At 32.7% G+C, this 62312-nt stretch overlaps 4 protein-coding genes across 6 annotated transcripts; 1 reads left to right on the top strand and 3 right to left on the bottom strand.

The window, feature by feature from the left end:
* Positions 1-17699: 17699 nt before the first annotated feature.
* On the bottom strand, positions 17700-22399 carry LOC134837751 (transcription elongation regulator 1). 2 transcript variants are annotated; one of them, XM_063853147.1, is made up of 11 exons: positions 22253-22399; positions 21676-22189; positions 21404-21614; positions 21081-21345; positions 20740-21026; positions 20316-20676; positions 20104-20254; positions 19149-19331; positions 18389-19036; positions 17989-18158; positions 17700-17923 (listed from the first exon to the last, which is right to left on the bottom strand). In XM_063853147.1, exons 1-11 carry the CDS (start codon positions 22321-22323, stop codon positions 17809-17811), a joined length of 2976 nt encoding a protein of 991 aa, XP_063709217.1. In that variant the 5' UTR covers positions 22324-22399; the 3' UTR covers positions 17700-17808. The 2 variants fall into 2 exon arrangements, with proteins under 2 accessions (XP_063709217.1, XP_063709210.1); XM_063853140.1 differs by having other exon boundaries at positions 20316-21026.
* A 2491-nt stretch (positions 22400-24890) lies between these two features.
* On the top strand, positions 24891-28139 carry LOC134828157 (sodium/potassium/calcium exchanger Nckx30C-like). Its single transcript, XM_063841147.1, has 9 exons — positions 24891-25440; positions 25655-25873; positions 26051-26187; positions 26254-26424; positions 26484-26718; positions 26784-27076; positions 27134-27268; positions 27330-27456; positions 27517-28139. The coding sequence occupies exons 1-9, from the start codon at positions 25293-25295 to the stop codon at positions 27855-27857; spliced, it is 1806 nt and encodes a 601-aa protein (XP_063697217.1). The 5' UTR covers positions 24891-25292; the 3' UTR covers positions 27858-28139.
* On the bottom strand, positions 27967-32360 carry LOC134828158 (sodium/potassium/calcium exchanger 4). 2 transcript variants are annotated; one of them, XM_063841148.1, is made up of 6 exons: positions 32247-32360; positions 29624-30172; positions 29471-29557; positions 28959-29405; positions 28802-28903; positions 27969-28617 (listed from the first exon to the last, which is right to left on the bottom strand). In XM_063841148.1, the coding sequence occupies exons 1-6, from the start codon at positions 32281-32283 to the stop codon at positions 28283-28285; spliced, it is 1557 nt and encodes a 518-aa protein (XP_063697218.1). In that variant the 5' UTR covers positions 32284-32360; the 3' UTR covers positions 27969-28282. The 2 variants fall into 2 exon arrangements, with proteins under 2 accessions (XP_063697219.1, XP_063697218.1); XM_063841149.1 differs by lacking the exon at positions 29471-29557 and having other exon boundaries at positions 27967-28617.
* A 1214-nt stretch (positions 32361-33574) lies between these two features.
* Positions 33575-47662, bottom strand: LOC134837496 (uncharacterized). The gene is given in 19 exon segments (XM_063852876.1): positions 33575-33771; positions 33846-33987; positions 34047-34431; positions 34490-35018; positions 35184-35271; positions 35461-35582; positions 35652-35917; positions 35973-36214; positions 36267-37317; positions 37357-37566; positions 39954-40120; positions 40183-40360; positions 40423-40747; positions 40811-41070; positions 41129-41237; positions 41295-41477; positions 42454-43513; positions 45802-46027; positions 46123-47662. Coding segments are annotated over 19 exon segments (7161 nt in total). The 3' UTR covers positions 33575-33693.
* Between the last annotated feature and the right edge of the window lie 14650 nt (positions 47663-62312).

Here is a 62312-nt window from a genome sequence, read left to right as displayed (position 1 = left end):
TTCTGTATTCGAGCAAAAATTACTTTTCGCACTATCACACGGCCAAGCAAACAGACATTCAGTCAGGTAGATTGAAGGATCACGATGATAATCTCTTGAAATTACTTAATAATGTGTGCATGAATCAATTCAATTTCTTTATTTGTTTGACTTTCAAGAGAGTTCATGCTCAGTTCATGCACGAACAAATTATTATCAATCGATTTCAATATAATTGAAACGACGTGTGTTAGAAGAGCTGTTTGTCTAACGCTCTGACGGGATGGCAGAAAAATTCTAGTTTTTTGATTTATTGTTGTTGCCAATGACCTATGCAATGAATGACAATACAACAACACGAAATGAGATTATTTCTTTTACACTTTTCCAGCTTATTCGACCACAAAGAAGTGTTAGAAGACAAAAAGGTTAGGGCACGATGATGTGCACTTAAATCAAGTTTGCATTCTGTTAACATCTTTTGTGAAAAATCATCGTGAAAGATGACTGACGTGAACGTGTTAAGGCCGATACAATGATCGAAATAAATCCACAAAAATTTGAACAAAAATTCTGTCGTCAATTCTAATGGCAAACGGATGTCCAAGAAACAGAAGTCGATGAAGAGCTTGTAAAACTCAGTGCATTGATACGTGCTGATAGAGATACCACTCACGGTCGAGAGTTAAAAACCGGAACTTGGTGCTATATCATTGATTTCGTCAATTCGAATCACTAATAATTTAAAAACGGCAAAAATATATTTAATTTGACACTGCTTTTAACAAAAGTTCAAAAACTTTTTTTTTAAATTGGTCAAAAATGTTCCAAAACGTGAATAATTTCTTATCTTTAGGATATCGATTCTAGACAATTTCTCAGCGGAAGGAGAAAATCCAAAACATTTTTAATTATTGTAACAGCCTATGATCTACTATAAGTTTGCAATCAGAAAAATCCAGTTAAAAGGCATCATGAGAGCATTCTTGTTGGTTTCGAGTGCATTAATTAAAAGGTATCTGTCAGATGTGGAACGTTCCTATTGTCATGAGATGGATTGCATTATCAATCAAACATTTTTCACCTTATCTCTAATTCTTGCTTATTCTCACTTCTGTAAAACTTGGTGTATTTTTAAGACATTACCAGTTGATGTTATCTCTCATGAGAGAGATTTCTAGCGGTCGGTGTTCTTGTAATTCAATTGATTTATCTTTGATGTGGCTCGTTACTATACCAGATTTTATGTACCAAGAGTCATCCATAAATACATCAAAATGGACAGAGATTGATTGAGATATGTGTTTCTGTCGCTTTAAAGTCGTGCAATTAATAAATAGCAATTAGCGTCTTACAGCTGCTTCCATGAAATGCACCATTAATAATAATAAATACAAGTTTTAACAATAAGTTGCTTAATGTTGACTTAATGAGCCACAAATAAAATGATTTTTTTAAAGACATTTTGAGATTATGTCTCCCTTGGGAAAAATTAACGTTACAGGCCTTTTCTTTCTTGCGTGATTCGCACCACTCCATAAAATTAGCAAGAATATTGTTGTGACCATTATTAGCGGCGAAAATTTTCGTGTAAGCATGACAGTTGTCTACTTAAAAAATTTTGAAGAACTGAGAAAAGTAGGTTAACGATGTCGAGAAAAACACATGAAACAGATGACTTCCCAAAAAAATTGGGACCAGCAACTCAATTAAAGGCCAATTTATTCCAAACAATGAAGTATTTCAAACAATAAAATCGAAGAAAGGTGTTTGTTTGGTTCGTTGTCTCACACCAAAAATAAATCACCGCGTCCGGAACAACAATGTTCAACGTCAACAAGGCATATCTCGCTCTTCTAACGAGGTGATAGATGAACATTTTAATGCCACTTTGATCATGATACATGAAATTGTAGTGGGTAATTGTTTACTTTTGACAAATGTATAAGTGAATAATAAAAAAAAAACGAAAACAATGGGAACATCATAAATTTCATTAAAGAACGCTCATCGTTGTTGTTCCGACTCTGGAAAAATGAGAGGTATAAATATTTTAAAATTGAATATGTTCGGAGGTATATTCAAAAGTCAAATACCGTAAACATTTATGTAAGTTTGAAATAGATATTCTTGTGCGAGAACGATGCGATGATGTTTGAGCCGTACAACAATAATAATAGTTACGAATAAAGTGCGTGAAGAAAAATATGGGCCAACAACGTGTTTCGTGTGCATTACAGTTTATATTTCTACGATAAGTACTCATCGTATTTTTCATGGAAATGATCAGAGATGTTCAACTTTAATACTGGAGTTTTGAAAAAAAAAAAATTTTTTTGGTGTCCCAAATTTAAGCAATTTTTGGAATATAAATTTTGACCTTGAAATGATTATCTTCAAATGTGTTTAAAATATCAAGTTAAAAAATTTTTAAAAAAATATTATAAAAAATTTCGCTTAATTTTACACGCAATTTAAACTTAATAAATTATACTTTTTGAGCCCCATAAATTTATCATTAAAAGACTTGAACATCCCCCATGCCCAGATAACGCTAGAGTAACAAGACAAATGGTATAACCGTACTCCGATTAGTTAATTAAGCATAACTCTTCACTAGGTAAGCAGGTTAAAAAATAGTGCAAGTAAAATCATCATAAAAATATAATAAAAAGTAAAACAAAAAAAATGAAAATTTAAATTCAAATTAAGATGAATGGCTTGATGTCTGCTTATTTATTCACCGCGTAAAAGAAAACATTTCGTTGGTAGTCAAACACAAAACGCAAAAAAGTGTAAAAATAAAATATACCATTGTGCGTACAGCAATAATCATCATAAATAATAATTCACATGCCTAAAAAGTGACTGCGGTTTTGACCTTGAAACGAAAAAGAAAGAAAGAAAAACTCGCGACTCGGTGAAATGGAAATCTTAAACAAATTATTAGACTGATGAATGCGGATGAATGATCATATCTCTCATTCACTCGAAAAAAAAACACAAAACAAGCACTGACAAAGAGTTGAAATGTGAAATCAGAACAATTATAATTAAATTTTTTGTGTACGAAAACCTAATTATTCATCAAAACCGATCACATGCTGGTTAACTTCTCCAACATTTCTTCGCGGCAGTTGAAAAAAATTATTATTTTATAAATGCTCTTCAATTATATTACAATTTCAACAGATTTCTTATCTTGCTCGTTCAAAAAAATGTGTTTATGAAAGAAATAATTTTCATAACGATTGAATGAATGATTTGTTTCATTAATCATAGTGGCGACCTGCATGATATTCAGCAAAAAAATATAATTAAAGTAACATTAAAAGTAAAGTGATATTGGCGAGAAGTGCGGTAAATCAAATTAGAATTTGATGAGAAAAACACCGGTATGTGGTAAAAGAGTGTGTCAGTATAGTTTTTTTTTGTTGAGAAAGTTCGAAGATGACAAATCAAATTATTGTTTTTAGCTCAAGTGTTTATTAAAATGTTAACGGTAGTATTTTATGCAAATTTTTTTTCACACATGATTAAGATTATAAAAAGTGGCATAAAAATATATTTTTTTTTAATAATTTAGCAGCTGAGATTACCCGTGAACTTTGTTTCACACGTCGATTTTTTTTTTCAAAAAATGCGGTATTAAATTCGTTCTATTTATTATGAAAATTGCGTTACTTGCGTAGTTTTGGGGTAAATTTTTGTTTAAAAAAAAACGTGAAAAATAGTGTGAAAAGAAGTTCTCGGGACTTGCTTGCTTGATCAATTTATCGTACATTTTTTAACACATATCATGCCCCAACCTCTGGTTACAAGTCTAAAAAATACAATACAGATACATATTACGTTACAAAATAAGAAATTGTTTAAAATACGCACCCAACATCGAATAAATAATCGATACCACCCATTTTATCACCGCATGCTAGACGAAAGCTTCATCTAATGGGAAACAAAAAGTTCACCGTTAGAATGCACTAAAATATGTTAAATATTGGTTTCTCGCAGATGAATGAACCAAACGCTGTGCAGCATACACACGAAGCTCCTTCCCATTCTTATTGCTATTTTTCTGCGGAAAAACAACTATTATCTACATGAAAGCGGCTCTGTGTGCTTGTGCCATATTATTATTATCTCTTCAAGAGATTTTGTTTTGTACGGAATATTTGAACAACATAATTTAACAGTAGATCAACATCAATACATAAAAGATTCAAGTAGATATCGTATCATTATCATTTCAAGCGCGCTTATGCGAACATTTTGATATTTAATGTTGTTGTTGTTTTTCTTTCTGTTAACAAATGTGGACCGACCATGTGTGTGTTTTTTGTACGGAGAGGCGCCTATTATTTGTAAACTGGCGAGCGTGCAACTAAAGCAAGTCCTGTTATATTTTATAAATATCAATTACTACAAAGATATCAGAAAAACGTATAAGATAATTGTTTTTGAGATATTTTCCGTACACACAACAAATGTCATAGATGAAGGTGTAGGCTGCCAGCATAAAAGAGCATGTCGAATCGATTTGAAATATAAATTGTGCCATTTCCGATTGCCGCATTTGAAAGAAAACGTTGTCGCTTTAAAGAAAACTTCAATTGATTTTAATTTGAAACGAAATCTTTCGTTATTTGTTAGCGGAAATGGAATGCAATTCAGCTCGCAATGTAGCACAACAAGACAACTCTTCAACAGCACATGAAGGAATTGGCAATTTATGACGGCTATAAAGCATAATTTCATTAGTTTTATGACTTTCTTTGGTGTTTTTTGTGGTCTTTCTCACACTGATTTGGCAAGCAAATTAACCCAAAAAGTCTCCCAAGGAAATGACTCGCATCTGTCTGATAAATGATGTTCTCTCCAAAAAAAAACGAAACTAAAAGAAAGAAAAAAAAAGTAACAATTCATGGGAAATAAACAAATGATCATAAGCGATAAACATTAAAATTGTCTGTCTGTATTCACAAATAAAATAAATACTCACTGCAATCATGTACTGGAATTAAAGCTACACGAAGAAATTTAGGTTAAATAGTTAAATGCAAAAAGAGTAATTAAACAGTCATTCTTATTTTCCCTTTTCTTTCATTCACTTTTTTCTTTCTTTATTTCTGCACCTAAATGACTATTTTGCTGTTTAATTTCCATATAAAAGTTGAGTTTTTGTGTGGTTTCACGTTAAAGTTTCGCAGCTCTCTAAATACCTGGAGAGACAGAAACAGCTGTAAAAAAATAAAATAATGAAAAATTCTTAAGATAACCTACTATTAGTACGTAGATATGCAACGGAGTAAGTGAGCAAGAGAGCATAAAAGCATTCAATACAATAACAATAATTTCTTTTTCTTTATACCTCCGTTCCCCACACACAAAAAAAAATAACTTACTTACACCGAAGCTCACGATCACACACAGAAAGTCATAAAATATAGAATGAGTTTCAATGATAACCATAAATATAAAGACATTATGCATGCCTGTGGCATGGCATTGTTTACTTCTCTATGTTCTATGACAACTATTAAAGTAATACACATGAAACAAACAAAAAAATAGAAAGAAGAGAGAAAAACTTTCGATGGTAGTTATCTGTAATAGCGATCTCTTACTTTATACTATTGTTTTTTAGTTGTATTTATTTATTAAACGAGAGTAGTTACTCTCCAAAAAGTTAAAATACCTTTTAAATAGTTTTAATCATAATATATGTGTCATGGTGCTACTGCTACTGGTGTACGCAAGCACCAGCAACGAAGAAAAATGTAAATAAACAAAAGGGGAAAAATTCCATCTTGATGCTTCAAATATGTTTATGCCTTTTTTAGAGGCATTTAACGCGATACGGGAGGGATAATTACATTTTTGTTTATTTTTTTCGGTGTTTTGTAATTAGGCATCCACTATTGCTGTTGAAGTTCAAGTTCACCGATGTGCACAGTAATTAAGTTAATTTAGGTTGAAGTTACCCGACTGGACAAACAAAAACAATTGATGAGGCTAATTGAAAAGTATCATGAGTGAAATGGAAATTTAACTATAGTGAGACGATGTTTTTTGAAAACTTTCTACCTTCAAACCAAACAAAAAATATTTATGACAAAACTTTTTGTGGTCTCATAAATGACAAAATGTTTCGTTTGGAGCTCATAATAAAGCCGCCTCAAGCAAAACTTTAAAAAAATCGATAAAAATGCCAAATTATTAATAGCAAAATAAAAAAATTTTACGATAGCAACTTTTACAAAATTTTCAAAAGTAATTTTATTAAATTGCATATTTAAAAATAATTATGTTTTTTTGCATATATAGGCAAATTTAAATAAATATTTTTTTTTAATTTCAAAAATTTTCGATACGATTGAAAAATTTTAACATTTTTGAAATTCAAGAACAAAATTATCAAAACAATAATTTCAAAAAATTACATCCTCATATTTTTATTTAAATTCCAACTTGAAAATTTTTATTTCATTTTTGCATCTTTTTATTTTAAAAAATTTGAACTTTAATTTTGAATTTCATTTTGAAAAGCCTCACTTCATTTAATAATTTACTTAATTTTTTTAACTATAGTGAAACGAAGCTATTTTAGTTTTTTTTAAGACTTTCTACCAGCAAACCAGAAAAAATATATATGACATTAACTTTTTGTGTCTCATAATTGGAGATTCATTTTAAGCTGAAATTTAAACAATTTTTTATGGATTCGATTCCATGCGTAAAGTATATGTAGTTCAAAGTCATAAATCTCCCAACACCTTTTCTCTATCGGAAAGAAGTTGGCACTTGAAAGAAAGTCTAACACTTTGGCTGGGTTAATGTTGTACAATCAAATCACTGCGTTAGTGGGCGGCGAATCATTACACGCACGTCTTGTTTGTATTTTGAACAAACAAAAAACAAACCTTTTGTTTGTTTATTTATTTTATTCTATGCATCGACAATGACGACCATTCTAATGAATACCCCATGGCGAAATATTTTAATTTTACATGCAAAACAGGCCAGAAATCGAGACACAGAGAGAGAGAGAGGTTTATCAGCGAGGAGGATTGAACATGAAACAATGAAATTTAATGATATTATAAATAAATAACTGCCCAAAAAATTCAAGATCATTATTATTAGCCTACTTTGGAATAAGAAAAAAAAAATTGTGGGCACACACATTCACCGCTCGTTCACACTACGTCCATACGCGAGAAGCAACATGCATGTATCTCCCATATAAATATCGGGTTGTCGTGACCATTTTCTATTCAAATCAACACAATGACCTCTTCGCTTACCTATTTTCGAATTAATAAAACTTTTTCCTGCTATACCTATTTATTAGAAATAAATTTTTATTGTTATTATTCGTACGATTATCGAGTCTTGTTGTTGTTGTTGTTATAATATATTCAATTAATGAACTTTAATGATGTTGCATGTGAGATATATTTACACAAATATTTACTTATAGAGGCGATGGAATGTGCCTGCAGCACAGTGTGAAACATGCATGTTAACATTTAGGCAATTGTCAGCTCAGCTTCTTTTACAGCGGAATTTTTATTCGCGAACAATTTCTTTCCATCAAACGAAAATTTCCATCTAAAATTCTTCTCGTTGTTTCAAAAGACGCAGATCAAAAGATGCGGCGACATCAACTCTCTATAACTGTAGATTAAAAAGTACTTCGGGTCATTTATAACGATTTTCCTTGCATTAAAATACAATGATTTCGTTGTAATCGCAGCAGCTACTTTTACCTCTTTAAAATAATATCACAGTAAATTTTACGTTAGGAACAAATGCAAGCGCAAGACAAAAAGGCAAGCAAGCAATTGCTCTATTAAAAAAAAGATAAAATAAAATAAGATAAGCTTGCCCCTTTGCTGCAACTAAGGCAGCTAATGTACGGTATAACAAAGACATTGTTGCATTTTTGTCTACCAGGTGGCTCAATTTTTATTTCATTACGTTCGTCGAAATGATTTTTATCAAATAATTAGAATTGTGGGATCGTGAATCAGTAGTAAGGCTAATACAAAAATCAAAAATGTCTTCGATTTCAAAGACTTAAATATATTTTTATTTGTAAAATGGATCATTTTCACTAAAAATTTATAAAATATTAATTTAATGCAAATTTTTATACTCAAAATGTTGCAAAATTGTTCTCGAATTATTTTCGAATTATTAGTTGAAAGATTTCCTTTTGACATTTCAGCAAGATATAACATTTGTTTAATTTTTGTATTAGCCTTAGTTGGTCAGTAGAATAAAATGTTGCAAATTTACCATGAAAATATGAATTCTACTGATCGAGAAATATAAATTTATTTCAAAACCATCGCAAATTGACCTTCTGACCAAGAGCCAAAAAATTATATTTTTTTCACCATAAAATTATTACACACTCAGCACACTTCTTCGAATCATATTTTATTGCAACTTCCATATATTTATTCAAAATATGAAGAAGAAAATTTTATACAATAAATTCTATCTCTTTTTCTTGAAGATGTAATGATATTCCTGTAATACGTTAAATTACGTAAGCAAACACACAAAAGAAATTGAATCAATTTTAAATAAGGAAATAAAATTCTAACCTGACTTATTGATACATGATGATTATTCTCCCGTTTTTTTTTCTTTCTTCATTGGCAACAGACATTTATTTATTTATTTTCTTCTTGTATTTTTTGCTGTGCTTCGTCTTCTTCTCATATTATTAACATTTGATATGCTTTTGAGCGAAAAAAGCGAGTTACTTCCTATTTGTTATTATTACATTATTATTAGACGAGAGTTGATCATCTCAATGAAACACTACCTTGGTAGACAAATGATGCTTTCTGATGAAAAAAAAACTAGAATAAAATGCATGCAAGTCTTGATAATTTTATATAAATAACTGGATGTAACGAGTTTTCATACCGAAATGATGATCCTTTGTCCAAGTGAAATCTTTTATTTATTTATGTTTTTCTCTTTTCTTTATAGCCTTCGGTCTCACCAACCAAGTACCATTATTACCCTCATAACCAACACATGTACTATCTACCAGAATGTGCGATTCAACAAGTAAGTATCTTTTTAGATTTTTTAACGCATTCTAATGTTACTTTGTTCTACGGTACATTCGTTATATTTATTTAGTTGGAACGAAAGACCAAAAGTAATAATAAAGACATTTTCCTCCTCGTTGCCTCGTCGATGCCAAATAAATATTTGTTACAACAACTAACTGTTGTACTTGTTGTCATCTTGAATTTATAGTTCTTATTATCTTTCTCCGTATTTATCTCGTATTACCAACTTTGAGCAAATTTCATACACAAAAGGCAAGAAGCAATAATGTGCGCGTCAAGTCATTTTAAATTATTTTACGTGTGTCTCGTGTACTATTTCACAACTGCGAGCGGAAAGTGGATAAAGTGAATGAGTGAATGGTGATAAAATAAAATATAGAATTCAATTGAATGGAAAAAGAAGAAGGAAAATAAAGATGTTAAGGAAGGTGTAGTATAATGACCCATGTCGTAGATATTTTTTTTGTCGACGGTGCTTATTATTATGATTATTGGCAATTGTGTGTAAAAATGTGCAAGTGCGATGGTGATGATGATGATGAGGTTAGCCTGCAATGTCGATATATGACATGGGAATGCACTTGTGGAATTATGTTATTTTACGCTTGTTATGAAAGATATTGTCGAAGAAGAAAATTTTTAGTTTTTTTTTTAGTTTTATTGAAAAAGTGCAAGAGGTAAAAAATTTTTTTACAGTTACTGGTAGTTGTTGTTGGTTTACAGATGTTATCGGACATGTAACTGGGTCTTAAGGTTACCTGTTTTTTATTGAATTACTGAAAGGATTGTCATATATGTTGGTAGTTCAGGTAAAGTTCAAGTGTGTCATCAATGAGCAAATTCTCGCTTCACTTATAATATGAAATGTGTTATTGGTATTTTTGCTTGTTTATGGTTATCGTCATTTTATTTGTTTGACTCTAGATTGATATTTAATAATAATCCTTTCAAGTTTTTAAAAAATGAATTAGATAAAGTGAGTTTGAAAATGTGCCCTCAAATTTACATCATAAGTGTTTCCGCTACATTTTTACCAAATTCTTCTTCTGATTATATTTCAATTCTTAGTCTCACTTTTTTAAATTTTCTTCAATCTCTTCAATTTTCGATAAATTTTGTTGATTTTTCAATATTTAAAAAATAATTTTTACACTTTTGACATGAAATGCCTAATTTAAATAAAAGTCATTTAAAAATTGTATTAAAAATCAAAAAACAAGAAATTGTTGCAAAATTTTAAAAATTCATTAAATTAACAACAAAAAAAATGGATATATGGAAAATATGGATATAAAACCTTAAAAAATTAATAAATAAATTTTTAAAGTAAATGAAAAGCAAGAACAAGTGATAAATTGAAAAAACCCTTAAGTTTTAAACATAGACAAAATAAGTAGAGAAAAATTTAAGTGAAAACAAAGAAAAAAATCTATTGTATTTCAATATTTTAAACCAAAATTAGAAAATTTTCTTTTCCAACTAAATGTTACAATAATGATGCAACGAAAATGTTCTTTCTAATCTTCTCAAATTTCAAAAGAAAACTCCTTAGTAATCATTACCTTTAGACCTTTTGTTCTCCCTTTCTCGTATTACCAAACAGTAATCTTTCAAAACAATACTCTTTTCCAATCTCTCTTGTTTACTCCTGTACTGTATTGTTTTGCAAACCGAAACTTTTGCAATATTATTATATTTACAAAGGTTCTTTATTCCTATCAAGTTTGACTCGAATGGTACCTAGTAATGAACGAGAAACAACAGTGAACTAAGAGTAGATGGAAAGAAAAACAATGATCAAACAAAATCTTACTTTTGACTATTTTCCATTACTTACAGGTGTGCAATGCTGTATATGTTCGTCTAAATTACACACAACCATTGTGTGCCTGCCCACCAAGGTAAATATCCTCCTGACTCTGAACGATACCTATATGTTGAAAAGAAAGAAGGAAAAAAAGTAAATTACATAAATGAGTAATGAACACAGTCCCTCGAGACCTTTCACGATGACCTTTGACTAATAATACAAAAAATAAAACAGAAGGCAACATTTTATATGCTTCTGTTTTGTTTCTTCTTTCATTTATTATTACATTCTAAAGACTTGTTCAATTATTCAGTTGCATCGCCGCGCCGCCTTCCATCCTCCAGACGAGATCGCCTTCCGCATTCTACAACAAAAAAAAATAATTCTTGTTAAAACTGCATAAAATTACATACTTTTGCTTAATTCAACATAACTTTCGTTATGGTCTTACATAATATCCCATTAAAGTATAATATTTCTCGTGAGTCGAGAATAAAAATACATGACAATTACAGAATTTTCTATTTCCTCAAATGAGCTTTTTAACAAGTCCGGAGTCAATTAAAATAAAATATTTTATGCATTAATCTTTTTCTTTCTCTAACAATCTTTATCGAGTAATCAAAGACCCTTTCCTTATATGTAGCACATTTTTTTCTCTTTTCTAGATATCGTGACCCATGTTCCGCAAGTTTGAACGAGGACGATAATCACACACTCAAACTGATCGGTAATGAACAGAAAAAAGCAATCACTTTGGCGAAGACATGCGAAACCACTACTGAATTACGCGATTGTCGCGCACCACGAGACTGGTCCATTCTGGCACTACAAAACACCCGTACCGGCAAGTCACATTATTTGGTAATCTGCAAATGTCCTTCCAACTTCCGTCTCGAGGGTCCTCTGGCACACGATCAACCCACATATGCGGGATTGCCAGGTATCAACGTTTACGGAATGTTGTGTGTCCCACCACAAAATACCCAATCGCAGAGTTTCGTCAGTAAGTGGAAGGAAAATACGCGGTTCCCCGTTTCCTCGTATCGTTCAAAGAACTCGACCATTGTGGCAGAAGAGCGGATCGACACCAACGTTGACGACGAAGACAACGAGATCAAAGAGGAACAAACGGTAGAAAGTGAAACAGCTCGGGCTAATGGGGTCGAAGAGACTACAATTGCCGACAATTACGCCATGCAAGACGAGATCGAGGAAGAAACTGAGCCATCTGCGGACGAGCAAACGCCAGACTTTGAAACAACAGACGACTACTTTGGAACAACCGAAGGATATGGCTACACAACAGACGCCGTAACTATCTCAGACTAGATTTTTTTTTTTTTGTGAATTTTAACGATTGATTTTGTTGTCTTACTGTATTATTGCCCACGAAGTACGTACCGAATAACGTCCATTTCATTCACTTTATTCGATTTTCTTCTTTTAAAGAGTAATCGATGAAAATCGTAACAGAACAGGGGGATTTCTTTTTACACCTTTAATATTTCTCTTTTTATTTTATCATTAACGTTTATCAATTTCTTGCGTACACACGCAGCGAGAGGTGAGAAGTCGATATTCTTGCTTTCATTCCTATTATAAGCCATAATGGAAATGAATGGTAATTATATATTCAGTTCTGATGTTTATTATTATTATCGTTATTACAATGAATCCCGACAACAATGACTTTACAATAATAACATTATACTAAAATTACTCAAGGCTATGTGAGCTGCGATACAGTTGCTGCAGCATCGTGGTATGCTCACAGAGAATTAACTGAATAGAGTATTAACATAGTTTATTATTATTAATTTTTTTTTCGTTTTCAATTTACGCTCGCATCTCACACCTTCCTCTTTGGTTAACTTTTTCTTACTCTAGTTTTTCTTTTCACTTCAATCGCTATTCATGCCATACACTCTGGAGTGTCTTTGGGAAGCTGCGAGATGGATATTTATGAATAATCATCATCATTATCAGCATAATGATCGTCATAAGAGTAATGGATGCTAAAAATACTAGGAGTAGAGGAATTTAATTTTTTTTTTAATTTAATTATTTGACTTTTTATTACTTCAGGTTTTAATTTTAAATTTGATTTTAAAATTAATTTTAAACTATTAATGTATTAAATTATTTTTTTTAACATTTTTCTAAGAAAACATGGAGAAATTGAGCAAAAATATTTTTTTTAAAGCTCGATGGCTTTTTATTTGAATTTTATTACATATTGAGGAAAATTAACTTTCAAGAATGTAAATTGGATTTTTAAAAGTTTTTCCAATAAAGACTGACAAAAAGTCAAATATGTAACCAAATACTTAGTCGACTATGAGGATAACAAAAATCGTATGAAAAACATTATGCAAATACTTTTGTTTTAAACTGCATTTTATCACATCTAAGTAGATGCCACCCCTAATGAATATTTACATAATTTGATATCAATGACCTAACATTATACCATAAAAAGCTACTCAACATTCAAATTAATTTATAACGAGAATTGATGAGATCAACTTTGACTTGCACAAACATTAACCCAATGGAAGGGACAGAAAAAAAACGTAAAAAGGGAATCATAATCATCATTAAGTAAATGACCAGCTTCTTATCCTTACAAGGTTTTTTTATGTTTTATCGCTTATTTCCCGCTGTTAAGGTGTTTCTAAAGATACCGTCCATGAATTGCATTAAAAGTTAATTGAAGCAAATCAAAGCAGATTCAAAAAAAAATATTAAAAAAACGAGTTGATTAAAATACGAAAACCATAAACAACGGTTAGTGTTGATTAAAATAACCAGAACAAACAAAAAATTACCTTAATTACTTCATATTTCAATTAAAAATTAACGGTCCCATTCATTAAAAAATTCTTGCGTTCCATTCCCCATTATTCTTGTTCTAAAGTATAATGCAACATTGACAATTAAATTAATTTTTAACGTAAAAACTTTTCATTTCAATTTTAACCGCATCCCATTTGCTACAAAAAAAAAATGGAAAAAATGTCTCACGTTGATTACTTTCATCTCGGGGCAAATTTACTGTTAAATTTCACACAATCAATGTCGGTGTCACACACACGCCGCTTGCTTATTTTCATCACCTTTTCATAGTTTTCTAAGTATCACTCGACAGTTTCTACTCTCTCATTGTGAGAAGTAAGTAACAGGCAACGTAAGTGAAGTCTCTAGTAATAATAATAATTGTTAATATGTTGCATGTCTATTATTTATATTTTTCATTTCATTTAAATCAAGAGTCATCATGATTCATGACAATCCGGTGGGCCTTTGGTTTTCTTGAATACATGAGGGAATGCGGTTTCTCATAATCTTTTTGTGTGTCGTCGATACGAGACGAGTGAGAAGCGTGAATAACAAGAAAATAATTAGAGATTCTCCTACGATCGGAGTCACATTGATCTTCCTCGCTTTTTTTTCAAACTCACTTATTCATTCTTTCTCCGACGAATATAGCAAAGACGACAAGAAACCTAACCAGAGACCGGATTTAATTTAAATTTACTGCAACAATGTACTTTTTTTCTCGTTTTTTCACGTTACATTGTATCGACAACAATAAATAACAACACAAAACAAGCAAATCTAGCGCCATATAATAAATAATATAAAATATTAATTGACTCCATGGTGTGTTAACAACACACAAAAAATAAAAGTTTTATTTTCTTCACTACTCTTCCTATGATCCATATCAGCTTCTCGTTTTGTGTTGTATTTTTTTGGTTGAGAATGGTTATTATTTTATTGTCTAAATGGGTCATCTGAATATTTTTGGAATTAAATCGTTGCTAGTAGTAGGTTACGTGACCTTCATTTGCAATTTTCAATAGCATTCGATTTGTCATTTCAGTTTTAAACGGAAAATCAAGAAGCACATACAACACCTTTCTAATTATCGTCGAAGAGTTCGAGCATTCTCTCATGAATGACGCTAACAAGCACATCTCACGTCATGCCAAACCACAATGACATGCAAGAGACACACGAGAAAAAAGGCGAAAATGTAAAATCATTGTACAAATTACTATCAAAAGTAAGATTCGTGTTAAAAAGTACTTTTTTATTGCTATCGCATTCATTTACACCAACTTTTGAACTATTCTCGCTGTACAACGAATACGAGAAAAAGAAGTGCTGTAATGTAATAAAATTGAGTGACACACTTTTGTCCCTTTTTTCCCACTGATTCAGCAGCAACTTCACTAACTCTTTTGCTTTTTTTTTTAATATCAAGATCATGTTCAAAGCAAAATCATGTTGTTCGTATGGTTTGTTAGGTCAGTTTGAACATTTTTGTACACATTTGACATCGAGATAAGAGCAAAGCGACACAGAGCACGGTAATAGAGAAATTATGTGAATAACTTTAGATTTTATTGGGAAGAAGCAAAAGTAGAAAGGTGCATGGCTGGCAATAAACGAAATAAATAAACAACGTGTGTTATCGGGACATAAATCATAAGGCTGATTATTGTTATTAATGTTACAATGTAACGGAAGGCTTTGTGAGAAATAATTGGGAATATGTCCTGTGTTTTACTTTCAAGATTTTAATTTATAAAAATGGTAGTTTCTAAATTTTAAAACCACTTGACTCAAAAAAATTCAAATTATTTTTTTTTTAAATCCAGAAAAATACGAAAGGAAGGTTTTCAAAAATTATTAAGAAAATTTCCGATCGAATATGACAGAAAGCCTACTACTTACCATTTCATATACAACAATTTAATTCCGATTCTCCTTAATAGCATCATTTAGCAACTCAATCGGCAACAATCAGTGTACACTTAACTTTTGAACAAGCAGGAGAGAGAATTTCTCTCGTTGTAATCTCAACGTAAATGAGCATGTCTAAGAAATACTTCACGATAATAAATGTCTATAATTTCACGAAGATTATTATTATTGTTGTTGTTGTATTTACTATCTTTATAATAATAATAATATAAATATTATAAAAAATATATTTAAATAAATGAATGAATGAAAGTCACATTATTCGGGCAATCGACAATGCAATGGTAGAGTAAGACACGAAGACATTAATTTATCACGTTTAGAATATAATTTTAAAGTCGATCGTATATTTATTTATTTATATGAAAAAATAAATGATTCGTTTTGATGATAAAAGAAAAAAAAATCCATAAAGTAAGTAGTGCAACTAAATTTTCGTTTGATAAATCTGTATCGAATAAGCTAAAGGAATTTTTTAGATTCATCTCTATGTCTAGATTATAAGAAACAGTATTTATAGTTGAATATTTATTAGAAATTTAAGTCTTTTACACTCACTTTTAAGCTAATTTCTTCGACACACATGACAATATTTATTAAAGTATTTATTATGATAAAGAAAAAAGAAGAGAAAAACACAAGATAAAAAACGCATTTACACGAGTACGTATTCATTTTAATATTAGATTACTCTCCTTTATTTAGGACAAAAATGAAGAAAAAAAAGTTAGCATTTTATAAAATTAATATTAATATTATTACTACATACTTTTAAGTAGTTAACATGATACATGTTTATCATTAATAATTTATGAAAAAAAAAATAAGAAGAAATCTAGATTAAGAATTTAGTGCAAAAAATAAAGAAAAAAAGTGACAAAAATAAAGTAAAAGTTATATTTTTTTTATTAATTGCAGCATTGAAAACAGGAACGAACACACAAATGCTTTCAAAGAGCTTGTTATTTTATTTATTGCTGATAATTTGTTCAAAGTGTCGTCTGTTAGTCGTCTTCTTCTAACACTCCTAAGCGAATTCCGTTATAAGCGTGCATTTATGCAGCATGCCATGTAAATACTATAAATATATGTTTTTAATAATATGTTTTTATTAGCGATGACGACGAGCGATGAGCGATTCTTTCTAACGTAATGAAGTTTAAAATTGATTAATTAATGCTTTAACTATTTTTCATTATTAAATACGAGAAATTCCTGTCTTTTTTCTTTCATTTCAATTAGAAATGAATTACGCTCGGAATTTTGTATGGAAATGTAATGAATGGTTACTTAATGATATAGCGCGGGCGTATGCCACTATCTTACTGGAAGGAAATTGATGGGTATCATGCTGGACATTTGAATTTTCTAAAGTCTGACATTATTTAAATTTTCAAAACCTAAGAAGTTTTGAGGGGGAAAAGTAGAAAAATTATGATTTTTTATAAATTATAAATTTATTAATTATTATATAATTTTAGTTTAAAAAGTTGAGAAATTAATTTGGATCCTGGGAAAAAAATATTTTTCCATCTCCGGACATGGATATTTAGTCATTTACACAACTATTTATTAATTGCTAGTAAAAGTATTTTAATTACCTTGCATATTTTAACACTTTCAGTCTAGTGTGTGGCGCCTTTCTTTTATTTTATCATTTTATGTTTATTGCAATTCAAAATTGTAAAAGATGAAAATTTTTGATTTTATTTTACAACCTACAATAAATGGATTTCTTAATTAGTTATTTATACTGACTAAACGTTAAATTATGAGAAAAAAAAGTTTCTTTTGTTTAAAATTTGTAATTTGTAATACAATCCACTTACCGATTCAATCTGATTTACGCTGATTTGCAAATAAAATGTAAGCAATAAAAGTCAAGTCACCAATTGAGCTTGAAACGAATAAAATGTTGGGACATCAATTGAATTGAAATAGTTTGTGTGGAAAAGAAAGTGAATCGAAAGAAACGTGATGTGCGGGAATCTTTCTTTCCATAGCAATAATAATAGTCATTTCGTGTTCTTTATTTTTTTTTATTCGCTAATGCCTTTATTATTTTAATGTATTCATAATGATATACGTTTAAAAGGTAAGTTATATAAATTTAAAAAAAAAAGTCAATTGAAAACCTTCTTACTAGTTGCGATTTGTCGCTGTTGGCGGCGGAGGAGGTCCTCGTTTCATCAAATCTTCCAAGTAGTTGTTCAGAATCGATGAGCGCTCGTGATGCAAGTGATCCAAATCCAAATATCTGTGACAAAAAAAAACATATTTTTACTGTTTTTTTCTTTAAATTTAATAATTACGAACACCTACCTTTTGTCATTCTTTAATATTTCCTCAATTTCTTTCAAGTGATTCGGATTCTCTCTCACCATTTCGTACGACTTGTGCGTGATGAGTTTTGTCTCTGACAGCAATTCCCTGAATGAGGTCTTTGCAAGCATCGTCTTGTCTTTGACATAGTCACGGAACTCACGTTCGCACTGCCAGAAAATTGGACAAATTAGCAACATTTTTTTTTGACAGAATAAGGTCGCTTCAAATTTATTCTGAACTTTTTGTCCCATTTTTTTTTTACCAAATCGGTTTTGAAATACTATTTCTTAAAGTTTTTTAAAAATTTATAAAAAGAAACCCTGTTTTTGGCTTTGGAAATGGGTTATAGGATAAAAAATTCGAAATAAATTTCGATTGGCCTAATTAAAAAACTTACCTTCTCACTACTATTGAACTTCAAGTAACGTGGATCATCTCTTATGAGTCTCTTAATTTCCTTCCAAGAGCTCGTTAGTGAGAATTGGGGCAATTCTTCTAGCATTTCGCGGAATTTGTCACGTTTTTTCTTCGAAAGAGTGTTAATGTGCTCCTCAAACAAGGTTTCTTTCTCTTCGCGACTCAGCATGTCTGCCATGTCGTAACGACTGTCCTTCTTAAGAGCCTTTTTAGATTCCTTCCATGTGACATCGGTTTTGACTAAATCGACGAGCAGAGCGTTAAAAACGCGTACTGCTTCGTCACGTTTGTGATTTTCACGTTCCTTGTCAAGGAAACGCATTTGCGAGGCGAGCGCTTTCTGAACTTCCATTTCGCGATCTTTGATGGCCTCTTCGGCCGTCCGCTTCATCCGTTTCTCTGGAACAGGTTCTTCTTCGTTATCAGTACCAGGATGCTCACCATCTTCTTTATCCGTATCTGACTTGTGATCCTCGTCATCGTCCGCATCCTTGTCTTCTTTACCTGTTTTGTTATCCTCCTTTTCTCCCGAATCCTTATCTCCCGTCGATCTTTCACTGGACCGCCGTTTCTTCGTCGACTCTTCTTTGCGATCTTTATCTTTGTTCGACTTTTTCTTTTCTTTCTCCTACGCATGCAGAGAAATAGCAAAAAAAAAATGAGATGTTAAAAGGTGTTGAAATAGCATGACAAGATATAATCAAGTAATTAATGAGTTAACACAAGATTTGAATACTTACGCGTTTCTTCTTTTCATCTTTCAGCATTTTACAGTAGTCATGAAAGTAGTCTTCGCGCGTGATCGAGTCGCCAACTGCTTTGTAACGAGAGTCTTTGTCATCAATCTTCTTCTTGACGTCGGACCAGCGTTGGTGCCGATCGATGTCATTTTCTCGAAGCAAGTCGAAAAAGTCTTTGCGTATCTGCGATTTTCGTATGAAAAAGAAAGAGAGAGAAAAATAAAAAAAAGATTAAAAACCGACATTTAAGCTTTTTTTCCCTTATGAACTAAAAACTTAAATTTAAGAGATGTGGGAGGGCACTTGATTGAGACATTGGATGCTGAAAAAAAAGTTTCAAAATTAATTCTGAAAGAAATTTCGTTAAGATTGTGAGACGGACAAACACCCGGACAACATTGCAGAGGAGATTCTTTTTAGTACCATGAATCACGAACTAGCAATAGAACGGCGAAAATCGCTTCTTCTCACATCTTTCTCTTGATCGAGCCAAATCTGTTGACAACAATAACAAGCTAAATGGTGCAAAGCACACGCACGCACGCTTGTGTGATCAGAAGATTCTGTAGGGAGTGCAATCTCTTGTATATATCGAATATTTTTTGAGTGTAAATAGAAATAGATTATCTTGCATTTACTCAATTTTTACGATCATTGGCATGATGCTCCTTCAGTATATCTCCGGATCCTAGAAAAGGTTCTTTTCCTCTTTACGTTCAACTGATAACTGACGAAGGAGGACGCATCAACGTCAACAGAAACAACACGGGAACCTGTTGCTAGTATTAAAAATCTTTGACTGACAAAAAGTGCTTTGTGCGTATTCACAAAATCAATTAGGTTTATAAAAAATTCAAATAAATATTTATAGGTTACAGAAAAGATCGTGATTATTAAAAAAAAACCCTGCAAAAAAGCCTAAATATGAAGTTTGACGTGTATAAATTTTACTAACCTGCTCCTTCTTTTGGTGCTTATCCTCCTTTTCACGTTTCCGTACCTCCACAATGTACTCGTTGAAGAGACTTTCTCGCTCTCGCATTTTCTCAATTGCCCTGAAATGCTCGTCTTTCGAGTATTTTTTGGCAAAATCATCAAAGGACGATCTGAAATTAAATATTCTTTAGGCTTCCATTCATACCAATGTCAAAAAAAAAATGTACTTACTTTCCATGCAGGTTGGCGTTCTCCATGAGCGTGCGAAAGTCTTCTCGTTTCTGCCGGAGTTTGTTCCGCTTTTCACGTCGTTCCTCTTCAGCCCTATCTTTTACATACCTTTCGAAGACCTGTTTGCGCTCACGAGATGTCAACAGCAAATACCTTGGGTCAAACACGATTTTGTGAAGTTCTTTTTCCCACGTGCTAAATGCCGACACGTCCTTTTCTCGCAACATTTCTTTAAACTGCTTGACTCGTTGTTCCAATGGCACAGTAGCTCGTTCTTTCGCTGCTTTCATCTCAGCATCCATCACTTCTTCCTTTTCATTGTTTGCTGTGTTGTTATTGGCGGATGGTAGTTTTGTTTCTTCTAAAAAAATGGAAATTTTTGAAAAATCTTGTTTTGAAATACTAAATTTTTCGAAAGTCTTACCCAATTTAATTTTTTTATTAATTGAATTATTGAGTTCCGGTTCACTGTCACTGGATTCGGTGTCTGACCGTTTTTTGCTTTGTTTGATAGCTTCTTGAACCTTGTTAGATTCTTCCGTCTTTGTGTCAGATTTGAAGCCAGATGTTGTTAACAGAGCTTCCGGTAGAGTTTTTATCGCTTTATCAACATCTGGACGATTAGCGAGCTCTGGAGGTCTTTCCCACAACGATGTACGAGTTGATGGGTTGTAGAAAAAGACACGACCATCTCCAGTCCAAACAACGCACCTAAGAGATTTATTTTAAGAATTTTGTTCATTTTTTTCCAATTTTAAGACTTACCACGGAGTTCCAGCAATTGGCGTTGATGATATTGGTCGACTTTTATCTTGAGGCTTTTTCGCCTTTTCTTCTTGCTCTTTTTTGCGCTTTTCAGCTTCAAGTTTTTTCTTGCGCTCTTCTTCCTCGGCTTTGGCTTTTGTCGGACTAAAGTTTGCATTACCTAAAGAATCAAAGGAAAGAGCATTGTTCTGAACTTTGTCTTTATCCGATACGGGATTCATGACTGTTGGTTGCTTTGGGCGATTTGCTGCTGCAGCTTTCATTTCTAAAACAAAAAAACCAATTTTTGAAACAGAAAATTAGAATTTTTTAATGAATCTTACCTTCAACTTGTCTCATGACCTCGGGTTTTTCCCACACAGACTCGTTCTTGGATGCGTTGTAATAATAAGGACGTCCATCTGGTGCCTTATGTTCGGTCCATTCTGCTGCACGTGCCAACAATTGAGGGTCAATTTCGGCATCAACGTCCTTTGCTTTGATCGCTAGCCATTGTTGCGGATGGATATTTCCCCAGGGGAAAGCTTGTTGGGGCTAAATAAAAAAAATACTGGGTTATTTAAGATCTGGAAGAAGAACTAGATTGCATTCTTACAGCTGGTTGTTGAAAATTCGGTGGTGGCATCATGAATGGCGGCGGTCCGCTGAAGAATGGTGGAGCTCCGAATGGCGGCATTTGTCCTTGCGGTGGTCCCATTCCCGGCATTCCTGGCATGCCAACGGGTTCGCGTTTCTGCATCTGTTGTTTCTGTAAATTTTCTACTTCAGCTTGCGTCATTACCTGAACATTCGGTCCCGTGGGCCGAGACCAAGTTGTTTGTCGCGTAATCGAGTGGTAGTAGTAGCTTTTACCCTCTTCCGTCTTTGTTTCGATCCAGAGCTCGTTATTTGGTCCCATGGGGCGAGGTGGTCCTTGCGGCATGCCTTGTGGCGGTCCGAAACGTTGAGCTGGCGGAAATTGCTGGGGAGGAAATTGCTGCGGCGGATGTTGATGTTGTTGCTGCTGCTGCTGTTGCTGAATCGGCATTACATGAGGAGGCATTTGTTGGGCGTGCATTGGCTGCTGCACCGCTACATGATGCTGGTCCGGCGAAGATTGTTCCACGGCACTGTCGAAAATACCCTAATTTATGCAAAAATTATTCCAAAAAATGCCAAAATTAAAAGCTTACGAATTGCTCGATTGGTCATCCACTTCATTGTCATTCATGGCCGCTTCTGTTGGCGTGCATCCGTTCTCCATCGTGCTAGATCCACACTAAATCACAATATCCGAAGAATTGAGTAAATGTCCAAAAAATTAAGTAAATTTCCTAAGGATTGAGTAATGCATGAGCTATGAATGATCTGGAGTTGACACTGAATTCACAAAGGAATTCAGTGATTTGCTTCACGCTAATTCGCAGTTGAATTAGCGTCAAGGCAAGCTTTCAAATCTGCTTTCCGTAATTGAGTCGGCTGCAATTGATAAAGTTGAATTAGCAGGCCCGTATGTTTCGTGCTGCCTGTGTGACGCGTATACCCGTACAGCCATAGAATGTTCCACCGTACAGCGTACGGAATCACGTATGAATTCGCAGGTCTGGCGATTTGCATGGTGAGTTTTCATTGCGAACGACTGGTACTCTGAGGGTTTTCCTTGAATTTCCAAAAATTTCCAAGGATTTTTCCTAAAACTTTGTTTGGAAGATGCACCTTTATGACAGACAATTAATATTATTGACACTTTGTGCAAAATTTTCTCATAATTTTAGTTTAAAATCAAATTTTTCCGATTTCTTAAGCCTCGCTTTCCAAATTTCTTAAGCAAAAAAAATTTTCTCGTCACAGTTTTTCATGTTTTTGTATCTGTACTACTATGTGTCAAAGATCCAATCTATATAACTGTGACATAAAATTGCTCTACCATTAGCGGTTTAAAAGTTATTAACTTTCAAAGTTAAAATTTCTTCACGATCTTGAATGGATTTTAAGTTTCTTGATTTTTTTTAAAGAGATTTTTCAGGCTGTGGGATGCTATTCGGTCAAGAGAGTTCAGTTTTTGGAGCTAAAAAGGAGTTTCTGCTGGGTAAGTAACGAAATATTGGTTTAAATTCCTGTATTGCAAGGTATGTAATGAGAAGCGGCCGACAGCTCGGTTTGCTAAATGAGGCCACGTTGGTGGTCTGTCCTAATACTTAAATACCTGCTTGATTTCTGGATTATTTTGTGAAGGTGGTCTGTTGTTTTTCATAAATACGGTTTTCGTCTCCGTAATCCTTATCCAGTTCGAAATTCCCTTCTTCCAAACTTTATTTTCGAAGTACTGCAGAAATTTCTCGTCAGCTTTTGTCATCGACTATGATTCGCTCCCAATTATTAGAACTTGACTGATGAAGGTAATGTAGAATGTTACATTTGTAGCCTTTTGTTAGCTACTCTGACCTCGGTTAACGTTTGAAACCACAAGAGCATCTCTTTACGAGGTATCTCCATCAGCAAGTATCAATGCTCTAAAGTACATTTACGAATTCTTCAAAAACTTCGAATTCTTGAATATATTCGCCATTCTTTCTTTGGTTTTTGTAAAAATGAGTTTTAAGTGACTTTTTTGTGAAGTTAGAGCAACATAATAGAGAATGATTCGGACTAAAAATTAATGACACCAAAGTATTTTTCGTTAAAAATACATCCAGATTTTTATCTTCAGCTGTAACACTTTTCTAAGCATAATATAGAATTTAACTTATCATAAGCATGAGTCAGTTTCTTCTTTTTGATAACGGGAATTCGGCGCGATAAATATTTTTCACTTTAAAAAAACTACCTATACCTTACATTTCAAATGAAGCAATGATAAGTACTTCAACATCATTTTACTTTTTTTTTATTTGAATAAGAATTTAATAGATCACAAGAAAATCGTGTATCGTGTGTTTGACTGACATCAACACTTCTCAGAAATTTTATAACAACTTTTGTAGTGCCCACATATATTGACAATTTTATTCAACATCGTGATATGTATCTCAAATTATTTGTTTTTTAATTTTTCGCGCATCAAAACGTGAGATAATATAATCAATCAGCAGACACCGTCAGATCAAAAGTCATGTGCTTCCAAAAACTAAATCGCCATAAATTTAATCTAATCTTATCGAAAATTGATACTCACTGTAGATATTGCAAATTACTGATCTAAATACTTCCGAGTTTTTTTTTTCAAAGTTTTGTATACTTGATGTCTTATCAGTTTGCAACGACGATAAATTTACGGGGAAATGTCTTTGTGTCGTCAAATTGTTTCCCAATCAATCATATTTCAAACAATGAATAGACATGTTTTTCTTCATAAAAAAGTGGTTTAAGCGGATAATAATGTGTAAACTTTCTGCCAATTTTCATTGTGCAATTTTTTTTACTGAATTTTACTGATTTTGATTCCTAATTTAATGTAAACCAATAAAGTCTTTAATGAAAAAAATATTTAATTTATGATAATTTTTTATAGAAATGTAAGAAAATGACAAAATTCAATTTGATATCATTATAAAATTATTATAATCATTAAAACAAACAAAAATCATTAACCCATAAATAAACGCAGACAAACACACCACAGAAATAGAACTAACCTTTACCAATATTATTTTTATTTAATCGGTATTATTTTTTAAAAACCCCATATCTCGTCGTCGTCTCTTGTCAAACTTTTTCACGCGTATTGTCTACAACATTTTATACCCCACCCCGTAATAAAGATAATTTTAAACTTGAAAACTTATAAGTAACATCTATTTGAGCCACGGATAATTCAGTCTTGTCCGAACGTTAGAACAGTTACAATCACGAAATATAGCGACAGCTCTGTGGAAAATTACGTCTAGTAAAAAAATAATAAAATAATTGTCGCGCGCCGCAGAATTCATACATAAATAATATATTTATTCGTTAACGTAAAACTAAGTTGTTGTCTCATTCTCCTGAATTTTATTTAAATTATTTAATACAAAGTTATTGATTTCTTCCGTTTTTGTGTGTCAACATTGTCCCAATAATAATATTATTACGGTTAACAAAAATTTTCAAGATCAGAAAAGTGTACTATCAGTGGGAGTGAATTTAAAAAAAAATATTAAATACAAAAATGTAAAAAAATAATAGTTATTTAATTTCTACGGATATATCACGACTGCTTTTAAAAGTACATCAAGAAAAACAATAAATGTCAAAATGAGCAATACAATAATTTTACAATTAAATCTGATTTTCATAAATCAACCAAAGAATAGCAGAAGTGAAATAAATTTCCGGAAATTATTGCCAATGTTAAGTGTTTTCCTACTAGTATTATCCAGTAATTTTGTCGCTTGTGATAACGGTAAGCGCCTCTATTCAATGTTTTATTGATTGAATTGAATCATCGATAAAAAATTAAAACAAAAAAAAAGTCGTATGAGTGATAAGGCAATTCCGTCAAAAACAAACAAAATTCCCAAACAAATCTCTGTTAATCCCTGTTTATTGTCTTGTTTGTTGTTTTCATTCATAAGTCAATACAAACAATTAAAATTTGACGTTCTTTTTTTTCGCAGAAAATTACACAGATAAAGATAGAGAGCGACTACTTCATAGTTACCATAACATTGTGATAAAAAGTGAAATTGAAAGTAGCAATATAACGGGTATCTTGCCGTTTCTTGGGGGTTTTTATCACACGGTGTACCATGCACTGAACAATAGTGAGCTCGTGCGAGAAGAAGACTGTGAACCACCTTCCGCAATAAACGACTTTCCAGGAACGATTTTTCCAGGTAAGTTTATCAATGCAATTTTTATGACTTTTGTCGCGCAAGAAATATCTTATCACAAATTCGTTATCAAACAATTAATCTATTACTGTTTTTATCAAAACGGTAAAAATAATGATGGGTCGTAAACAAATTAACCACAATGTATCACTTATTAATTAGTTTTTATATTTTTTTTAGAGGATTCCCTTTTAAAAGGAGCTGTGATATTTCATATTTTGGCAGCGATATATTTCTTATCGCTCCTTGCAGTGGTTTGTGGAAGTTATTTCATACCCTCAGTCGAATGCATCTGCGAGGATTTACATCTTTCCACAGTGAGACATAATTTTTTCTAAAATATATTTGTAAAAAAAATTAATTATTTTTTTCCAAATAAATAGGATGTGGCTGCAGCTACCTTCATGGCAACCGCAACCACGATGCCAGAATTTTTTACAAATACTATCAGTACCTTCGTAACGGACTCTGATTTGGGTATTGGAGCCATCATTGGTAGTATGCTTTTTAACACGTTAGGCGTGTCGGGATTAGCTGCTTTGGCGTCACGAAAAGTGAGACCCTTCCCCATTTTTGAGTAACTTACGTGTCATACTAACCTTGTAATTTTCAGTCTATCTCAATAGAATGGTGGTCCATATCACGCGATGCCCTCCTTTTTGCCATCCATATATCATTACTTGTTGCCTTCGCCTTTGACGGAGTGATTGTGTGGTATGAAGCGACAGTATTTGTTATTTTGTATGTCGTTTACTTCACCATCATGTTCCAAAACAAAAGAATATCGAAATATGTGAAGCCTTTTCTGGAGAAAAATCTTTTCTGTTTTAGGAAGACGAAAATTTATGGTAAGTTGAGGATTTGTTTTGTAATTTATGTATAACTCACGTTAATTTTTTTTTTACTTTTCCAGACATCGATCACGTTCAAGATGTGACCGTAAATAGCGATTCTGGCATTTTTGACAAGGAAACATCCAACAGTCCAACGTTTAGTCACACAAACTCCGAAATAAGGTACAAAAGCAACGATAATGGCTGCGTAAATAAGGCTTACACAAAAACAGAAGATGAAAACACATCAACAGGTGATCCAGAAAAACCTTTTAGTGGTCATTTGCCAGTCGTTGGACCTCACATCATCGAAGACGAGGATTTAGATGACATGACTTTATGGAAACTTCCATGGGGACGTGGATCGTTGAAGGTACCTTTAACTTTTCTGTTAGTTTTCTAATTTGTAATCATTAATTTTTATTTTTAGTGGTTTTTATGGATCTACTCGTGGCCGATTCGGTGTTTCTGTACATGTTTAATTCCAAATCCCAAAACTTATAGAAGTTTATATCCTCTAACATTCATTATGTGCATGATAGTATTAGCAGCAAACTCTTATATGGTGAAAAAAAAGTTTTTACAAGTCATTTTGACATTTTTAACAAGAAATCCTCCTTTTTTAGGTTGTATGGATGGTAACCGTTATTGGATTTACTTTTAAAATACCAGAATCTGTAATGGGACTGACATTCTTAGCGGCTGGAGGATGTTTGCCAGAAGCCTTTTCAGCAGTTATCATGGCAAGAAAAGGTATCTTAACGATATTTTACCCTTTATAGCCATTTAAGTATAATAACGGATTTATTTTAGGCGATGGAGCACTTGGGATCTCAAACTCGCTAGGTTCAAATTCCTTGGCTGTTCTTTTCTCTCTTGGTTTTCCGTGGTTCCTGAGAATAATGGTTGACAAAATTAAAGGCGAAGCAGGAAACGTCATTATTTATAACAATGGCTTGGAGTTTACTATCATCATACTTCTGCTTGCCTTAACATCCCTCTATATAATAATTTCCTGTACCGGTTTTCGTTTAACACGAACAGTCGGTTTCATACTTCTCTTTTTCTACACAGTTTTTGTCACAATTGGCATTTTGATGAACATGGGACTCCTCTTTTCGTTCATTGGAGGTCCCATTAGCGGCGAGTGCTAATAATAAAACTAGTTTTTATAATAAAAGTTCCTTACAAACCTAAGAAATTCACCAAAAATCGTTATATTTGCTCGAAAATGAAAGCAAAACTGTTCAAAGAGAAATTTTATTGCTAACAACTCACAAAAAAAAACACGTCAATAAATCTAATTCTAGTAGGAAAGGAATCAGAGAGGATTCTTAACTTAATTTTAATATTTAGAATAACAATTGTGGGTATCAAACAAAAAATTCTTAAAAAATAAATAAATAATAACTAAACTTTTTCTAGTTTCTGACGAATTGCGATCTTTTATGGCATGGAACCTCATTTGATATTTTTGGATTTTATTTACAGAAAAAAGGCTTTTGGTTTTCTATCCTTACTTTGGCTCAAATACTGACTTACATAATACTTTTCTCTAATATCTTTTTGTCTACATTGATCATCGTCCGCATGTCGGTAAATTGACGGTAAAGAAGACATTCATTTCGATCAAACTTGCGGAAATCAGGAAAATGGCGTACATTATCAAACAAGCATTTCCAACTCGACGATCCAGTCGAAATTTGTTCAAGTAGAAGGCGACGTACAAAAGAAGGAGTGTTCCAAGTAACGAAATCGCCGAGTATTGGAGGCCATAAGAGTTAATTCCCACCCAATGTTGTCCTTGTTTAATCGGAACAAAGGCAGATTTGATTAGCCATGGCAAACCAAGGCATAGCAAAATATCAAAGGTGTTTGATCCGATCGAGTTACTAATTCCCATGGAGCCGTGACCTAAAATGAAAGTTAATAAAAATTTCAAAAATTAAGTTCGGTGCCTCATTATCTGAGTATAAAAAAAAATTAAAATTTTTAAAAATAGTATTTCAAAACCATTTTTTTATCTTTTTCCAATTTCAAAAATTTTAAACCTTATTTTTCAATTTCATTTAGAGCAATATCACTGAAAAATTCTCACCTTGCTTTGCAACAATGACACTCGAAACAGCTTCAGGCACGCTTGTGCCCGCAGCCAGGAACGTTATACCCATTACTGAATCAGGAATTCTCAAAGTGTCACCTAGAATCGACATAAATCATTAAAAATCTTACAAGAAAAATTAAAAAATGCTTACCAACGACAGTTATAAACCACGCTACCAGATAAGACAACGATCCGATCCAAATGATGCACATAATGAACGTTAATGCAAACCATTTTTTCAATTTTGGTTTTTCGCAATCAGGAATGGTGAAGTAGAAAACAAGGTAAATTGGCCAAGTTAAGACCCAAGACAGCTGTGTGAACCACCACTTGCCTTTTGGAAATGTAAGGAGCTTGTATTCATCTTCGCCATGACTCAAATCGACAGACGATGCACCGAGATACGGTTGTTTTACCGCCAATTCGTCTTGTGTTACTTCTTTTTCGGGTTTGGGAACCGTTTTGATGTCGGAAGATGATGCGGGCTCGTTTTTCGTACTTGACGTAGGCTCTTCTATTCGTGGCAGGCTCTTCAGACTGCCATTGTGTTGGGGATTCGTTGGGTCTTGTTTCAATGGTTGACCTTGTTCAATCATTTCTATTGAGATAACGTTAAAATAAAATAAAAAAAAATATATTTTATGTCTAACAAATGGACAGTACCTAATTCCTTTGCTTTGGATTTTGACTTAAAACTACAACAAAGAGTGTCGTCGTGTGATCTACGTTTTTGTGCATGCCGAACACCACCTAAAGTTGTGAATTTGTGCAAAAATGTGAATATCGCGAGTAAACCATATCAACTGATCGACTTACCTCTCGCATATTTTTGTATCGTTTTATCGTAGTACATGATGGCAATATAGACAAAATACAGCAGGACAAGAATCAATGCTTCATACCATTCGACGCGTTCATCATGAATGATGTATATTAAAATTGACACTGTCATGCCATACGCAAGACAATCTCTTGTCAAGGGCCACCAATCTAGCGGGACAATCATACCGGCTCCGATTCCACAACATCCCGCCACCCCGAAAATATTAAAAACCGCACTTCCAACAATTGTTCCCAATCCTATGTCACCTTCAGTGATAAATGTCCCGATAACGTTCACAAAAAGCTCTGGCGCAGAAGTTGCTGCTGCCATGAACGTTGCTCCCGCGACATCATTTGACATATTGAGTGCATGACAAATTTTTTCCACTGCAGGTACAAAATATTTATCACAAACCACAGCCAAGGCAACGAAAAGATACAGGCTTCCGAGCACATGCAGCAAGACGAAACCTTGTCGTCGCTGCTCCTCTGTGAAAAGATCTTTGGGGAAGTCGTCGATTGCGGGTTGTGTGCAATTTCCACCTTAAGATAAACGATTTTAACAAATTTACATTAGTTACGGAATGAATTTTGATTATTTTTAATTAAAATGCCAACAACAACAGAACATGAGAACAGAACAATTAATATTGATTAACTTTTTATTTAATTTTATTCAAAAACTACGAGCGTAATTAACTTGAGTTATTTGCAGTAGGTACAGATGAACTCACGGACACACCTTCGAGCACAAACAAAGCACGCGATCTGATTGTGATGAATTTAGACCCATAACAAGTAAACAAGTTATTGATTATGAGTGCGACAATTGATTTTGACAAATCGTTAACAAAGCTTTAATTTTAATAATAATTTCAGACTTAAAAAGAATAACGGGTTTCTTTTTACAGACAATGATAATATTATCACGTGACGTCTAAAAAACATTTTTTTCCTTAATTTTAAGGTCAACGATTTTAAAAAAGAGATATCGAGAAAATTTTTTTCTTTATAGTTGAAGTTGGTATGTATTATTTTCGGCTTTTGAGATAAGTTGCAAAAAACAGGAAAATGCACTAAAAGGAATACATATATGAAAAATTTGAACAAAAAATAAAAAAGTTCATGTTTTAAAATGACTTAAAATCAGCTAAAACTATTAACAATACTTAAAAAGCTTGTAAATATGGTGAAAATTTCTAACAATTTCATTTTATGTTTCTTTACCTATTATTTTAATTTTTTATTTATTATAATTTTTTAATTTAATCAACTACATTTACTAATTTTTTAAAAATTATTTAATTTTTTTTTTCACCAATGTTTCAAAGTTTTTTTTAGAAATTTTATTGAAAAATATTGAAAATACATTTTTATGCTCAAAATATATACTCATGACAAAAATGTCTATTTTTAACTCTGCTAAGCTCAAGCTCTTTAAACATATGTGTTTTTCTCAGATATACTCATAGCTCTAAAAATTACATCTGCACTTTGTAAAAAATGGTATTTCAAACAAATTTAACCTATATCCAAGTACCACCTTATACTTTTCAAACACAAGAGAGACAGTCATAATTTGAGAATTTTGATTGCAAATAAACAAAATATGACGAAAAACTTTAAACTTTGTCAAGTATTTTGTAAATAAAGTCTAAGTTTACACAAGTGTAACAAAATTGATGCTGAAATTGTATGTTCTTTTTGCTCTCTCTCTCAATCTAATTTTTTTGTACACTTGTACTTATTGTTCACGAAACATAAGAAAGTACAAATCAACCATAGTCGTCTAATAATATAATATAATAATGATATCAAGTACATCCACGACAATCCACATTCAAAGCAATCGCCTGGCAATGTTCGTTCCTGAACTTTTATTATATTTTTTTTTACAATTGTTCTCTTTTGGAATTCTAGACATCACAACAATAACTATATTTGTTATGTTATACATATGTATTATTATACACTAGGAATTGTTTTGAATTACGCATCCAACTTTTTTTTCACAATTTTAATATGTTTATCACTTTGTTTTTTTTTTTTTTTTTTTGTCTAAGCATTGACAATGTTCTTTAATCAAAAATTGTAGTGAGCTTTTGTTTTGTACAGTTTCAGCACTTTTACACTGAGAAAAGTCCAAGTTATGTTGATAATTCAATTAAAGTAAATGAATTCTTGGTGCACAGTAAATTTATGTAAGGCGGATTCATTATAATCATCATATTCTTCATCTCCTTGATCTTTCACAATACTAAATGTATTTTTTTTCGTTGTGTGTTTCATTCATAAGTAGTTCTCATTCTTGAAATGAACGGAACAAAATGTAGCACGATAAAGAGCTTAATTGAATTTTCTACACTTGCGGTGTGCGTTAGAAACTTATTTACTTTCCGAATATTTGTTTAATTTAATTAACTTCACCATACTGTCGTTAGTTATTATTTCATTATCGCTTTTAATCGTCCAAAAAAGGCAGACAAAAACAAAACACTCGAAAGTTTTTAATATCTTCGTATCATTTTTTTTTTTCGTTAACACTGCGAATTTTGTTGCTATTCATCATTTGATTTCATTAGTCCAATATTTCGACGTCGACACCAACGTCACGTACCATAAACTAAAGTAATATTTTCCCAGTCAACTTCCATCTCTTAATAATTCTTAATTTTTGGGCTACACTAAATAAACTTAACGCAAATTTTATCGTGTCCGATTGACACCAAAGCTAGCTACCGACTAACGTGGGGAGAGGTTTTTATCAGAGACTACAAAATATTGGGAGACTCCTCTGTATACAAACACAACTTTAAACAAAAAAAAAATTCAAAATAGAGTTGCGAACGAACGTGAATGAATGTAAAGATATATATTTGCATGAGAATTCACCCGTTGAGTTCAATTTGCATGATATTGCAATATGTATGTTTGTTATCACGTTCTGGCATCTGTTTCAATATCACCGTTCGGTGCTCTCCTCGTAGAATGTTAGAATTCCAAATAATAACAAATGAGGCAAGAGACGATGCGATGACGACCATAAAATTTAGTGTCAAGCAGGTTTTATATACACGAAGATTAGGTGTCGAAGATGTTTAATTATGTTATCAGGAAGCAACAGGCGGTCATCATATACCTTCTTAGTATTTCAAAATGTACACAAGATATTCTCTGTACTGCAATTGTATAAGGAAATAAGTGAAATTCAGTCAAAATAATATTAACAACCAATTTCAAACTAAAAATTGGTGAAAAAGCAACCACGTGACTAACAACATTTTCAAACAATAAGTTTGAATAAAATTTAAATAAAAAAGTCGTTAAACATATATACAAAATTAAAATGAAAAAACCATTTTTTAGTTATTTGTATTAATGTTTTTATTATTTTTAGTAAAGATCGTAAATATATTTAAATTTTTATAATAATAATATTTTTAACTTGGAATACCTATTAAATTTTTCTAATAAATCATCGTTAAAACTTAATAAAGTGATTTTTTCGTTAGACTTTTTCATTCGTAATTCTAGATAATAAATTCAATTAGTGTACAGTTAGTATATAAGGCAAAATTTTTATATATTTTACTAATTTTCATTTTTTTTGTATTATTATAAATTTAATTTAATAGACTTGTCGAATGTCAACATATAGATATAATGTAATTGTTTCTAATAGAATTTCAATATAAAAACGTTCACGATGTTAAAAAGTTACCGCTTTCTTTTTGTCTAGTATATAAAAGTGAATATTTTAAAATTCTTAACGACGATACATTGACTTTCATTCAAGCTTTAAAGTTCTCCTGAATTTTAATTTTAATAGTATTTAAATAGAGTATTGGACAAATAGTTACAATAAATTTTTCTACCTAGTAAAGCATCAAATTTTAAGATGGACTATACTTTTTCATATAAAATTTTTATATTTTTAATGTGATTGCTATAATTTGTAATAACTTTTTCCTTGTCTTTCACAATTAGGTATCAAATTGACTAAATTTTAAGTTAAAAGAATTACATTAAAATGTTCGTTAATTATTTGTTTTTCATTGATTTTATCACAAATTCGCGGCGATGGATTTCTGCTTCCGTCGACAAAGTTGTTTCTGGAATCGTCGATCAACTAATGGGCGGTTCTAAAATTTTACAATAACTATTCAATATAATTATTAAAGAGAAGTGAGGACAGGGTGAATGTTTAAATACTTACTAGTTCTCTCCGTGGAGAGCTCGCCGAGGAACTGAGATCAAAGTCATTCAAATCTTCGTAAGTTAGTCTATCACTACTAACCGCGTTTTTATTACTTGTCAGTAGTAGTTGTTCTGAGTTACGCCTGCTAAAGAAATTGAAACTAATGTGGAGAGAAAGAGCAATTAGGATACATCTTGGATTGAATTCGGTAAAGCTTACAGTTTGTTTGGTCGTCTCGCTAGCTGCGGCGTAGTTTGTGACGTCGTAATATCAGTCTGAGAAGTCATCGCCTTCGTCGGCCGTCGCGAAGTCTGTTGCAGCTGAGTCATACAGTATATCTTCTCGCGCCTCGCTAAACGCTCCAAGTCGGAGAGTGCGCTTTCTTCGCGCTCCACAAATCCAGAACTGCTCCATATACGTTGACTTGATCTTCTTCGGTTGAGTATTGGCGTGTCCATTTTTGAATTGTTTTGTGGATAGTATGAGTTGTGCGCGGCGTTGCTTGGATAGAAGTTGTTCCGATTGCTGGAACTCGTGCTGCTGATAATCCGGTTCATAATTATATCTTTGCCCGTCATTCGGCGGTATGAAGAGAGGTCGTGCCCTAAATTTAAAAAAAATCTTTAGAAAGCAAAAAATAAAATTAAAACCAATTTAATTACCGAGAATCGAAGTGAGATCTGGCCCAGGATCGTAGTTCATCAGATCTTCCTCGCACAAAATATCCTGATTCATTGCTAACCGCATCTCTAAACGTGGACTGAGATGATGCGGCGGAGGCGGCTGGCGTTGTTCTTGTGGTGTCGACGAATGAGAGATCGGATGGTCTGGCCGCTGCTGATTTTGAGGAAAATTGGAACTTCTGTCGGAGCACTCGATAATTGTATCGGTATTTGTTATTTTGGTTTCTTGGATGATTTGTGCAGATACAAAGTATTTGTCAGCACCGTTCCCATAGATTCTGGTCTGGTGTTGCAGTTGTTCGCGTCGCATTTGATGTTGCTGCAGTGTGCTGAGGGACCTTGTTGCTCTTACCACCGAATGCAGTCGCGAAGGTGGAGCGGACTTGTCGACTAGTGTGCATGAGTCGGGACTCTGGCTGCTCGTCTGGCTTGAATCTGATTCGATTGGTTCTTTTACCGAACTGGCACCATCGACGCATGTTCTTGTTGTTGCCACCATACTTTGCCCCTGCCAATTTAGCCGAAAATTAAATTTACCTCTAATTTACTGAATGGTCTAATATAAAACTTTCAGAACAACAAACTATGCACTAAAATTTCTACGAAAACGACTAAACAGACTATTTGGAACTATACACTATTAATAAAAGAACAGCTATTTTAGATATCCTACCTGTTGTGCTTTATTACCATTCAACGGTCTTTCATCGTCAGACTCACCACTTTCTGTGTCTTCTTCAAATAACGGTTCTAATCTTCTCCTATATTAAATTTTTTTGATTAAATATCAAACTATTCTAAACTCGACTATAACTTTAATTATTAAATATATTTTCACTCGTCTATCTATTTTTTTTATTTACAGACACGTAAAAATCTATTCGGTTAAATAGGTTCCTATACAAATGGCATTAGAAAATTCGAATTTAGATTTTTTTCAAAAACTTTACCTTGGAAGTAGTCCTCTCATATTACTCGAGGTGATGGGTGGTGCCATCATTAAGAGTTCATCCATCATTAGTTCAGGTTCTTCGGGTCCAGAATAATCGGATGATGATTTTGTAGGTGATTGCTATAAAAAAAAGGGTGTATTTTATTGAATCATTTTCTATAAGGTGACTTAATTTAAAATATTATTTACCATATGATGATCTGGTCCTGAAAAATTATGTGCATCATCATACTCTCCTCCGCTTGTTGGTGTACCCCAAAGATCTTCACTACTTGCGGCTCCGGAAGATTCCAGTGGGTCATCTTGTCTCTTAATAACGCTATCGGGCAATTCACGTTTTACCAAATACTTATCAATAAAGGCCTTTGACTCTTCAAGGAATGCACCAGCACGAGATGTCCAAGCTTTTATTTGGTCCGAGTTGGAATAATGTTGGCGAGTTACAATTTTTATATCTAGAAAATTTTTTTTACAGTGGACGAAATAGTAATTAAAATCAACCTAACTAACCACTTTCAGAATCCTCATCACTGGAATTGAATGTTTTATCGTCCGTATCTTCCGAAGGAACTCGTTCCAAACTTGACATTGTTCCGTAGCGCTTGAGTCCCGTATTGAGAGCCAAATATGGCGGTTCATCTGGCGAGTCGTCGGAAAAGGAAGATTGTGGCTGCGTGGGTTTTGGCACGGGAATTGTGCGATCTTCAGCTTCGTCGGGTGAAAGTTTATCAATCTCCCAAATGTTTGGATTACTAAAATTTGATCATTTTAGAGATTATCATGAAGGGAAAAGTTTTTTATTACCTCAATCGACTGTTTAATCCTTCAGGCGTTGGCGGCACTACAGAAATAGTTGGAACAACTTCAAATGGATCCATTGTTACCAGACTCGCAGCCGGATTGATTTGTGCCAATCCGATTAACATCAATGACCAATCTTCATCTTCACCTTCACCTTCATCTTTCTCAATAACGATTTCCGGTTCTGCCTTCTGACTTTCTTTTAGCTTTTCCAACACAATTTGTGACATTTTCGTTGGTGTATTATTTTTCAGTGTCACCGTTTGCTTTTTTGCTTCAATGATACTTTCGAATATTTTGACTGTCTCATGTTTGCACACCTCCGATACGCCTTTTCTCTCGAAATCTTTTGGCCTGCATTTGCACGGACACGGCGTATTACTTTTTATGCGGTATTCTTTGTTTTTGTTACTGTTAATGTCGACACTCGACGCGGTTTTGCTCGTGTTGCTTTTGCAACTATTGGACGGGCTAGAAATTAGACACGAGTTCTCATGTCCAGAATCGGTTTTATTTTCGCCAGTTATCGTACTAGAAGCGGACGAAATTGTTGTTGACGAGCTATTGCTTGCTAAACTGTTTTTCCGCCCTTCTTTCGACTGAACCAGCAACGAGTTGCTACTAGAGGAACTTAGACGACTTGCGCACTTTTTGACGCAACTCCGACACACAGAAATCGTATCAATTTTATTGCTGAGCGGACTCGAGCGTACCGTGACTTGACTATCGGGCGTCGTGCTCCGCGAATGATTTGGCGAATGGTCTTTGCTAGCGACTTTTTTTTGGTCGCCACCCCCGCCATTCGTGAGTAGATCTGATGTCGTTCTCGAAGTATCACTAGTTGTGCGTTGTTGCGTTGATTCTAACATGTTATTGCTACTACTTCTATTAATATTATTATTATTGTGTTTACAACTACTTTCTTTAGAGCTAAGAATGGAAGTTTTGCAACAGACCCCATTTTCGTCGATTAACTTGAGTTCTGTTGAACGTTTTTGCACCTCTTCCGGACTCCAATCGTGAATTTTGTTTGCTTCGTCATCCGGATCCGAATCTATAGGTTCTGACTCGATTGCCTATAGATAGCACACACAACATGCATGTTACTCGTCTTTCAGACTTTTGTACTTGCGAGTTATAAAAAGTTTTGTTGTGAGGTACATTACCTGTTTCTCTAATTGACATTTCATCCATTGTGCAAGGTGAAGGGCTCCGCCGCGCGAAGTCCCACTCTTGTTAAGGCTACGACACTTTTCATCGATAAATTCTTCAATTTGCTTCGTGACCTTCTTTGACGGCGACTCTTTTGTGGTTTTCGACTGCTGATTTTTTTTTTCATATATGACATAATACGATAATAAAAAGAAAAACGAAAAAAAGAAAGAAGAGAGAGAAAGAAAAGAGAAAATATTATATCAATGCTAACAAGCAGTGAATTTTCTATTGGCTTTAACTAATTGATCAATTATTTAAACAAGTTTACAAAAAAAAAGAACAAAAATAAACTTTCAGAAACATTTTCCACACTTTCATACATTTTTATACAATTTATATTCATTTAATTTTTACAATCAAATATTTTCATTAATTTTACATTTTTTTAATGGGTACATTTATGAAATTTAATTAAACGGTATATAGAAAATTCAGTGCTTGTCTTAATATTAAACATTGATATATTTACACACAAAAGATAATAATAATAAATAAACACAACATCGAAATAGCGTTGAAAGTAATTTAGGTATAGAAACAAATAAAATATAGTAAAACACCAATCCAGAGAATGATTTGAACACATTAGATTTAAAAGGATAAAAATAAACAAGGAGTTTTTATATGTTCAAATCGTTTATTTTTTTTTTGTTATTTCTTTAATTAGTCACAAATAATTTTTATGTTTTTTTTTTTTATTTTCAGTATAATCTAAATTACTTCATGATAATCATAATAATAATAATCATTTTTAAAGTGTTAAATTTTTATTTTATTTTTTTTTTTTTATTTTAGTTTACGTGTTTTTTTAGATAAAACTTACAATAAATTTTCTATATACGTTTAAAAATTAGCTTTCATATATTTTTGAATATGTATGTTTAATTTTTTTTTTAATTTACTAAAATAATACTTTTTTTTCTGCTTAAAATTTTCCATTTGATTTGTAATATTTTTACGGTAAAAAAGGCCGTTGTATATCCGGTAGTACAGTTTTTTTTCATTGTTAATTAATGCTAAACAGATAAATAGATAACAATATTAATTAAAATTATGTGTTTTTAAAAAATGATTGACACAGAACGGAAGACGAAAAATATTTTTAAAAATTTGATGATAACATTGATAAAATTGTCAAAAGCCCAAAATTTGTATTTTTTGATTGATTAATTTTGTCTAAATTTCATATTATAAATATGTATCTGTTAAACATTGTATCGAGGCATCAAATATGATGAAAATTTTTGATTGCAAAAATATTGTTTAAGGCTAAATTTTAAATTTATCTTTCTAAATACAAGCCATTGGATTATTGGCCATTATTTGTTTGTTGATAATATTCAATATTTATTTATGAGATAAGCTAACATGAGGATAAACTTTATATTCATTGTAATTCATAGGATAAAATTTGATGTTTTCATTTTTAATTGATTAATGTTTTCTTAAAATATGTTAAAATTTCATATTTTTAATAGCACATCAAATATGTCACAACGATAAATTCATAAATTTTTACAACATTTTCACTCTCATTCATTTTTTGCATGAATAGAAATCACAAATCAAGTAGATTTGGCTCTGTGGGTTTCGATGGAAGCATGCCGTATGGATCGTCGCCCAAAAATACGAGCTCTTCCACAATATTGCCCAACGACGGATCCAAATTGACTTGATGAAAGTCCAAATCGAGCTCCAACAAGTCCCATGACCCACCAAAGGAATCCGTTTTAAAGACAATTTGATCCTCGATGGGGGATATTGTGTGTATGGAGCTGGCGGCAGGCGATGGTGGTCGCCATGCGCCGTTATTGGAAAATGTTTCTGAGTTTTTCGTGGAATTCATGGCGTTCGATGACGAGGGCGAGACATTTGGCGGTGGCGTATCGGGTGTGGGTATAATTGAGGGGATTTTTTCGGCGACACGCGTTCCCAAGGAAGATTGTTTTTGCGTGAATATTTCGTCGCCGCCATCATCATCGCCCGTATCAATGAACGATCTACCTACGGAACTTAAGCTAAACTCTACAAAATTGCTACGATTGCGTGTAGAAGAAAATGCAGAATGCGTGCTCGAAGAAGGTGGATAGCAATTGTCATGCGAATCTTTTGACGCTGAACTGTAGCTGCTGCGTGTTCGAAGTCTATAACGATTGGGGGATTCAGTCTCTTCTTGGCAGGATTGGCTTTTCAAATCTATTTTTTGTGATATCTCACACTTATTACTATTACAACTACTAAAATTACTCTTATTTTGCTTTGTACTAGAAGATAAGTAAGTGATTTCCGGAAGTTCAGAGATCGAGCCTTGCAACGCGGACGAGTGACGCACATTTGTCACACTCTGACGCAAACTACTTAATTTACTTTGTTTCATTGCAGCGATTGCCGCTTGTGCGGTCATAATTTGGTGTGTAATATTACTTGTGTTATTGATATAATTGGCTGCATGATAAGAGGGATAGCTAAGGGGACGCACCTGCTGGTTGCGATAGTGAATGTTGTCCATGGAAAGCTTCACGGAACTAACAGACGTCGTTGTTGCTCCGATTTCTCCGTACGGTAAAAGCGTTTGCATGATATCCGGTGAATCTAGCGGACTACTGAGTGGAGTCGAGCTCAGCGCAGCATTTACTAAAAATCTAAATACAAAAAAAAAATTATTTCTATTTCAACGTAAAATCAAAAAAAAAAAAAAAATTACATTTGTCGCGTTATGTAATTTTGCCACACAGCTTTCAATTCCGGTGATGGTGCTTGCAAGATGATACTCTTTCGTTTTGTGTTTTTCCTAGGAGTTCTTGTAATGTCGGGTCCACAATGGACAGTTGGACTTTCTGCAGCTCTGCCATTTGGGTCAGTTGTCAGACGAAATTCCGTTCCTTTATCAAAATTTAAGAAAACTCTAAAATTCTTTCAAAAAATAACTATTTTTAATATTTACCTTTTCTTTTTACAGTGAAACACGAGTCCACAATGTGAGCCAACGGAATCGGATCCTCGGTGATGAAGAGAACTCTATCCCGACTTACTTTCGTAAACAACAGAATATCACTAAAAAGCAACGTCCAATACGGTATAACTGATTTTCCTTCGACACGCGATAAGTCTCCGCCGAAAATCCATTGTCTGCCTTGTACTGCCAACACGAATGGTTTGCATTTTGTAAAAACCAAACGAGCTTCCAAGTCTTGTAATGTCAATAGGGGTCGTCCATCGCACAATGGCTCCATGAGTCCTGCCGATGTCGTTATTTCACGATACGCAGCCTATTGCACGCCAAGTAAAACGTGAAAAATTGATATATTTCTTGATAAATAATAGAAAACTACCTGAATTTCATAGATGACAGTTTGAAAGTTGTTAAATTCTTCTGTGTCTAAGCGACAGTATGAAGCCAATAACTGCACTAACTTAAATAATTCACGAAAATGTTGAAAAGGTCGATGTATAAACGATGTTAGGTCAGGTCTATTTCTTGGCACTGATGGTTCAGTTATAAATTTCATAAAGTCTGAATTGAGATGCCGCGATTTGTTCGCAAGCACACAGTCGGCCTTCGTCAGCCCCGTGCAGTATTTTTTATAAGCAGCTGCAAAATCCAAAATCAATATTTTCTTCTAAAATAAGGATAAAAATATTAAACTCACCACAAATCGCAGTGGTCTTCGACAAGTATACACGAGAAGCAAAATGTATATGCGGTTCAACGTCTTCCTGTAGCAGTTGCTCAAGGATATCTTTGGAAATTTGCATCAACTGAATTTGAAAGTGTGCGTTAAATAGGAATTTTTTTCAAAAAGTCAAGTAAGTTACCTCATCAATATTTTGAAACAACACTTTGTGATCATTTGGAGAAATAATATCCTTTCGTTCTTTCATGGGCGTTACAAAACGGTCCATTCCAAACTGCAGAGCACTAATGAAATGTTGCTCACTACTTATTAATTGGTACAATACTCGACGACGATGATCCTCAGGAGTGATTGCCATAATTGACTTTATTTTTATCAGAAAGTAAAATTAATCAATATGAGAACCATAATATTATTTGCATGAAAATCATTTTGAAAATAAGGAAAAATAAAAAAAAAATCATAATTTTTTGTATAAATTATTTATTTATTAAAGTATTTTGTTATTCTAGCAAAACAAAAAAAAAATAATAAAATTATTATAAATAAACCTTAAATTAGCAGTTTCGTTTAATTAAGTCCAAAATTGATTCTCTTAGTCTAAAATATATTAATATTTGAATAAATACCTAAAATACAATTAAATTAAATAGCCGATAATTATAAATTATTATTGAAACTTTAAATTAATTTTGACCACAAATAATTGCGTTTTTTGTTTAATAAATAACATTAAAATCTAAATATTGCCAATTTTGATAAAAATTTTCCTTAATTGTAGCTAGAGAGAGTCTTAAACTTTGGTACAGGCTTTCAAAAGAGGACAAACAATCAAACGGAAACAAAAATATAAAAGCGTATATATTTCCAACCTCAAACTATGTTTCTTTTTAAATATCATTTTTTTTTTCACACTACTTAACTTCCTATTTTTTCTCCTATTCTCCTAACCTTATAGGTCTATATTTTGGTCATTCATAATTTTAGTTTTATCTTATTCAACAAAAATATAAATATTAAGCTAATAAAAATCATAAAATAAAACAAAAAAAAACTAAAAAATAAATTAATAAACGAAAAAAAAAACATGAAAATAAATATAATAATTATTTACATAAATAATAAATAAGATTTAAATAATAAGTTATTGAATTAGAGATTTTTTATAATCATTTTTTATTAACTTTTAACAGTAGTACGATAGCCTCGGTTCAGTTTTCAAGTAAATTTACAAAAAAATAAAAAAAAAATAATAATATTTAAGATAACAGCCAAAAGGATAACAAAGAGCGAATTAAAAGTGATGTGAAACTTTGTCAGACAATAACGCCTTGACCTACCTCCTTACTGAAGGTAACTTGTGGTAAATGAAGTTTTCGCTTGGACTCCGATGGATTTGAGCAAGTCGTTGTCGTTGTGAGCAAAAGTGGTTGGAGTGCTGCCTGTTTAGCGCTTGAACTTGCCTCGATGTCGGTTTCTGCAAGCGTCGAATTCGATGTCTGAACCTGAATTGGTGGCTGTCTCTGAAGTTGTGGATGATGTGTAGGCGTCTGCTGAATTGTGCTGGACGACGAATACACATGCGACGTGGGAGCCGGTTGTAATTGGAATGTTGCCGTCTGTTGGCTAATCGGCGATTGAGACCTCGTAATTTGTTGACTAGTGGGTACTGTGTTATTGTTGTTATTGCTTGTGGCATTTGCTGCGGCATTATACAGTGTCGACTTGATGCCATTTGCTTGTTTATTGGAAGGTGGTCGTCGAAAAATCTCCAATTGCAATGTATTTCCCTGCGCTGTGATCAAGTTCAGGACATCGGGCTCCGGCATCGTCACAACATTTTCATTGTCAATGAAAACAATGTAGTCTCCCGGCAAGATTCCAGCCTTTTCGGAAGGCAACCCGGGCTCGACACGTTCGACACGTGGTGGATGCGTCCAAACGATCGACATTCCGTACCCCTTTTCGTTCGTTTTGACTAAGCGTTTCGATATCGTGAATGGCGTTCTGCCACTCGAACTTTTGTAATTCAATGATGCTGATTGTCGTCTCTGCGGCGTATTTTCTTGTGGCGGGTCCAGCTCCAAGAATCTCAAAAATAAGTTTTCGTCGGCATCACGTTGATGCAACGCCTTTTTACTGAGAGCAATTTCTCCACCGCCTGGCGCCACGATATGCCCGTCATCTAGACTGGTGATGTCGTCGCAAGACTCGTGCGAGAAATCGTACATTGTTGAGAGCTTTTGCGGGGTCTTTTGGATTTCACTTGACTGCGTTGTGGTGGACATTGAGGGGACACTTGTCAAACACGTTTGCGGTTGCAATTTATATGATCCATGAATGTCTTTCTTAATAGCATTCGTTACTGGAAACGAGACACATCCCAAAAATTCGCTGCGTCTATAAAGAAAAAAGAAATATCGATAAGTAAATTTTTCTATTTTTTTAGCATTTAAAATGATGGTTATCGAAAAATCATTAAAAACTCGCTTTACAAACGATAAAAAGTTTTCATTGATCGAATCAATACGAATATAGGTCAAGGGACAACAACAAATTAGTTCAGTCGAACGAACGCGAAAATTTCATTCATTCACAAGAAGTGGAAAGCGTTCATTATGCATTAAACGATGACAACTTAGATATGGGAGACACAATAATTGGCAACGTGCCAAAAATAATTTATCAGGTGCTTGTGGTGTGTGTGGTTCTAAGCTATTTTTTTGTCTGTTTGTTTGATTGCGGGGTGAAAATGGAATTTAACACCGAATAATATAAGCAAACAACATTTATGATGAAGAGATTACTGAACTCACTCAGTTTCTTCGTTGTTTTTTGTGTGTCAATCAACTTTATGAATGTAATTTTTATTACTCGTTAATTCACTTTCGTCGTCACTTTTGGACGACGTATCACTACTGCACTGTTGCAATAATGTTATGTAATTTCTGTACTCTTCGGATGGCTTTGCGTTAGTTGAATGATGCTTTTGGCATGTGTAGTTTTCACAGTAATCACATTTTACTTTGTTACTTGAGGAGGATCCACGCAAGATCCCCGCTACTGTTTGTGACACGAAAGACATTGTTTGGCGTAACACAAAATTTTCTAAAAAATATTAGAATTTTTTAATTAATTTTTGCTTCATTTTTTTCCAAAAGCACAAAAAGTTAAAAACAATTTCTATTTGTTAAATAAATAGGTGTTTTAAACATGAAACACTTAAAAATCATAGTAACATAAAAATTTACAATTTTTTGAATAAAAATTAAATCTTTTAAAAATATTGCATTCTATTTCTCGAATACTTTATTAAGAAAATTATATGTTTTTTTTGCTTAAAAATTAACAAGACAATTACATTAACACGGTAACATATAGGAAACAACAGTTCTGACGTTAATTTAATATTAAAATATTTTTACATCATTTATAATTCAATTAAAAATTTACACCAGAACTGTTTTATCATCATCGCAACCAGAAAGACAACATAGAGCGTGCAAAAAACTGAAAGTAATATAATAAAAAAATATTGTACGCTGCTGTTTTTTGCATTAAAAGGTGCAGAATGCTAATGTCAACGACAAAATTATTATGAAATTTCATTCTTGTTGATTTTTTAGATGACTTTTTTTTTATTTCACACCAAAGTCTTTCTTCTGTATTTTTTTATTTTATTATATTTTTCACAATTTAAGACGATGTCGAATCACAACCATCATCACCACTTATGACAGAGAAAATACATAAAAGTCCAGGATTTTTCACATATGTGAATTTATATATGAGAACTGTACATTTGATAATAATTCAGTTTTTTCAGGGTATTTAGAGAGAAAAACATGGATTTGACACAAAATATTTACAAGTAAAATATTTGTTTTATCACAAACTTGATTTTTTTAAATTTTCTTTTTTTTTCAATTTTCTCCCATAGAATTATATCATATATCACTCTTGCTTCTTCTCCTTCTTGCTTGTCCTTGTGGTAAAATTTTCTCTCATTTTATTTATGTAATAATATGTTAAAACATGTATGTGGAAAAATTTCTTACTAAAAATACACCATAATACTGTGATTGCTAATATTTTCATAAAATTTATGTCATTTCTTTGCTTATAATTTATTTTTTATTGTTAATTATATTTATTAAAATTTTATGTGTGTGAAAATCCGAGAAAAAAAAATTTAGCAGGACGGGGCAAAATTTCGTTATGAAATCTGGAGACAGACTGATTTGGAGTTGCTAAATCGATCCACTACTGCAATGAAAGTTACCATCACAGGGGAACATTTTAAGTTGTTCATTCGAACGGTTTTTCATTGAAAAGGGAAATTTCAGGAGTTTTGTTTAAAACTGACTAAATTTTTACTGATTTTGTTTTTACTTCTTTTAAAGTGAATAAAAATTGAACAAAAATACTTTAAATATTTCCATTGATGAGGTAACCCCATTATTAATAACATGCGAAATCCGCATGCGCGAAAAATGAACCACTTTTATCTCTGTTCACCTTTGGTGCTGTGCTATTTTTCAGTGTTAAAATCCATTTGATCAAAAGGCAATGTAGTTTAACGTTAACAGTCGTCAAGACATGTTTAACTTTTTGTACTATTTTTTTTTTATCGTCTTTTAACGAGCATCTTGATTTTTTTTTAATTATTCAAAATAAAAAATACTTACTTGCATTCACGATCACGGTGCCATACACCTAACTTGATAACTTTGGTTTGGTCACATTCATTCAGGTCAAATGTGAATTTGTGATTAAAGAAAGGTCTATTTGTATTTCGGTGAACGGCAGTTCGTTGGTACGTTGTTACTTTATTCGGTTGTGGTACAAGAGCGACTTTCACATAAGCATTAATTGAGGTCCCAGTGGATCGTTGAAGATCTTTGCATCGAATTGCTGTAAAAAAAAAACAAAAGATTTCATTAGTATTTTTTCGTATTAATTAAAAATAAATGTTCGACGGGCTTCGATTTTTACCATCCACCACTCACCGTGAATAACTAATTTGCTGTCTTTTGTGTATATTGAGAGATCAATAGATCCAGTAATGAATAAATTGCGTCCATTATTGAAACTTGACTTGGTGCTAGCTACAGATCGTCGTTTTTCCATTGAATCTTCTGTTGTGGCAGCTGGAGAAAACGTAAGACACTTTCGGATAATATGTCCCTCGCCAGTCGGAGTACTGCTGACTTGCATATTGATACTCCGCATATCTGGCGTAATTTCATTCGACAAATTTGTCGACAATACGGATTTATTCTCGTTTTGACTAGCGGGATACAGGGAAGAGGTTGACGAGGTGTTCATGGCAACTTTTGGTGTCTCAATTGCAGCAATTTCATCGAAGGTTTTGCGGATGTACGTATTCTCAATGTCATAATAGGGCGTTGTTGGACTAGGCAATGTCGATGCGATGCGCTCGTTATTCGCATTGCTATGTTTGACTTTGCGTCTCACAGCACGTTGGCGTTTCAAATGACACGATTCCGGGGGAGAATCTTCGCGTTTACGCTTACCCAGGGACTTTCGTTCCATTGCCACAAATTTGGGGGAATCCGGAGTCCGAACTTCACGCTCATTTATGACGACCTCGTCTAAAATAATCGTTTTGTCAGCTGTTTCCAAATATTTGAAGCTCGGAGAGAGATCCAAGTTTTCTTCGTATTTCAGTAAATCGCTCGCTGGATCGTCCGCTGGCGTGTAAGTGGGCGAGCATTCAACGCTACATTTGGAGGTTTTGCTTTTCAGGCTTGCCGAACGCTTTGGACGTTCTTTGCGGGCACTTTCGAGAATCGCATCAATCATTTTGTCCAGCGTAATGTCACCCATTTGCGACGAATGCAACGAGTCGTCGTTGTTGTTGTTGACTGACGTGGGTGTCATGGGTGGTTGAATAGGAGCTACAAGCGTATTGGGCTTCTTAAAACTAAATTCATCTAAAAACGGTTCCTTATCTTTTTTGTTTTTACTAGAAATTGTGTCTAAGACTGATTTATTTTCCTCGCGAAAATAACGTCCGTTCTCGTAGTAAGAGTCTCCCAAGCCAGGCAACGTCGAGAAGGGAGTCGGCGAATACTCGACATCGAAGGTCGGCAGTGTCGAAGAGTATTGTTGCTTTTTCTTCATTGTCGATGTCATCACTGGCGTATTTGGGAAGGCACGTTTTTTGTTGTTGTTGTTATTTTTGTTGCTATTTGGCGTACTGTTTGGTGTGATATTGCTTAAATCACGTAAGGCAATCGTACTGAGGAGGCTGTCATCCAAGTTGTTGGTCAACACTTGGTTCCGCAACGGAAGGATGCATGGCGTCGATGTGTAGCGATTTTCTTTGTCTTTGTTCATTTCCATGTCTTTGATACTGATTGCCGCCAAGGACCGGCGACCTTGACGCATTTTTGTACTGGTTGGTGTCCCGTGCACTTCGTTGCTGTTATGCTTCGCTGCAGACGTTTGTTGCAAGGCACCCAAGGAACGACGACCGTGATACGGATTGGTTTCCGTTCGTTTTGTTACTGTCCACTTTAGCATTGCGAGTGTTGTGTTTTTGGGTTTGTAAGTTGAAAATGTTTTCTGTAAGTAAAAGAAAAATCGTTAAAAATCTGAAGGGTTGCACATTAAAATTAATCTGACAATTCAACCAACTATCAAGGATAATTATCACGCCTTGTGTCCCTCAAACGGAACGTGAGAACAACATTTTATTGTTATTTGTGTAGAACACACACACGAAAAAAATGCAGAAGAAGATATAAAATTGAAACAAAGGAAACCACCAATTCCTTACAGTTTGTAATTTTTAAGGAGATTCCCCGATATGATAAGAAACATTTCCGTTGTATAAACTTTTTGAAGATATCAAGTTTTTTTATTCCTACATTCCGGAAAAAAAATCGGGTGGGTCGACTATTGATTTTGTCTTTCTTCTTGAAATATTTATGAATATTTGCAAAAAAATATCGCTAATTATCACGCAACATTGCTTCCCTTAACTATTTTACTCTTGAGTCCCACGATAATCATGAAAAAAGCTTGACGTATGTTAATAAAAATCAAAAATAATTATCTTGGAGAGTTTGTGAATGAAGCGTGTGTTAGGAAAACAAAATTTGCACGCAACGCAATGCGGAGAAAAATATAAAGGAAAGCATTTAATAATTGATTATTTGTATAAAAAGACGAAAAACCGCAAAAACGCAATCTCGTATTTTTTTTTTGTAAAAAAAATATTAATGTTCTATGAGCGAGCATAATTAAACCGCATAATTTAAGCAGTATTGAGGTGAGAGGTGAGCAAAAATAAGAATTTCATAAATATTATTAAAAATATTAAATAAACATGCAAAGATGAGTATGTGCACGAAAAACCAAACGAATTATGCAAAAAGCTCGGTCAACCACAAAACAATCACAATTATTTATTGTCTGTCTGTCAACATTTTCACCATTATATTTTAGCGAGCTATTTATTTTATTTCATTTTTTTTTTTTTTTGAATGATGACATAAAGTTTGACGAGTAAATTATCTTTAAAAATATGAGAAAAAAAGTAACTTTAAACTGTTGAAATAAATTATATTAAATAATTATATTTTTTTATGTTTAAAGAAATTTAAAAAAAATGAAAATATAACAATTATATATAAACGTTAAGTTTTTTATTGTTCGTTTCAATTATCATTAAAGCTTTAACAATATTTATTTGTGAAAGAAATGAAAAATGATTTTTCTTTAAAACGTGTACAAGTTTTATTGTTCCATTGCCAACCAGATGTTGTCGTGGCGTAGCATGTTTTATACAAGTTTTATTGTTATAGTGTCATGTGTGTTTATTATCCATCTAAACTACCTGTCATGCTTATAAATTAATTTATTTTTCGAACGCGCATGAAGATCAATAAAGGTTGTAAAGGTAAATAGTAATCGATTTTCTTTATTTTACTTGTAAAAAAAATAATTTGATTAAAATAAATAAAAATTTAAAGCACTTGCTCGAGTGTCAGCTGTTGTATATGGCTGTGGAACTAACAGTTATATGTTAAGTTTAGCACCTACTGTTTATTTTTATTTATTTTTTTTTTATAAAAAAAAAAAATAATAATAACATGTATGTTTTAAAACATAAGTCAAACGGCAAGTGTTCGGTCCGGCATGAAAGTGGACAAGGGACAGAAAATTCCTATTTATAATACTTTTTAAGGGTGGCTGACTTTTAATTTGATATTTTTGCAAGGTTTTCGAGTTAGATTAAATATTTCATTATAATGAAAATATATTTTTATAAAAAAAACATAATGTTTTAAAATTCCCTTGTAAAATATATTATTATAGGAGAAGGATAAAGTATAATAATAATAAGTTAATAGGAATTCAGAATGAAAAATCCAATAAGAACGTGTTTCATTTTCAAACTATTTTATCTTCTTTCTATCTTTTATTCTATTTCGTCCTCCGAATTAAGTGAACTACTTATAACTGTATATTATGTTAAATGTGTATTAAAAAAATGTAGGAATGTTTATTTTTTTAAAATATATCGACATTTGTTTCTAATGTTTTTGTATACATTCGAGGATACTCAACAGGACAGAACCGCATACTCAAAGCAGGTGCTTTGGCATAATAAATAAAAACTTTATTTTTCTTTTCTTTGTCTTTTGTGAACTCTCTCATGAACATGTTTTTTAACAAATTTTTATTGTTTTGTTAGATTATTTGTAACAAATAAGAAAAAGAAGAAGAGCAATGGAATGAAAACGAACACAAGGCACGTGCTAACTGAAGATTTAAAAAAAAACTTGAATGAAAACATTTCTAAGAAGATGATTATTACTTTTGCATGACACGCTCCAAACTCGTAAGTAACATCTTTACGAGTTGAGTGAAATATTTAGTCGAGAGTTTAATTAAAATTCGCTACGAAGAATCTAATAAAATAATTAAAGCTTTTATTTTAATAATAAACGTTTCAAAAACCCTTTTTACTCTTAGCTTCCGAACGTATTATCCCCAAAATATTATTTTAATTACAATCATTAAATATTTAGATGACACCTGCTTCAGCCATTGTCAGCCATACAATTTATGCTAGGATAGAACCGGAGACACAAATCCTCATCATTTAATATAATAAAGCACATCAAAATCAATTGCTGGCAACTTTCTAACTGAAAAAGTTCTGTCTGAGCCAAATATCGACAAATGTTTCTCATGCAGTCCTTTATCCTTGTTCCTTTTTGGTATACAACACATACACGATTAACAGAGAAATTTGTAATTCAAATCTGGGCAGTCCTGCGTGACCATCGTTACAACTTTTTTCTTTTCGGTAATGCAATGTGGACGTACTTTATTCCATAAGTTTAAGTGGTTTACGGCAATTTTCGACAGCATAGTTCACATATTTTTACATAATTTTTTGTCGTTACAACTTTTAACTCTTGTCTCGTTTGTTTAGCGAAACCGCACCCGGCAAATATTTATTTAATTTCCTTTTCTTTCATGTTTCAGGTCTTTAGGAAGTTCTTTAAAGTTGAGAGATTTGTCAAATTACGCACAACAATAGACAGAATCTTTGACGTAATTTGTGGTTTTTACTTTTCTATTACCAAGTGCCTCGAGGCAACACGCACATATGTCTCTTTTTAACTCTTAATTCTACTTGAATAAGTTGTCATGCGTCCTTAATAGGATAATAAGGCATATAAGTGGGTGTATCGCACAAATATTTGAATATATTGAGGAAATTGCAACACCTAATTCAAGTACCCTTTGTCATGTTAAGTATGTTCAGACATCAAGGAAGCTGGCACAACGTCATGCAACGCAGAAATCACTCACTAACACAATCAAGAAATTTGCGATAAATATACGATACGAAAAAAATTGGCACCTGGTTTCTTTTTCTCTTTGAATTAGACTTGAATGTAAGAAGTTACCTTTTTTGACGACGTTTATTCACATCCGAGGTCCTTTACGTACACATTGTTTGTTGTCGTTTGTTCCTTGTTGAATATATTTATTTATGATTTTTTTGTGCGTTTTACAGATGTTTTTTCTGACGATTTTTAACTTTTTGAAATCTTTTGATCCTTCAAGTTGATCAAATAAGTAATAAATTTTTATCAGAAGTCATTACATTTATACGATTGACAATAAAAATTGATCGTCATTAATTTACGACTATTTTTGTCAATGAGTTTCCCCGATTTTTGATTTGACATAAAAATAAAATAAACATTTTTACGACTCATAATTGTTATGATTGCATTTATTGCTAAAGAGCGCGCGCGTGGACCAATATTTGTTTAAATTTTATTCAATTCGTATTTTTTTTTTTTTTTTGTAATAAAAAACAAAATTCTGATATAAATAATTTCCTCAATAAAACAGATGTTCACTCCGTGTTCACATTTCCCGATTAATTACATCACGGAATATTCATATAATTTTTTTCTACTTTTACCCCGTTAATGTCTCTTTCCCGGCTGATCTGAAATCCATTATGATCGTAAAAAAAATTATCAGAAACACATCTCTCTGGCTTGGTAGTTGACATTATCAGCGAACCCCATCATTAATTCATTAACAATAAAAAAAAATGTTGTAAGTGATATCTCTTTGGTTAATTTTTTTTTTGTGTCCGGGTCAGGACAATGTTGTGAACGATCGACAATATCGGAACACGATTTTTCATTTACATCCGTTTTTGTAATGTATCCGAGCAATATAGCAAGGAAGGCCATTTAATTAAACTTAATTATGTAATTAAATGTAGTTCATGATGTGATCATAAAATTTAGTTACATTTATGGCCATATAATAATAACAAGAGAAATCACGCGATAAACTGTAATTATTTTAAATAACTCGACCGTTATGACCACAAACTGTATTTATGATATGGTGGATATATATTATATATTGCAATCTAGATGACCAAATGTGACCAGAAATTGGTATGAAATAGAGAAATTATCACGTTCGTCAGGCGAGTACTTTGAAAAAAAAAGTAAAACGCAAAGGGAAAGGGTAATAAAAATAATAATGGAACGGATTTTTATCAGGAATTACATAGCTTTGTATATAATTATTAATAATTACTCTATTTTTCCACAATTTTTTTATTACTAGAATTATTTTAATAAAAATTGCTAGGAATTTAACCGCACTAGAATTCTCAAAATTGCAACTAGTCATCCATTGCATGAAGAGCGATGCAAAAAAAAAAATACAAAAGCGTTAAACACCTACTACTACTCTAAAATCGAGTCGATTGAAACACTTTAGTAGTCAAGGCCGACTAAACACCCCTTTAGGTGGTGATAAATTGTTTTAAATAGAGTTCCGCTAGCACTCCATTTTCACTCTAAATATGTACGTGTATCGAAAAGGAAATACTAAATTTTTTGCACTTACTTACTCACTTGCATAGAAACGCTTTTAACATGCAACTAACCTAAGACTTTGTATAAAAAAAATATAGTTTCCCACCATGATCCTGCATTTCGAACGTAATATTTAAATGCACCACTAGAACGGCACACATAATTAAATTTTATGAGAAACATAAATGTTTTCTCCACCTTGGTCTTGCACATTTGTCTTTCGTCGGTTTTTATTGCATATTGCACTCTCTCACTCCCAACATGCACGCTGCAAAAACCGTAACTAATTAGTAGGAAGACATTCAATTAAACTAAAGTTATTTCGGTCGGATTGTCGGTTCAGTTGTCATAAATGATATTTAAATTTTTTTTCCGGTAAAGCACATTTACATTTTATTTTTATTTTATTTCAATTTAAAATTCATAAACTCTTGTAAGGGATTTTTGCAACCCTTTTTTTCTTACACATAACATTACAGAATAAGACGCAACGGTGCGTCGTCTTATCCGTGCGTTGGTACGAAATGTGGATAGAAACATAAATTATCACAAATTATCATAAAATGTCTTTAATTTCATTTTTAAAATAATTGCAAACTTTGAAAAATTTAAATAAAAATTGTAATTGATCCTTTTTTTATCGTAATTAAGGACTCGGGAGAAACCACTGAACCATTTGGCAAGCACATAGAAAAGTTTATAGTTTCGTTCATTCAATAAATGTAAAGTAATAAAAATAAGGGAGACCCTTACGTGGTGGTACAATATTGTAAAATACAAAATTTCTTCATGTGTATCCGATCCGAATAATTTTTTACGCATATTTATCCACATTTTCCTGATTAGTTCCTCAGATAACGAGTATATCAATGTCTCAAGGAATTTTTATTAATATTATTTTCTAATTTCTTCGTAAATGACGATTCTTGAACAAAGACGTGCGTCGGTAATGTACATCATCATCGTCATCAAGGCGGTGTGTAATTACCGAACACGCGCATAGTTTATAAAATAATAACAATAATCATCAATTTCGATCTTCGTGGTTTACCCGTCATATAATTAGAGACGGTACGCGCGCACGTATGATGAATGTGGTCAGCAAATTGTAACAAATGTTGTTAAAGGAGTGTCAAAAAGTATTTGTTTACAACATTTCTTCATTTCGTTTCAATTCACTCATCGTTATCGCAGATCAAAAGAAACTGAAAGAACTTTTTTTTTATTCAAAGGGAATGCATAATAATTACTGTTGTTGGAGGTAATAAGAAACTATTCAAGTATTTTTACGGATATCGCACGTCCGTCAATCACCCTCCCTCTGTTTCTTATGGTACCTAATTGTCAAGTCATGTTTTCAAGAACTATGACGGCATACATTGACGAATGTCTGTGAGACAGATATAATAATTAATCATAAAAAAGTCGCATTAATTAATGAATTTTCATTAAAAAAAACATTGCATTTCAATTTCTTTCAGTTCAACGACAGCAGCGAAAGAGATAGAGGGTGGCAATTATCATCATCATCATCATCGCCATACAATAAAAATGTTAATAACAATTTAAATACAAAATTTATGATAATGTTACAAAGAAAAATGCAACGACATATGGCGATGCACCACATCGAATGAATTGAAAACAATAAAAATGCTAATATTGTTTAACCATTTTTTATGCTCAAAATCCATAATGCGTTGTTTACTTACTAGAACATCAAAAAAAAACCGTCATTTTCTGACACACCACACAAAATTGCTTTTTGATACGATAAATTATTCATTTGTTTTTCACATTCCATCGCTTAGTGAACTTTTTTTCGTGAGGCGCACGAGAAATGCGGATAAAAATGTACAAAAAACCGCGTAATCGCTTCTTTGTATTTTTTTAGAAGAAAAGTTTCGGGACAAATATTTTGAATTGAACATCAAAACAGCATCAATGAGCAGAACTAAAAATAAATCTGTCTTAATAAAATAAAAAATATCGGCACAATGGAACATAATAAAATATAATATTATGAAAGTTTATAGAGAAAACGGAGAAGCAGCTGTTTTATAATCCTCTTTGATTTGATAGAGTCTTCTAAGACGTGCATTCGGCGATCGATGCCATGCGTCTGTGTGGAAATTTTGTTTTTACAGAGAAAGAAGAGAAATAAATAAACGAAATCTCCTTGAAATTGGTGTTGTAAAGTGGTCTTTTTGATTATTATTTATAAATTATACCCTAGATTTTTACCTTTTTATATTTTTCTTTTTTTTCTTTCTTTCTTTCTTTTTACATTATCTCTAGCAGATTTTTTTTCTTATATTGCGAATATTACACACAAAAAGACAGATTACGCTAGACAGCTGACAAATGCAACCTTGATTATGTAATGGAATGGAATGGAATGAAAAGTAGAAAGTTTGCAAGGAGATTGAAGATTACAAGGGGACTTTTTTCAAAAGACGTTGTTGCTTTTTTTTTGTTCAGAAGCTCACTCTTGTATGTCCTTCACGCCTAAAAACGGACCGGTTTTTTTCTTTTGCAAATTTAATCAAAATTTATCTCGATAACATCAAAATTTGACACCATCACTGAGAGTCTCATCATAAGACGATGCACAAAGATGTAAGATAGGGCACACAATAATTTGTTTTTGCAATGATTTTATTCATCGTCGTCGTAAATAAATGACTCAATAGCAATGAGCAAGAAGAAAAGAATAAATGTAATTTACATAACCAAAACATGGATATCAATTTCTATCTGCTGTTTGCATTAAATACCTTTTGTTAATTGCTCGTCCTTTCATAAATACGTCGAGCGACGTCAAACAAGATTTTTTTTCTTGTGAAAAAAAATATATATAAAATTGCATATAAAGATTTTCTGATATCAAAATAATAATTGTTAAGGGGGTTTTCTGTTGCAGTAACGCACAAACAAAACTTCATTCACACACAATGCTGCTGTTGCAACGGAAATGCACTGCTGATGTTGATGTTTTCGCAAATATCCGCAAGTAAGCAAAAAATTTGCAAGACAAGTTAGACCTGTTCCGTGCGCAGAAAATAGACGAGCAAAGAGCCACGATGTGTTAATAACGTTTGTGCCCCGAATTTAAAAGACGAAAGGGTTCTTTTTTAGTACAACAAAAAAAAAAGACAATTGTTTGTTAAGAATATCATCGTTTGCTAATTTTATTCGCGAAAAAAAAGGCAAACCAGTTCTCAAAGACGCGTTGTAGATGCAAAAAGGGATTTTTAATGCAAAAAGGACGAAGCACCTTTTACTTCGAGTTCTTTAGTATACCCGAAAAAATCGTTGCTCTCATTAATTTTTGTTTAACCCATTTTTTTCTCCGTCATTTGCCAAGGCAGCACATGCATAATGTGTGCAATTATGAACAAAAAGCGAAGATAAAGAATAGGCAAAAACAACATTCATATGTAAATTACCTTAATTTTTACGTTTTTTTTTCTCGTAATCATTCTGCTAAATGATTAGGTCTAAGATGCTAGCGGAAAAAAAAAAGTTCTCATCACCATGCTTTGCCAAAAATAATCGATTTTTGATGGATTTGTGTTGTTCTTAACCACTAGATTCGTCACTGTGTTGCAATTTTGTGCGCGCAACGTGAAAAGAACGAACAAAAATCACTTTTTTACCCATTAATTTCCTTTCATTTGATTCTCATTTAGTTCCACCTTTTTAACTTTCCAAATTTATTATCAATTATTTTCACTGATTTTGAGTAAAAAATACAATTGAGTTGAAATTATAGTTTTTTTCAAGTATTTTTCCCCTTTTTTATTACTATTTATTATTACTTTCGGTACTTCGGTAAATGGTGTGAATGCGATGTTTAGACAATAAACTAAATTTATTACAATAATGTACGACTTCAATTTAATTCACGGTCTTTAGTCCTCACAGTCACTTACGTTTTTTATTTATTTTTTTTCGCTGTAGAGTAATTTATAGACAATATGAAATAATTGAAAACTCTTTTTTTTCTTGTATTTTTTTTTGTCACTTCAACAAAAAAATTGGTTCTCTAAAAGGGTCTCACGGTGATTGCTCACTCGTTTCTTCGTTTTTTTTTCGTCATCTTGACTCGAAAATTAAAGAACGTTTTTTCGACGGATATTTCCTGTCAAGAGACAAGATATAATTAATTTGAGGGATTCACCAAGTGTCGTCGTCCCTCGTCTTCATTTTTTTCTCAAACGGATTAATGACATAATTTTTTTAAATTAAAATTTTTTTTATAAGCGTCTTATGCGACGTTACCGGTGATAGTTTTTTGTCCTTTCTATTTTTTTCTTCTTTTATTTATCATGTCATCAAAAAAACAACAAATCTCTGTGTGCACGTTTCGTTTTTTTTTGTGAATAAAATTATGTAGGTCCCATAATAGGAAAACAACAACTGATATGATGAATGGGAAATATTTTGTTATATTAGTTGTAAGTCCTTCTTAGTGAACTTACTTGAGACCCTTTATGCATATATTAAATAATCTGCACAAGATATTTTGTTCGATATTTTTTATAATTTTCGATTTTTTGATTAATAAGGGGTCGATGATAAGCTTTTTATTATTTTTTTAAACACAACAAAATTAACATTTTTTTCCTTTTCAGGGTAATTTTTCCAGTATGGGCTTATACAGCAATTTTTCATGTAAATGTTTGCCATTACTCAATTTTTTCGTTGATTTGGATCGGAACATAGAAGAATCATTTTTAAACAATTCCCATGTAAAAAGTTTGTGTTACTGGATCTTCATTCGGATACCGTGAATGGATTTTTAATTGAGCACTGTGATATTTGATCCTTTGTTTAGCATCTCTTTAACTCTCTTTTTGAACTTTTGTTTGCTTTCAATTATGTTCTGACACAATTTAAATACAATTATAATATAAATAAAACAGAAAGGGGTCTCTTTCTCTAAATAAATGCACTTTTAATTACCCTTTTGGTTTATTCCATTCCAAGTATCTACAGGAACTTTTCTACGTTTGTCGTTGTATTCTTAAATTTCATCACATAGACTCGATTTAGACTCGAAAAAGTGATTTAATCCACGTAAGTCAATAGACTAACTTCCTTTTGGCTATAAATTTGGCATGTTTGTCACTTCACAGAGATTGCAATTTGACAGTAACACCCTATAAAGTGCAATAAAAGTAGGTTTCCAATCATCTGACTATTGAAACAGATTCGTAACTAGTGCTGGACTGATGTTGCTCTACATTTGGGACGAACTCGATTCCCACGTTCTCATTCCTTCTTGTCATGTCAGGGTGCTAGAATTCTCTAACGAAAGAGAGAGAAAGAAGAAATGAAGATGCCGAGCACAAACCCTTTGTAAAAATTTCTCTTGCCTTAATTTTTTTACGTTCCTATCTTAGTCCCGTACTCGCATTTGTATCTACGGAAAATAAATACGATTTAATTTACGATACGAAAATATTCATATGGGGCCCTCGTATGACGTTCATAGCATTTGTACGGAGCAGGAGATCTAGATATTTATTATTAAAAGGTATTTGCCTCCTAAATTAAGAACGTTTGTTATTTTTTTCCTTGCGCTCTTATTATTTCTTTTAATAGAAAAAAAAATTTAAACCGAACAGAGAAACCAAAATCTTCCGGCAACAACAATATTAACAATACCAAATTCAATTAAGGTGCTGTAATGAAAAAAAAAACGCAATGCACATCTTGTCTACCTGAGCGTCGTCATTGCAATTGCACATTATATTGAATTATAAAACTTTGTTTAAGCTAGCGCAAAATTCAATTTTGACAAATTCGTATGCGCTTCACTTCACTTTCTTGTTGCGTACGTGTGATTTATGGGTGTGATTGTAAGATGTCGTAGTTGTGATTTTCAATTAAATTGAAACGAGATTATTTTTCATTTATTGTACGCAAGTGATGTAATGTGATGTGAAGACAAGCTGATTGTACCAAGAATGGAAGCAACAATCATCAATTTTCCTCGTTCGGTTCTCACATGACTGTGTTTCACTTTACATTTCTTTTGAATATTTTATTTTACTGAATATAGAAAGGAATCAGTAGCCACCTAATGATGCTCTTCCGCCTTCTGCGTGCTCGAGATATTAATATCCTTGAAAGCAAAGAGAAAGGCGAGAACGGTTAAGGACTAATGGGATTGCTTGAAAGATTGTTATTAATGGTTCTCGTGTTAAAAAGTTTGAACCACATGTTTCATCCATCTATCCATTCATCGGAGAAAAGGCAAAAATAATTAATGATTATGTGTCAATCTGGTCGTTTCCTTCTTCAGTAAGTAGCTTCCAATCATTGAAAGTCATCCGTAATTACTTGTCACGCTCATCCCCTTAAAATAATAAAAAGTCGATGACCACAATAAATTTTATATTCATAATTTGACATTAAATGACTCATTTATAAAAACATCCTTCAAATGTCTTTTGTCTCGCCGCACAAGACCACACCGTTTATTAAGTGCAATAGAGAGAGAAAGTGCTTGCCAAACAAAAGACACTCCGGCGTGAAATATAATAGTCATCATTTTCAGATGATCGCTATTTAAATAAAAACACAAAAGAAAGGAATTAAGCGACGCGACATACATTCATCATTCGACGCGCGGTCGAAAGTTCAAGGAATTTAAACCCTTTATTTAAACAAAAAAACGTGAGTGAGAGACTTTCCCTTCGATTCTAATGCCTGCATTATTATTACATATTAGCGCATCGCCACTTGAACGCAATTTCCTTTTCTTTTTATTTGCATGCAGCTTGGCGCGTTGGTTTATTAAGTGGCCATAAATTACTCTGCGGATATGCGCGAGGATAGTGAGAAAGTCGCTCTTCACAAGAGGCGAGACGTAAGCAAGGGTGATACTGATATCTTTAAGGACCTTTTGCGGTATTTGTTTAATATTATTAGCGACTTAAAGACATTAGAAGACATTATTAGACAGATCAATCATTTTTTTTTTGTGTTTCATGAAATATTTATTTACCACAAAGACGATGTGAAATTATGATGGATCCGTATTTGATATCGATTAGAAAGAAATTTTTTGGGGGAAAATGGTTGATTGTCATTTTTCTCACAAAATATGTCAAGTTTGACAAAAGCTCTTTCTTTTACTTACCTATCTTCTCAGAGACATTAAGAAATTTCTGTTTGAACAGGAATCAAATTTTTCTTTTGTCGTGTTGTTGTTTGTAGTAACAAACAATTGAGCTTCCTCTTTCTTTGTTGTCGCTTACGGATGACCTTCTTGATTTATTTTTGTGCAAACAAAAGTGACTTTCACACAAATGTGATTTTCTGCAAGAAAAAAAATGAAAGAAAAGGAAATGATAAATTTCTGATTTGAGTCATAGAGTTTGAAAAATCGTTATAATTATAAAAAAAATTAATGGTAGAGTTACACAAACATTCACACAACGTTGTTGTTTGCTTGCCCTGTTGTCCTTGGATTAGATTTTAAATTTGCATTTCGTCGGAAAAACGTAATCGTAACATACACAAACATGTGCTCGAAGGTAAGAAGATCCTGTTTTGTCATAATATGCATAAACAGGGAATAAATTACGTCGACGACGACGGATGTATTCTTATACGGGACAGGAGGAGAAGACATCAAGAGACAATTTAAGACAAGGCAAAAAGGGGTTGTCGACGAAACAACTTTTTCAGTACGACATACACGGAATAAAAAATTAATTTGAATATTTAATACACAAACATCATGATGATTCCTAATAATATTTACTCCATACATTCAACTAACGAAGGTATTTTTTTTTGTTGTACGAAAGGTAACAGGACATGACAATTTTTAACTGAATTTTAGACTTGAAAACCGGTAGCAGGATCTTCGTCGGAAGATGTTGATATAAATATAAATGAGAGGTTAAAGATAATATTGTACTTGCTCTCAAACTCTTGGTCCTCGATCGTAACCCGAGATATTTGCTTATCTATTTAACTAAATGCTTTCTTTTTTTGTCGGAAACTGGACCAGAGACAAGTGAAGTGGTTTGGTTCTTTTTTATCATCATTATTACACAATTAGAAAGTTCTTTTCTTTTTTCAGGTACAAGTTGGAAATATGTTTGTGATGGATGAGTCATCGTTTAAAAAAAAACTGTCAAACGTAATTAACCTCCTTTATACAATTTAAAAGTTGACGAAAAAAACCGGACTTTGGTTCGTGAGAATTCGAATTTGTGCAATTAAAATAGATTGAAATATCATAAAAGGTAAAAAACATGACAAGCAAGACCCTTTGGTTGCGTTGTTTATTCTCACCCTTTGATGCGTTTCAATCAACTGACTAATATAAATAGCAGTTTTTTAAATTATTATATTTCGCATCGATTTCTTGGCACTTCTATACAGCCAATCCATGCACACTAGACTAGCGCAGTAGTCAAGTCCTCGTTAAGTTACTTGCGATGATGATGATTATTATTATTTTTCAGTCAATTAACCATAAAAATAATAATAACAAAAAACTTTCAAAATTCAAATAAATCAATAGAAGATGAAAACAAAGAAATTTCGGGACATTCAATCATCTGATAGGTCCTTGTGGTTTTGTTTCTCAGATGAACAAAGGGACGGATACTGAGCGAAAGAGTGACTAAGAGTCCCTACACACACCATTAACTTTCTTTGCTTGCTTGCACTATCTATCGGCGTTGTTGCACCGTCGTCATCATCGTCGTCGATTCGAATCCTTGAATTCAGTCCGTAGTATGTACTATGGGGATATGCATGAATGCATTTTTGTTCGTTTGTCCTTTAACTGGACAATTTTATGTGAAAAAAAATTGTAACAATAGAATTTTGATTGTGCCATTCTTCTTCTGTCTCTTCCTTTATTTTACTTCCTTTCCTTTTGTTCCTCCATTCCTCGTTTATCTTCGTTTATTATGTTAACAGGACGTCCATTTAAGTTGTTGGTAGAAGTAATAATAAACGAAAGTTACTCTATTATTATGTTGGTGTGTGAATTTTTTTAAATCCTTTCGACGTTAACAAGCCTTTTGTCATCCGTTTGCGGTAAAAGTAGTTGTTTACTTTAATAATAGTCATTTTCGTTCTGCATATTGCCTGACCGACAGGTTATGTTTCGACCGTTACTTTGATTCTTTTTCGGTTGTCCTTGAATTTTCTTCATTAGTCTTTTGATCATCTGGTACTTATGACACCTCGAAGAGTTCAGAGCTCACATGTTGGTCGAACAATATCCAAATCATTTCCACTCGAATGGATAAGTAATTTATGTTCTCAAACACACACACACATGCTTTTAAATGGATTGCACCCCTTTTCACCTTTCTGTCGTCTTCTGCTGTCTTCGCGACAACGAACACGACGATATGCAAATCAAGAGACAGACATAAATTTTCTTTTATGACCAGACCATAACGCACATTCATATGTATAATGTGCGTATAAACAATCGTAAATTTTCTCGGTTTGTATATTTAACAACAATATATGGCAGAGGGAAGAACACGACACGACTACAAGACGAACAACACACATTATCATTTAATTCGCGATGGTCAATTCAATTTGAATCAAGACGACGACGCAGCAGAAGGAAAAGTACAAGGGGATTTTTATTTATTCAAATTTTTATTATTATTTTTATTTTTACAATCAAGATTACGACATTGAAAATCTCTTTTCTCGTCACCTTTTTACAGTGAAAGGTCAGGTTTTATGATTTTATCGCGCGTTGCCATGACTTGTGCAAGAGAAAGTGGCATTTT

Source organism: Culicoides brevitarsis, chromosome 1, assembly GCF_036172545.1.
Source record: "Culicoides brevitarsis isolate CSIRO-B50_1 chromosome 1, AGI_CSIRO_Cbre_v1, whole genome shotgun sequence".
Classification (NCBI taxonomy): domain Eukaryota; kingdom Metazoa; phylum Arthropoda; class Insecta; order Diptera; family Ceratopogonidae; genus Culicoides; species Culicoides brevitarsis.
This window is presented reverse-complemented; position numbering and strand designations above follow the sequence as displayed.

Coding starts and splice junctions, on each gene's coding strand:
- LOC134828157 (XM_063841147.1), top strand. CDS start 25,293: ATGAGCAATACAATAATTTTACAATTAAATCTGATTTTCATAAATCAA. Junction 26,719..26,783: donor TAGGAAGACGAAAATTTATG/GTAAGTTGAGGA, acceptor TTACTTTTCCAG/ACATCGATCACGTTCAAGAT. Junction 27,457..27,516: donor AGTTATCATGGCAAGAAAAG/GTATCTTAACGA, acceptor GATTTATTTTAG/GCGATGGAGCACTTGGGATC.
- LOC134828158 (XM_063841148.1), bottom strand. CDS start 32,283: ATGGAAGTTGACTGGGAAAATATTACTTTAGTTTATG. Junction 29,558..29,623: donor GATACAAAAATATGCGAGAG/GTAAGTCGATCA, acceptor TCACAACTTTAG/GTGGTGTTCGGCATGCACAA. Junction 28,618..28,801: donor TGTCATTGTTGCAAAGCAAG/GTGAGAATTTTT, acceptor CTTTCATTTTAG/GTCACGGCTCCATGGGAATT.
- LOC134837751 (XM_063853140.1), bottom strand. CDS start 22,323: ATGGAGAACGGATGCACGCCAACAGAAGCGGCCATGAATGACAATGAA. Junction 21,615..21,675: donor CGAATTTTCAACAACCAGCT/GTAAGAATGCAA, acceptor TTTTTTATTTAG/CCCCAACAAGCTTTCCCCTG. Junction 21,346..21,403: donor GGTCATGAGACAAGTTGAAG/GTAAGATTCATT, acceptor TTTTTGTTTTAG/AAATGAAAGCTGCAGCAGCA.